Source organism: Pongo abelii, chromosome 13 (genome assembly GCF_028885655.2).
Source record: "Pongo abelii isolate AG06213 chromosome 13, NHGRI_mPonAbe1-v2.0_pri, whole genome shotgun sequence".
In the NCBI taxonomy this organism is placed as follows: domain Eukaryota; kingdom Metazoa; phylum Chordata; class Mammalia; order Primates; family Hominidae; genus Pongo; species Pongo abelii.
Genome location: NC_071998.2, coordinates 125,611,942 through 125,664,552, shown reverse-complemented (window position 1 = coordinate 125,664,552; position 52,611 = coordinate 125,611,942). Strand labels below are relative to the sequence as shown.

The following is a 52,611-nucleotide window of genomic DNA, read 5'->3' as shown; positions in this document are numbered from 1 at the left end:
AATATTTATTTGACAGACATGATATGAACCGTAATAGTCTGGTGGGATTAAAAATATCCGTACGTCTCTGTCATCCACCAATGTGGTTTAAATATGATCTATGTAGCCTCTGCAGCAGCGGGGAGATGGCAGCGGTTATTGACGGGCCGTAAAGAGGAGTCGTTGTGCATTGAAGGATGGGGAACTGAGCCCAGGAGTTTGCCTAACGCCCCTCGGTGCTTGCATCAAAAGAAACTGTACTTTAAAATGCAGCTCCCTCCACCCCCACACTGCCAGCAAGTGGGGGTGCAGGCGCAGCCCGGCACACATTGTTCCGCTCATTGGCTTGTGGAGGGCCTGGCGTGGCTCCAGGCTGCAGCTCAGGGTCCGATGAGGCTGTCATCCTCCCCGAGGAGGCCTCAGGACAGCCACGTGTGGCTAGGTCCCCAAAGGCCCGGGCCCCACCCTCTCTCCGTCAGCCTCTTCCCGACCTCGCCTGGCCTAAGCAGGCAGCACCCCCTGCCCCCAACCCTGACACTCTCAGCTTAAAAACTCTTTCATGCTGCCCACTGCCCTTGGGATAAAGTCCAAACTCCTGAGCAAAACTCACCGGGCCCTCCCTCCCTCCCTTCCCTTCATCGTCTCCTTCCTGCCTGCACCGAGCTCTTCCCACAAGAGCCCCCCAGGCTAGCACAGGAGAGACTCTGCTGTTGCAGGCCATCCACAGCTGGCCACTCCGCATTGCTTGCTTCCTAAGCTCCAGTATGGCCCTCAGCAGTTCGCCCATCTCCACCCCAGTCCCCAATACACGCACACACGCACATGCACACATGCGCACATGCACACATGCACGCATGCATACACTGCCTGGGCTGGCTTCCCTGCACCCCACAGCAACCTGCATGTGCCTCTAGCCCTGGGCTGGCCGTGTCTTCCCACGGTCGAAGCTTGCTGAGGGCAGGAACTGGGAGCTCCAGTGTCCGCCTTCCCCACTGGGCACAGCCGTGGGATCAGAATGCTCACAGATGCTGTTTTCAAGGGGCCCAGCTCGGCCACCGGGTCAGCGGCTTCTCTCCAAGCCGTAGTGGGCAACCAGGATACTTGTTTACATCTCAGTCCTTCTATACTTAGAAAAAATTATCTTCCCTCCCAGGGCCTCGGTTTACCTATCAGTAAATGAATCCACGGCCCCAGGGATGAAGGCCCCTTGAAGGCTCAGGGGCATCTACCCACCAGGGAGCCTGGTAGGGTTTGCTGTGGGAAGCACCAAAGACAACACAGAAAAATATCTGCTGGATGGAGGGTGGGGGGGCAGCACTTTTAAAACATTTTTTCTTTCCCCCGAAGATTAGAATGGGGGGACGCTTTTCACCCCACCCACATCACTGCCCCACCAGATCCTGCCCTGCCAGCCCCCAGCTCCAAGCCCCCAGCAGACAGCCACCACGCTCCCTGAGGGGGAGCCCAGGCCGGAGGCTGATGAATCGCCAGCTCCTGGTGACAACTGGCCTTTGTTTCTCCCACTAACGAGGGTCCCCAAGGAAGGAGCCGCTTGAGCTGAGACGCAGGGAGGGGAGGGGCTGCCCTGGAAATGAGATCACCCAAGAGGAGGCCGGGCCAGCCGCCTGCAGCCCTCCAGCGCCGGGGGTCTGCAGCCTGGCCCCAGCGCCACTCCTCGGGGCAGAGGCACAACCATCGTAGGCAGGTCGTTGGCTGGACCAAAAGAGCATCTCTGAGGAGCCAAAAGAGGCATCCATGCCTGCTTTCTAAGCTGCAGGCCTGGCCCCATCCTCCCGGGCCCCTGCCCGCCCTGTTCCCAGCCTCCTGCTTCATTTGCAGGGCTGGCCACTGGAGCACCTATGTGTGGGGCTCTCACCAGGCCCTCCGCCTCCTACCCAAGACTCCAGGGCCTTGCTGTCACCCTGCTGGGGCCTCCCTTGGGCAGCAGACCCCTGGGTTTCAGGCTCCCCTGCCTCCCCTGCGGAGCCTGCCAGACCCCTGCATGCAGTAGGCGCTATCAGAGTGGGCTGGCTGACCTCACCCTGTCCTCACCTCCTTCCCGTCATCACTGTCTCCTTCTGCCCGGGAGTGACAGAGACCTAGGAAAGGCAAAGGGAGATAGGACCAGGAGGCCTCGGGTCCCACGCCCTGGACAACTGCGCAGGACCAGTGGGCTTTAAAAGGGTTTAATTACCAGGCCGTTTCCCAAAATCCCCTGAACATGGAAAGGGGGTGTCAGATAGGGGTGCCATGCCCTGCTTGAAGCCACTTGGGGGCCCCGGAGCCTGTCCACTAGGCCCCCGCCCTGAAGCACCCACTAGATTCCACAGTCACAGACCACCCAACCCTGGAAGTAACCCCAGGGCCCCAGCCCCATATCTCTGCCCTGCGATGCTGAAGCTCAGAGCTGTAGGAACAGCTGAGGGCCGTACACGCTCAGGAAAGGAAGCCAGCATCCCCCAGGTTCCCCCTGCCCTGCCAGCAGCCAAGGGAGGGACTGGACTCCATCTGATTTCCGCACCCCAGGGGTCAGCTGACTTCATTTGCTTCTGTGGCACGGTTGCTATTTGAAGTTCTGCTGTTGTGATTGGGGATATTTAGTGTTTGAGAAAATAATGTGGTGTGTTCCAGGTTAATCGTACCTGTGTATCCATGGTAGACCCTGGCCAGGTGGTGGGAGACAGCATCCTGGACTTTGAGGGGCCCAGGGGTTGGAGCTATCTGATCCCGAGCCCCCCTGGGTGAGACCCCAGGCCTCAGTTTCTCCGTCTGCAGCACCCTTGTGTGACTTGAATGAGATGTCTATACAGCCACCAGCCCAGGCCAGCCCTGCACCGGCACTCAATAGACAGCCTAGCGAATGGGATCATCAGACTGGCTGGGGCGAGGCTCTCCAAGGCATGTTCCCTCAGGGAACATCTCAGCCCCTGGCCCGTGGTCATGCTCAGCAGGGAGTCCAGCAGTTGTGCGAAAGGCAAGCTTGCCCGTGGCCAGGCCCCAGCCTTAACTAATTTAAGCATGGCCAAAAACTTCCAGATTGTCCTGGTATTGATAGACTTGTCCCTGATCTTCTGGGTGGGTCCAGGGCCGTTTTAGCCAAGTCCATCCATGGATGGGATGATGGGTCGCTATCCTGAGCCCATGGGCACGGAGCTGTCTGAAGGGTTCCTCCCCATGAGCTGCACCTGGCTGGGTTGGCCCCTGGATCTTAGCTCTTAAGAAGTTCTACACTCAGAAAGGCAGGAGAGGAACAGAAGTGCCACCCAGCAGGGCCCCAGGGCCGTTCTGAGCTGGCTGGGGGGGGTATGGATTCCTGCTGTGAGCTGGCTGGGGGGGTATGGATTCCTGCTGTGAGCTGGCTGGGGGGGGTATGGATTCCTGCTCTGTGAGCTGGCTGTTGGGGGGTATGGATTCCTGCTGTGAGCTGGCTTTGGGGGGGTATGGATTCCTGCTGTGAGCTGGCTGGGGGGAGGGTATGGATTCCTGCTGTGAGCTGGCTGGGGGCGGTATGGATTCCTGCTGTGAGCTGGCTTGGCGGGGGTATGGATTCTTGCTGTCACGGAGTGGCCACATGGACACTGGCAGATAGAGGAGCTCTCGCTTCGCCAAGCCCACACCTTGTCATAACTCGGCAGAGAGGAAGAGCCAAGAGATCCCGGGGGAAGCGGGCTGTCCCTCACAAGTTGGTTAGCCCCTGCAACTGGCAGTGCCAAGGAGCTGGCCACCAGGCTGGCCTCAAGAGCCCCCAACACGCAGCAGCCCAGCCACGGGTCCTCTCTGCTCTCTGGGTTCAGAGAGACATCAGCCAAGCAGGCACGCTCTTACTCTGACATCCTGGGCGGGGTCCCTTCGTGGGCTTTGGAGCCAGCGAGGTGCCTGGATTCGTGCAGCCTGTGTGCGGGCTGACCGTGGTACAGGCTGTCTACTCTCCCAAAATGGGTGCTCAACATAATACATTGCTTAGTGAAAACAAAAGGCAGTTAACATTGCATACAAAAGGATGCCAGTTATAAATGTATACACAGAAATCTGAAGGAAAACACCTCCCACCCCCAACTGGTGAACATTAGTGGAGTGATGGGGGCTTCACACTCTCCTTTGTATTTTGCCTCCTCTACAAGGAGTCTTTATTACTTTTATAATCAGAAAAAAAGTAGGGTTAGCAAGAAAGTCTCATCTGAAATCCATGTGGAACCTAACTCCTGGAGCCTGCAGCCAACCCCAGCTGGCCCTATCGCCCTATCTCAGAAGCCCCCCTGCAGAAACCCCCCTCCACGTCACCCCATGTGACATCCTGGAAGCCAGCAACCATGTCTCTGGAGCCCTCTCTTCTCCTCCCTAAGCAAGCCGTGTGCCCATGCCCTCCTCATCACCGGGGGTTCCCAGCCACCCCTCCCCCAGGCAGGCTACACTCCATCAGTGTCATTCTGGAAACACCCCGTGTCAGCTTTGCACCGATAAGAACATGCTCACCCTTCCCCATCCCACTGCAAGGATCCTTGTCTGATCTGCCCACTCTGTCACTGGGCTGGATGAGATTAATAATACACCTAATTTCAGAAGCACAGAAGGTTGCATCTAAATGGCCAAAATATTTGGACCACAGCATGACAAGTGAGCTCCTTTCGGTGGTTTTAAAAGCTGACGCAGAAGCCGCTTGGCTCTTGTTCAGGCGCGTCTCTTGCCAACACAGCCGACTGGCTGGGCTCTTCCAGACCCCAGCACCCCGCCAACACCACGCAGGCTTTGCAGCACCTCCTGTGGGCGAGGGGTGGAGGGCAGAGCGGGGGAACACGGGCCAGGTGCTTCCCCTGCCTGGGAAGCACCAGGTGACGCACTGGTGTCCAACGCAGATTCTGAGTGCCAACCTATGGCTGCCACAGTGACCAGACACTCACAGAGCAGGGAGAGGACAGGACACAAGGGCCTGAAGCACAAGGCCAAGGAGAGAAGGAGATGAGCGACCAGGTGTCGGGGCGGCAGGTCCACAGGGAGAAGGGCGAGCATGGGGCTGGGTGGGTGGGGGGAGGGCACCGGCAGGGTATGGGGTCACAGGTGCTTTGGGTGCTCAGTGGGGAGCCTCTCCGAGGTTGGGGTGACCCAGGTTTGGAAGGGCCTTGATCCCTAGGCTGAGGGGCTGCTGAAAGGGGGTTCTGAGCCCAGAAGGACCTGCACTAGGGTGGCGCATCCCAGTGTGGTCCCCGAGGCGCTTCATTCTCCAGCAGAGATGGTACAATTATTGTCTCTGTTTTGCTGAGAGGGAGATGACTTGCTTCCTGCTGCTGTGCCACTGGGGCTTGGGAAGCCGCCGGGGCTGGCTCCAAGAGGGCAAAGCTGCCCTGACCTCCTCAGGGGAGGAGCTGGGGAGCTGCCGTGCACATCCATCCCAGCAGCCTCCAGGCCAGTTCAGCTGCTGGGGCCATGGTGCCCTGCACCCCAAGAAGAGCCAGGGGCCTCACTCTGCCCTGACTGCGTTCCAGAGGACCGAGAGCAATGCAGAGCCCTTGCCCTGGGCAAGACTTGGATGCCCAAGACCACCCTAACCGGCCTTGGAGGTCTTCTCTTCCCCCGACCCCGCCCTTCCCCCCAATTTTGCACATGGGAACTCTGAGGCCCCAGAAGAAGGGAGGAGCTTGCCCCTGCCACCCCGTGTGCTGGGCCTCGCAGCCCTTCCAAGCCTCAGAAGCTTCCAGCAGTCTCTGGAGCCCAGGGAGGCTGCCGCCCAGCCTCTGCTTTGGAGCAGGGATTAGTGCCTGTGGGGGGTCTGAACCGCCTGCCTCCAGCCTGCTGTCCTCAGGAAGCCCTGGAGCTGCTTTGTCAGGGAGCCACTCGACAGGAGCCCTGGGGAGCAAAGGACTAACAGGATTTCTCGGCCCTGCCACTCCTGCGATTACCCCCTTTGGTGTCTGAAGAGGAATTAGCACAAGTCCCCTCCCAGGGCCCAGACCACCAGCCTGAGCTGCTCTGACTGGCTTTTCCTTTTACAGTCAGACTTGCTCCTAGCTCAGCTGGATTTCAGTCCAGCAGGCAAAGGTGCTGGACAGACGGCCTGGCCAGACTGCCAGCTCTCCGGGCCAGGCAGCCCTCTCCACACTGCTGGGGGCTGTGCTGAGGTGCAGAACCAGTGGGGCCTGCTAAGCACTTCGGGTTAAATCCGCGTCCATGAGGCCCAAAGTGAGCACCGTGGCTGCACCCTCCTTCCTTCCACTCCAGATCCAGTAGCAGGGCCTTCCGTGAAGGCTGCTGTCGGCGTCGGGAGGCAGGTCGGATGTCCCGTATACCTGCCGAACGTCCTTGCTATGCTGGGTGAACGAAGCCCTCAGAGGATGCTGCCGACTTGGAATGAGCCTGATATCCCTTTCAGGTGGACACTCTCATCGATGTGCTGGGTCTGCTGGGTCCTGGCAGGCGGTGCCCACAGCGCTGGGACTGCCCCCCAGCGTGTTCTCAGGCCTTTGTCTGGGGCTGCCAGTGTGTCCTGGGAAGAGATCCACGCTGTGGCTACCTCCAAGGGGACTGAGACTGGTCCCCACTGGCCTCAGTTAACTTTTGGCTTCTCCCCTCTGAAATGGAACTCAGAGGGCAAGGCCTCCATGCCTCAGTTACCAGCACTCTCCAGGGTATGCCAAGCAGGTTGGAGCCCCATGGAGGCCTCAGTTACCAGCACCCTCCAGGGTATGCCAAGACAGGTTGGAGCCCCATGAAGGCCTCAGTTACCAGCACTCTCCAGGGTATGCCAAGACGGGTTGGAGTTCCATGTGATGAGGGAATTGTGGTTTGGCCAGTGGGAGTGGGCAGATCTGGGCTCCACCACCTCCTAGCTGTATCCTGGGACAAGTCGCGGCCCTGAGCCTCAGCTTCCTCACCTGTAAAATGGGCACCAGTAATGGCACCTCCTGGGGAGTTGTAGGGCCAAAAAGCAGGGTGCAGTGCACATCTATGGCAAATCATGTACTTTTGTTTTAAGAAAATTAGAATTTGACTGTGGGAAGAGGGGAGGAGGACTCCCAGGCATGCCCCAGATTTCATCTGTGTGGCAGAGGAAGGAGGCCGACTGTTCTCCTTCAAGGCATGTGTCCCAGACCTCTGAGCCAGCCTCCCCGTCCTGTGCCTTTACCAGGGCCTCTTTAGGAGAAGGCACTCCTTCTGACAGCAGAGGGCCCAGCCCTGCGCCCAGCCAGCAGCTCCAGTGAGAACAAGCAGACACCAGCACCACTTCCACGTTAGCCTCGAGCCAGCTTTCTAGATGCTTACCAAGAGCTGCCCCAGCCACAGTGGCAGGTCCCCGGCCACTGGGAAGCCACAGCTCTTAGCAGCAGTGAGACCTGTCCTGCACTTTCCACACTTCCATAGATGAATCATGTGCCCATGAACATGGGCAAGGCTCTCAGCACCTTCGAACCCCTCATCTGTATAATGGGGCAATAAAGTCTCTGCAAGGACCAGAGTGAGGAGGAGACCAAAGCACTGTGGGTTGTGCTACCACTGTGATTACCAAGTGCCAGCCTAGAGGAGGAGGGGACAAAGATTCCCAAGTGAGGAGAAGGACGGGACTCATGTCAGCCATGAGGACCAAGACTGCTAGTTCATGCAGGAAGAAATGGAGGTCCAGAGAGAGGAATGGACTCTGGCACCATATGGGTTGGGCCAGCAGCCTGGAGCAATGGCACAATGGGTGTGACAAGACAGGGCTAGCTAGTCATGCCACGGCAGCAGAGAATGAATAGACAGAGAGGGTCAGGCTGCAAGCAGGCTTGGGGCAGGCAGTGTAGATCCCCCACAGGCACTAATCCCTGCTCCAAAGAGGAGTCAGGAACTGTTGGAAGCTTCTGAGGCTGGGTAGGGCTGCTGAGAGGAGGCTGGTGAGGTCTGAGATGTAGGGGCGGAGGGAGTCCAAGGGAAATGGGGCTTATACAGGAATCCGTGGTATTACCCAGCACTCCCATAGCAGGCCAGCACTGCAAGAATTCACCGAATCATGGGCCTATTTCTGCCCTAGTGCCTGGAAATCGTATCACATATGTGACCTCTGGATCCAGCCTGCCCTCTCCAAAAACAGGGAATAAAACTGCAATTGATAAATGAGCCTGCATGTCAACATGTGTGGGATGCAGCTAAAGCAGTGTTTAGAGGGAACTTTATAGCATTAAATGCTTATATTAGAAAAGAAGAAAGATCTAAAATCAATGACCTGAGGTTTCACCTTAAGATGACTTAAAAAAAAAAAAAAGGCTGAGTAAAGTGGCTCATTCCCACAATCCTAACACTTTGGGAGGCAGAGGAGGGAAAATCACTTGAGCCCAGGATTTCAAGACCAGCCTGGGTAACATAGTGAGACCCTGTCTCTAAAAAACTTTTTAAAAATTAACCAGGCATGGTAGTATGCACCTCAACTCCCAGCTACTTGGGAGGCTGAGGCGGGAGGATCATTTGAGCTCAGGAGTTAAATGTTGCAGTGAGCTATCATCGTGCCACTGCACTCCAGCCTGGGCGACAGAGTGAAACCTTGTCTCAAAACAAACAAACAAACAAAAGGAGTAAACTAAGTCAGAAGTAAGTAGAAGGAAGGAAATAATAAAGATAAGAGCAAAAAATCAATAAAATTCAAGTAGACCATTGAGAAAGTTGACAAAGGCAAAAAACTGGTTCTTTGGAAATAACAAAATTGATTAACCCTTAGTTAGAATGGTCAAGGAAAAAAGAAAGAGTACAAAAATCATCATTTTCAGGAATGAGAAAGTGATTGTCATCACAGACCCTATAAACATCAATAAGATATATGGGAATACTAAAAACAACTTGTGCCAAAAATATGTCAACATAGAGGAAATTGTATTATTTCTTGAAAAAGACAACTTACCAAAATCAACACAAAAGGGAACAGAAGGTATGATCAGCCCTGCAGCGATTAAAGAAATTGAATTCGTTATCAGAAACCTTTCCAGAAGAAAACTCCAGGCCCAGATGGTTTCACTGGTGAATTCTATCAACATTAGAGTCTTTTATTAAATATTTAAGAAAAATAAATTTTAAAAGTGTAATAAGATCTTTATCAAAATGTTAACAAATTAAATCCAACATTAAGTTAAAAAGGTGATACCTCATGACCAATGGGATGCAATGTTGATTTAACATTGGAAAAACAGTCAATAGACTTCACCATATTGACAGATGAAAGGAGAAAAATTATATGAAAATATGATTATTTTAAAAGATTCAGAAACACCATGAACAAAATTCCACATCCACTTACACTAAACACATTTAGAAAACTAAACATAGTAGGAAACTTTCTCAAACTGACAAAAAGAATCTACAAAATAAAAGCAGAACAACCTTACAGCAAACATCATATTTAACAGTAAAAAACTGACTTGTTTTCCCCGAGATTGGGAACGAGCAAGGATGTTCTCTTGCCACTCCTATTCGACATTGTACCAGGGATCCTAGACATTGCTATAAGCCAAGAAAATGAAATAAAATATGTAGAGCTGGGAAGAGAAGTAAAACTGTCTCTATTTGTAGATGATATAATTAGTTATTTATGTAGAACATCCCAGGGAATGCACAAAACAACAATCAAAACCAGTAAATGAATTTAGCAAGGTCACAAGACACAAGGTTAATATTTTTAAAATATATTTTATTTCTATCTGTTAGGAGTAAACAATTGGAAAATAAAATCTTAAAAATTCCACTTAAATAGCATAAAAAATGTAAAATGTTTGGTGCAAATCTAACAAAGATTTATATATTTATATCTAATATATAAATTTATATACTATATAGAATATATAAATTTATATATTTATATAATATGTAAATATATATTATATAAATATATCTATTCAAATATATTTATATTTGTATAAATATATTTATATCAAATATATTTGTATTTGATATAAATATATTTATATCAAATATATTTGTATTTGATATAAATATATTTATATCAAAATATTTCTATCAAATATAAATTTATATATTTATATAGAATATATAAAGAACTTTTAAAGCACAATTGTAGGGAGACCAACAAATTTGTCCAGGAATGCTGTACTGAAAAGAATAAGACAGTACTGAGAAAAGAATCAAGAAGCACAAGTAAATATAGACATACCATGTTCATGGAGTAGAGGGCTGAATATCAGATAAAATGACAATTTCCCCAATTTGATTCAATACAATCCCAATCAAAACCCCAACAGGATTTTTCATAGAAATTGACAGTCTAATTCAAAAATTTATATGAAAATACAAATAATCTAGAATAGTTGGGCTGGGTGCGGTGGCTCACGCCTGTAATCCCAGCACTTTGGGAGGCTGTGGTGGGCGGATCACCTGAGGTCAGGAGTTCGAGACCAGCCTCAACATGGAGAAACCCCGTCTCTACTAAAAATACAAAATTAGCCGGGCGTGAGTAGCTGTAATCTCAGCTACTCAGGAGGCTGAGGCAGGAGAACTGCTTGAACCTGGGAGGTGGAGGCTGTGGTGAGCAGAGATCGTGCCATTGCACTCCAGCCTGGACAACAAGAGCGAAACTCTGTCCCAAAAAAAAAAAAAAAAAAAAATAGAATAGTCAAAGCAAATTTTTAAGAGAACAAAGTTTGGAGGATTAATCCTGCCTGATTTTAAGGCTTTCTATAAAATCACATTAATCAAGACAGTTTGCTATTGGCTATATATATACACACACACATATGTCTACATACACACATATACATATGTATGTATAGAATATATAGAATAGGAATAGAATATATTAGAGCCTAAAAACAGACCCATATATATTCAATCAATTATTCACACAGGTGCCAAGGCAATTTGATAGAAAATTTGTTGAAAGCAAAGCTTTCAACAAATGGTGTGTGTCAACTAAATATCCACATAAAAATTAAATATCCACCCTTACATGAAACACAGAAATTAACTTGCAGTGGACCATAGAACTAAATGTACACCTAAAATTATAAAATCTCTAGAGGAAAATATAGAGGGAGAGCTTTGTAATCTCTAGTAAAGGACTGTAAGCTAGAATACACAAATCATGACACTTTTTTAAAAGGTAAATTATACTTCATCAATATTAAAAACTTTTTTCTACAAAATATACCAGTGAAAATAAAAACACAAGGCACGTATTGAGAGGAAATATTTGCCAGACATATATCACACTGAGAAGTTTTTTCTTGTTTTTGTTTTTGTTTTTGTTTTTGTGACAGAGTCTCACTCTGTCACCCAGTCTGGAGTGCAGCGGCACGATCTCAGCTCACTGTAACCTCCACCTCCTGGGTTCCAGCAATTCTCGTGCCTCAGCCTCCCAAGTAGCTGGAATTACAGGTGCCTGCCACCACACCCAGCTAATTTCGGTATTTTTAGTAGAGACAGGGTTTCACCACGTTGACCAGGTCCTGTCGTGAACTCCCGATCTCAAGTGATCCATCTGCCTTGGCCTCCCGAAGTGCTAGGATTACTGGCATGAGCCACTGCATCCGGCCCCACACCAAGGACTTTTATCTAGAATATATAAAGAACTTTTAAAGCACAATTGTAGGAAGACCAACCAATTTTTAAACAGTCAAGAGATTTGAACATACATTTCACAGAGGAAGATATATGAACGGCCGATAAGCACACAGAAAACACTCAACATTATTACTCATTATGGAAATGCAAATTAAAACCACCATGAGATATCACCACCCACCCACTGAAATGGCTAAAATCAAAGGCTGACTATTCCACGTGGTGGGGAGGATATACAGCAACTGGAACTCTTCTACACTGGTCGTAAGACTATACAATGGTATTATCACTCTGGGGAAAAAATGGTATTTTTTTTTAAAGTTAAATACCCATCTTCTATATGACCCAACCATCCACTGCTAGGACACGTGTTCTCAGAAAGACTTGCATGTGAGTGTTCGCAGCAGATGCCCTCAGAGTGGAGCTTTCCTCCCCTATTCCTGCAATATGTCACCAAAGGAAGCAAGACGGGAGGCTCTGTGGGCCCTGGAGATTCCAGCTTTGGTTTTGCTACTTGTTAGCTGTGTGTCTTCCCCTCTCCAATTCTTCACTTCCTTGGCTGTAAAATGGGGAGGATATAAGAGCCCATCTGGTCGGCTTTGATGTATCATAGAGGGAGATCAATGACTCAGTGAGCATTGGCTCCCAAGATTGGGAGTGGGGAGCCACATTGGACACCACTGGTGTGGGCGCTCATGGTCTCTGCTTCCATTGTGTCTGCTCCGGTGGTGTCTGCTCCCTTGGTGTCTGCTCACATGGTGTCTGCTCCCATGGTGTTGGTTCCCATGGTGTCTGCTCCGGTGGTGTCTGCTCCCTTGGTGTCTGCTCCCTTGGTGTCTGCTCCCGTGGTGTCTGTTCCCATGGTGTGGGCTCCCACGATGGTGTCTGCTCCCGTGGCATTGGCTCCTGTGGTGCCTGTTCCATGGTGTGGGCTCCCGCGGTGTCTGCTCCCATGGTGTGGGCTCCCGTGGTGTCTGCTCCCATGGTGTGGGCTCCCGTGGTGTCTGCTCCCATGGTGTGGGCTCCCGTGGTATCTGCTCCCATGGTGTGGGTTCCCGTGGTGTCTGTTCCTGTGGTGTCTGCTCCTGTGGCATGTGTCCCTGTGGTGCAGGTGCCGGATGAAGGCAGGAAGAGAGTGCATTAGCAGAGCAAAGGAGCAGGGCAACCATACAGACTTGGACAGCTTTGGGGTGCCTAAGAAGAAAGTCTGTGGTCCAGGAGGGACTGGCTGTGTGGTCCAGGGCTCAGAACCAGAACGCTGGAGGGAATTCTGGTGGAAGCTAGAGCTGTCAGTGCTAGGTACAGCTGGAGTGAGAGGCAAGAGCACCCATACCTAATAGTATGTGAGTTGGGGGCCTGGGGGCAGTCAAAAATCAAAATCACTGGGATCCCAGGTCCCAGCATCGATGTACCCTCCACTGTCCTCACCTGCTTAAGGTCTGGCTGTGTATCCGGGCCACAAGCAGCTCCTGTAAGTCTTTAAAAAATGTTCCTGTCCCCCAGGAAACACCAAGCAGTGGGCTGTTCTGGGCTCCCTGGCCCCTCATCTAAGCCTTCCCGCATTTGGCTGCATTCTCTTTCCAAGACCGCTCCCGCCGCCACCCCAACACCTAAAATACAATTAGCTATTTGTACTGGGTGTGTGTGATCAGAGAAGACTTTGAACTTCACCCGATGTGGGTGGGGGAGTTAATCACTGAAAGGAGCGGGATTCAGTTAGCTCAAGATCAATGGGCTGTGCTCCATGCCATAACCAAACTGAGCCCTCTGAGGAGGAAAAGAGCTTCAGAAAGCACCCTGCCTTGTAACCATAAACCCCTCAATTTCTTATGGAGTGATCTTGGGAAGAGGCAGGGGGCACGGGCTTGCGGATCAGGCAGACCTAGGTTCAAGTTCCGGCCCCAGGTATGTGACTTCAGTCCAGTCCCCAAAGCTCCAAACCCCCTAATTCTCATCTGTAAATGAAATGTGTGGGAGAGGAAGTCCTCCTCCCCAAGGCCGGTTCTGGGCCAGGCGGGCTGCCCTGTTCCCACTCCGACCCCTCTCCACTGCCTGTACCCCTTTTCCTCTCAGGGCAGCCCCGGGCAGCCAGGGCCCTGTGGTGACTCCCCATTGGCAGGCCTGGCAGGAGAAAGTCCCCAGCTGTGGGTAGCATGGGGACCCCTGGGGCTGCTGGGTGGCACCCTTCAGCCTGCGTCATCTTCCGGAGTGACCATGCCCCAGCAGGGCCCCGGGGCAGCTCTTGGCTCACTTTGTGCTGGGGCCACACACAGCCTTCACGGCCTTTCTTCTACGGCTAGTGCCAGCCTCACAACCCACCTGCCTCCCCCATGCTGAGAAGTCAGAGGTCTGGATGGCTGTTTGTTTAAAGAAACAACCGCAGTTTCCAGCGGACCCCATAGCAGGACAAGGCCCAGGTCGGAGCTCAAGCCTGTAATGCTCAGCCAGGCGGCCATGGCACTTGTCCAGGAGGTGGCTGAGGCCAGAACCGTCAGACCCACTGTTCTGGTGCCGACTGTCATGGAACACATTGCCCCCAAATTTAGTAGCTCCTGGCAGCCATTTCATTACATTTCACAGTTGCGTAGGTCAGGAATCCCATGGGGCCCACCCAGCTGCTTCTGCTTCATGAGGTGTAAACGAGGCTCACTGGGTGGTGTTTGCTGGCAGCCAGCTGTTCTGGAGGCTCTAACAGGGTTGTCTGCACAAGTCTGGCTCTTTGGCAGCATGACTGGAAGGCTGGGCTCAGCTGGGACTGTCACCCAGAATTCCTGCACATGGCCTATCCAGCATAGTGTTCTCGGAGTAAGCCTTCTGTGTCACAGTTCAGGGCTCCCAGAATGTCCCAGAGGCTCAGAGGGGGAGCTGCAAGGCTTCTTCTGGCCAGGCTTAAAAACCGTGTGACATCATTTCCACTGTATCCTATTGGTTAAGCAGGCTGCAGAGCCAGCCCAGATTCACAGGGAGAGGAATTAGATCCCACCTCTCAATAGGAGAGGGATTGCTCTGGAAGGGCTCTCTGGCAAGTCTATTTCTTTGGCTGGCTGTACAGTGAACCCATGAGAAAGGGGTTTTATCATCACCGTAAACATTATCATCATCACCACCATTAACATCCTTACCACCATCATCATCACCATCAACATCATCATCATCACCACCATTAACATCATCACCATCAACATCATCGTCATCATCACCATTAACATCATCACCATCAACATCATCATCATCATCACCACCATTAACATCATCACCATCACCATCAGCTTCTTTGCCATCATCATCATTACCAACAATCACCATCATCACCACCATCAACATCATTACCACCATTGTCACCACCATCAGCATCATTATCACCATCATCACCATCATCATCATCACCACCATCAACATCAACATCACCACCACCAACATCATTACGACCATCACCATCATCATCACTACCATCAACATCATTATCACCATCATCACCACCACCATCAACATCATTACTACCATCTTCATCACCACCAGCATCATCACCATCACCATCACCACCACCACCAACATCATTACCACCACCATCACCATCATCATCACCACCACCAACATCACCATCACCACCATCAACGTCATTACCACCATCATCACCATCATCATCACCACCATCAGCATCATTATCACCATCATCACCACCACCATCAATATCATTACCACCATCATCACCATCATCACTACCGTCAACATCATCACCACCATTATCACCATCAACATCATCATCACCACCAACATGGTGATCACCACCATCCCCATCATCACCACCATCTTCCTTACCAGCACCATCATCACCACCATCATCACCACCATCATCACCACCATCATCACCACCATCTTCCCTACCAGCACCATCATCACCACCATCATCACCACCATCATCACCACCATCATCACCACCATCTTCCCTACCAGCACCATCATCACCACCATCATCACCACCATCATCACCACCATCATCACCACCATCACCATCATCACCACCATCTTCCTTACCAGCACCATCATCACCACCATCATCACCACCATCATCACCCCCATCACCATCATCACCACCATCATCACCACCATCATCACCACCATCATCACCACCATCACCATCATTACCACCATCTTCCTTACCAGCACCATCATCACCACCATCATCACCACCATCATCACCACCATCATCATCACCATCATCACCACCATCTTCCCTACCAGCACCATCATCACCACCATCATCACCACCATCATCATCACCATCATCACCACCATCTTCCCTACCAGCACCATCATCACCACCATCATCACCACCATCATCACCACCATCATCACCACCATCACCATCATCACCACCATCATCACCATCATCACCACCATCATCATCACCATCATCACCACCATCTTCCCTACCAGCACCATCATCACCACCATCATCACCACCATCATCATCACCATCATCACCACCATCATCATCACCATCATCACCACCATCTTCCTTACCAGCACCATCATCACCACCATCATCATCACCATCATTACCACCATCTTCCTTACCAGCACCATCATCACCACCATCATCACCACCATCATCACCACCATGGTCATCATCACCATCATCATCACCCTCATGGCAATCACCCTCACTGTGGGGCACCAACCCTGTGCCTATGCATCTCTAAGGCCAGTGCTATTAGAATCCCTCTGGAACCAGTGAAGAAACCGGGTCACAATGTGGCTTGCCCACGCTGACCCTGAGAGAAACATTGGGCCCTGAGTATAAATTGGCCTACACCACACCACTGGCCAAGAGGTTACCATTAAAGCACTTGCTCCTCTTGTCTCTCAGAGGCTGCGCTGAGGCCAGCCCATGAATCCTCACCACAGACTGTGAGGAAGGCTTTATTATCCCCAAATGAGAAATGGAGAAATCAGGGCCCAGAGAGGGCGAGCCCGGCTGTGCCTGGAGGCCTAGCCTCTAGAGTCCAGTACTCAGGTCCTACACTGCACAGCTGTCTGAGCTCGGGGGACGGACAGGATGGGCTGTGCAGAGCGGCGGCTGGCGGTGCTGTCTACGCTAATCAAGCTAATTGGATAATTGCCACTTCATGGTGTTTGGCGTTGACACAACCTTGAGCTGGGCTTTCTAACAGAGGCTTTTATCCGAACCTCTCCAGGAGGCTCCTCTGGCTGGTGAACGGGGCCTCCTGCTCGCCCAGCCAGGGGCACCAGGGTCTCCTTTTCTGGCTGGGGGTGGGGAGACACGGCAGAGAAGAGAGGCCAAACGACCGTCGGAGGTCACAAAGCGACCCGTGGATGAGGTGACAAGAGCAGCCCTCATCTGCCCACTGCCTCTGGCTCTGACAACTAAATCACCCCAAAGAGACATGTGTGATTTCATTTCTATTCCGTCTGCAGGAGGGGGAAAAAATCAATGTTTGCTAAATGAAAAGGAAAGAGATCGGCAGGAGGAAAATGTATTTTCAACTTTTAATAGGGTATTATTGACAATGAGGAGTCAGAAGTGAAGCAGCAGGGCCCGCCTGACCGTGGGGCTCAGCTGCAATGGGGGGGTGATCGCGGGGGCCGGGGGTCAGGGACAGTAGGGGACAGCGAGGAGAGGGCACACACTGAGGACAACAGACGCCCCTTCTGCCAAGCCTGGAGTGGCCAGTGGCCTGAGTGAGTCCCAGCTCAGTGCCCCCAAGTGGGCAGAGACAGGGGTCCGGCTGGGAGACCAGAGGAACAGGAAGAAGAAGCCAGACATGGGCTTCTCAAAGAGCCCACACCCTGCTCGGGGTACGAAGTGCAGGCGGAGGAGGGCTGGGTGGATCAGAGATGGGGCATCCGTAGCAAGAGGCACACGGCCTTCCAGGCATCTTGCGGGCTTAGGAGACTTGCACAAGGCATCAAATCCCTGTTTGGGCCACGTGGATTGGGAAGGGTCTGGTTTTACCCATTCCTTTGCCCTGCTGTCTATTTAGGAAAAATGTTGAGCATCCCTCATGTGCCAGGGGTAGTGCCAGATGCAGAGGACACAATAGTGACTGAGGCAGCGGCTGTCCCTGCCCTGGGGCTGACGGTTTGACAATTAATTACAGGGATAGGTGGCGAATGTTAGGCTAGGGGAAGAGGTGTGACCGCAGAGGGGATGCCTAATTCAGGCTGGGAAGGAAGGAGGCCTTCTGAAGAAGGGGCATGGCATAAGTCTCAGAGCAGCCAAGCAAAAAGAAGGGAAGCACGTTTCCAGCTGAAGGAGCCACATGGCTGAAGGCCCAGATCCAGAAGGGGAGAGGAATGGACCAGGCTCTAGGAGGTCCTGCCATGGGGAGGGGGGCCGAGGATGGAGGTGAGCAGGGGCGGGGATGCTGGCGGAGACAGTGCCGGGGACCTGCCTCACCTAAGCCAGGGATTCTGCGCCAGGAGCTCGGATGTGTTTATGTCAGGGCAGGTCTAGATTTGGGAGAGGCAGAAAGCGTGTTCAATCTGCAGGCCTCTTTAAGAAAATGAATACTGGCCAGGCGCGGTGGCTCACACCTGTAATCCCAACACTTTGGGAGGCCAAGGCAGGCAGATCGCGTGAGGTCAGGAGTTCAAGACCAGCCTGGCTAACATGGCGAAATCTCGTTTCTACTAAAAATACAAAAATTAGCCAGGTGTGGTGGCAGACCCCTGTAATCCCAGCTACTCGGGAGGCTGAGGCAAGAGATTGACTTGAACCTGGAGGTGGAGGTTGCAGTGAGCCGAGATCTTGCCACTGGGCTCCAGTCTGGAGCGACAAGAGTGAAATCCCATCTCAAAAAAAAAAAAAAAAAAGCAGGGCACGGTGGCTCACGCCTGTAATCCCAGCACTTTGGGAGGCCGAGGCGGGTGGATCACGAGGTCAGGAGATGGAGACCATCCTGGCTAACATGGTGAAACCCCATCTCTACTAAAAATACAAAAAAATTAGCCAGGCATGGTGGCACGCACCTGTAGTCCCAGCTACTCAGGAGGCTGAGGCAGGAGAATGGCGTGAACCCAGGAGGCGGAGCTTCCAGTGAGCCGAGATTGCACCACTGCACTCCAGCCTGGGCGACAGAGCGAGACTCCATCTCGACAAAAAAGAATACTAACTTAGGAATCTAAAATTAGGTCTACGGCCTTGCAGGAAGGCCCTGCGACGAGTGAGGTTGCAGAAGTTCCAGCTGTTCCACCTTCACAGCAAACCCCCATCCATCCACACACCTTCATTTCCCGCCATCTCCCCTAAAGCCATTCTTCATTTATGGTCCATGAGGTCACCCTTTCCACCACACTTATGGGGCTTTATCTGCCCGGAGCTAACCTCAGGCTGCCCCATCCATGCCTCGTGGTCCAGCCCTGCTTCCTTAGTTTTGATTCAGCTCTTGGTCACCTGTCACCGCCTCTCTGGAGCCTCTGTCAGAGTCTTTCCTTGGGACTCCGCAGAGCAAGGCATTGGTAAACTGTAGGGTACACGGCACAGGTGCAAGAGGTATTACCTTCATCACGTTAGGTCATCTGTCTGAAGTGGGCCTTTCTATGTATGTTGTCCCAGGAGGCATGAATTTTAAAGTCCTTTCCTCTTTAAACGAGAAAAGAAATTCATTTGAGAAAGCTTAGAAATATTTTAAAAGTAAAGGATAAGAAACACACACAACAAAACCAAAAATAAATAAAGGATAAGAGACAAAAGAAAAATACCAGTGATCTCACCATGAAGAAATAACCATTATTTGTGCTTTGTTTCATTTCCTGTTAGCCTTTTTTAACGTGAATAAATTCATAAATTTTTTTACATAATTCAGATCATACTATATTTACCACTTTCTACCCTGTTTTTCAATTAAATTATTAATTTAATTTGATTATTTAATTATTAAGATTGTACATTTTCCATCGAATTATTAACTTAATAAGTATTTTTCAATTAATTTTCAATTAGGCACATTTTATTGTCTCATTAAATACCTGTAAGCTCTCATTGGTAATGGTTGCAAAGGGGTCTGGCAGACAGATTTATAGCAATTAACTCGGCTCTTCCCTAAGATAACTCCTCTGACGAATACCCTTGTCCATAGGTCTCTGTGGGTCCTGGGCTGTTTTCTTAGCGTGACTCCCCGGCCAGGGATCTGTAGGTCAGAGGTGTGTTCACTGCGTCCCTGCAGACTGGTGAGCTCAGGAAGGGCCTGGCCGCCACCTCTATGGTATTCTTGAGAGCTATTTGTTGGTGTTTTCTTGAGGATTGGTTTTCAGTTCTTTTATGACTCAGGCCTGTGAACCTTTTTTCATATTCTCACCATCCACAAAACCGATCAGAACCAGGCATCCCCCTGCTGAGAGACAGAATTTATCTGAGCAGGGTCCGTTTGTCAACTGCCCTGTGCCCATTTTTCCCCCTGAGATGCGGTCAGGGTCCCCAACCTCCGGCACCCTCACAGAGAGGAACTGGAGGCATGCTGGTGAAGGGAGCATTGGTGATGGGTGCGGGTAAACGGCAAGGCCTGGGCCCTGCCCAAAGCTATGATAGAAAAGAGGGACTGTTCTCCGCAGGCTTGCCGAGGGAATGGGAGGAGGCAGTGACCTGAGCCCAGAGACACAGGGCAGGGAGGGGACACTGGCAGGGGGTATGACGCAGCTCGCCCAAGGTGACCTCTCAGAGAGGGAGCTGGAGAAATCGATACCCTGACCATACCTGACACGCCTCTCCGAGGCTGGAGGGCTGAGCTGTTCATTCAGTCCCTAAGGATCAGCCTCCAAGGCCACAGAGCTACATGGAGGTCAGGGAGGAGGCTCCCAAGACACCAAGGATGACCCGTGGCTCAGTCAGCTTCCCTTTCTTTCTTTTTCATTTCATTCTCTTTCTTTCTCCTCTTTCTTTCCTTCCTTTTCTCTTTCTCTCTCCTTCCTTTTCTCTCTTTCTCTCTCCTTCCTTCCTTTCTCCCCTCCCTTCCCTCCCCCCCTTTCTCCCTCCCTCTATTCCTTCCTTTCTTCCTTCCCTCTGTCCCTCCCTCTCTCTTTCTTTCTTTCTCTCTTTTTCCTTCCTTCCTTTCTCTCCCTCCCTCTCTCCCTTTCTTTCTTCCTTTCTTTCTTTCTCTTTCTCTTTCCTTCCTTCCTTTTCTTTCTTTCTCCTTCCTTCCTTTCTCCCCCCCTTCCTCTCCCCTCTCCTCCCTTTCTCCCTCCCTCCCTTCTTCCTACCTTCCTTCCTTTTCTCTCTTTCTCTCTCCTTCCTTCCTTCCTTTCCCCCCTCCTTTCCCCTGCCTTCCTCTCCCCTCCCATCCCTCTTCTCCCTTTCTCCCTCCCTCCCTTCTTCCCTTCCTTCCTCCCTTTCTTTCTTTCTCTTTCTTTCTTTCCTTCCTTCCTTCCTCCCTCCCTCCCTCTCTTTCTTTCTTTCTTTCTTTCTTTCTTTCCTTCCTTCCTTCTTTCTTTTCTTCCTTTCTTCCTCTCTTCCTTTCTTTCTTTTGGTCTCTGTTGCCTGGGTTGGAGGGCAGTGATGCAATCACAACTCACTGCAACTTGGACCTCCTGGGCTCAGGGGATCCTTCAGCATCAGCCTCCCAAGTAGCTGAAACTACAGATACACACCACCATGTCTGGCTAATTTTTTGTAGAGACAGGTCTTCATGTTGTTACCCAGGCTGGTCTTGAACTCCTGACCTCAAGCTGTCCTCCCACTTCAGCCTCCCAAAGCACTGGGATTCTAGGTGTGAGCCACTGCACCTGGCCTTTCTTATTGATTTATGAGCACTGTTGATTATGATGGCATTGACCATCCCGCGAGCACCAGTGCCACAATCTGCTTCCATCTTTATTGTCCTGTGTGAGCCGTTGTGGGTGGGACAGGATGTGTGTGGGGACATTTTTGCCTTTAGTACCCAGGTTCGTCAGCTTCCCCGCCTGCTAAAGAGACAGTGTTAGGCAGCTTTTAAAATACTGCCTTGGGCAGACAGATGCCCACAAGATTTGGTGCAGTGTGGGCAATCACGGGGAATTATCATCAATTTATTTGGAAGAACTAAAAACAGCAACAGCAAAGGCTTGAGAGGTTGCACTCACCAACTCCAGAAAGAGTTTGTCTTTAAATGTAAATTTAATAAGTTCATGCTTGTAGTAGGCAGATGCCGAGATGGCCCCCAGTGATCCCCACCTCCTGGTGTTCGTGCCCTTGGATGGCCCCGCAACCTGTGTAACCAATAGCACGCTGTGGAAATGCCTCGTGTGTCTTCTGAAGCTAGGTCATAAAAGACCTCATGGCTTCTGTCTTGCCTTCTCTCAGGTCATGTGGTCTGGGGGAAGCTGGCTGCCATGTGAGGACACTCAAGCAGCTCTGTGGAGAGGGTCCACATGGGGAGGAACTGGTGACTCCTGCCAACAGCCAGCACCAGTCTGCCAGAGATGCGGGTGAGCCCCTTGGAACTGGGTCTTCCAGTTCCATCAAGTCCTATTAGCCCAGCCAATATGTTGACTGCAGCCTCTCCAGAAACTCCAAGCTACATCTGCCCAGCTAAGCTGCTCCCAAATTCCTGACGTATAGAAACTGTGGAAGATTATAAATGGTTATTGTTGGTTTTATTATAGCTACTATGTGTTGGGGGATAACTTCTTATTCATCAATCGATAACTTGTATATACTGGAATGCAAACCTATGGTACATTTGAGATCAAGCATTGGAATCCACATTCTAGATATTCGGATGAACCCGTTAGAACACCCATCAACACAGCTTCTACCACAATCTTTGGGAAAAGAGCTCAGGACTGAGGGGTGGGAATTCAAAACTCTCCATGGAGCCGCCATCCCTTTCCGGGCCTCAGTCTTCCATCTGTAAAATTAAGGAGTTGAGCTTAGAAGGCCTGTTCTAGCTGTGAGCTTCTGAGATTGCAAGGCCATCATCCAAGAGTCCTGCCCCACTCCTGACACGAGCTCCCTTCCAGGGGCTGAGCCAGGGCTGCACCTGCACCCCACTTTCAAAAGCACCAGAGAACAGAATGTTACCCTGGCTGACCACAGCTCCCCTGTATTAGTCAGGGTTCTCCGGAGGGAAAAAAAATGAACAGGGTAGAGGTATAGAGATGTAGAAAGAGGTTTATGATGGGACTTGGCTCACACTATTACGGAAGCTGAGAAGTCGCGTGATCAGCCGCCTGTAAACTGGAGGTCCCAGAAGCTGGTGGTGTAGTCCCAGTCTCAGCCCAAATTTCAGAGAACCAGGATCGCCAACGGTGTAGGACGCAGTCTGAGTCCAAAGGCCCAAGAACCAGGCAATCTGATGTCCGAGGGTAGGAGGAGATGGGTGTCCCAGCTCGAGGCCAGAGAAAAAGAACCCACATTTCCTCCGCCCTCTGGTTCTATTCAGGTCCTCAGTGGATTGGATGATGCCACACTGGTGAGGGTGGATTTCCTTTCCTCAGTTTACTGATTTAAACACTAATCTCTTCCAGAAGCACCCTCACAGACATGCCCAGAAGTAATATTTTGCCAGCTGGGCATCCCTTAGCCTCGTCGAGTTGGCATAAAATTAACCGTTACATCCCCCTTAGGGCTTTCTAAAAACATTGAGATATAATTTCCATACCATAAAATCCACCATTTTAAAGTGATCAAGCAGTGGCTTTTAGGATGTAGTCAGAGAGTGGTGCAGCCACCACCACTGTCAAACTCCAGAAAGTTTTCATCATCCATGGCACTGACCGGGCGTGGTGGCTCACACCTGTAATCCCAGCACTTTGGAAGGCCAAGGCAGGCGGATCACCTGAGGTCAGGAGTTTGAGATCAGCCTGCCCAACGTGGTGTGAAACCTCGTCTCTACTAAAAATACAAAAATTAGCCGGACGTGGTGACAGGAACCTGTAATCCCAGCTACTTGGGAGGCTGAGGCAGGAGAATCGCTTGAACCCAGGAAGTGGAGGTTGCAGTGAGCTGAGATCGTACCATTGCACTCCAGCCTGGGGGACAAGAGAGAGACTTCGTCTCAAAAAAAAAAAGAAAAAAAGAAAAAGAGAAAGAAATTCCATGCCCTTAGCCTTCTCCCCCGTCTCTAGTCCCTGGCAACTGTTCATCTCCTTTCTGTCTTCATAGATTTGCCAGTTCTGAACACTTCATATTAATAGGGTCATATAGTATGCTGCCTGTTATGTCTGGCTTCTCTTATGGAACAGTTTACAGAGTCCATCCACGTGATAGCTTTTCATGGTTGGGTAATATTCCACTTGCCACACATCCTTGATCCATTCATTGGTGGTGGACATTGGGGCTGCTCCCATCTTTTAGCTCCTGTGAGCAGAGCTACCCCCACACGCCAGGAAGGGAAAACTGTCTGCGGACGCTGAGGAACAAGTCTCTTGTTAAGGGAAACATCAATCCCTGCGTTTCCATTTGGATTCGGTTTCATGTGTGACTTGACCCCTTTGCGGACAGCCCTTTGGATTTTCAAAAGTAGTTTCTTTCCTGGAGCAAGAAGCAGGATCGGCCCAGAAATGTGAGCCGCCATGTCAAGCCCCATTTTCCTGATACTCAAAGGTATGGTGGGCAGGTCCCCGGTCCTTCCCAGCCTCAGCCTCCCCATGAGGGGTGGGGTTACATGACACTGCCAAAGACTCTAAGAAGCCAAAGGTCAGGGAGGCCCACTTGCCCCTAGCACTGCACAGCAGAGGCCCTCGGGCCTGGGAGGCTGAAGGCCCTGGACTTGAAGAGTGCGGTGAATCCTCCTTGCTGCCCCTCTGGGGGTTTGGGAGCTGGGATGCTGCCTCGGCCTTTCACCGGCTGTTCAATCCCTGCTCCTCAGTTTCTTTATCTGTGTAATGGGGATAATGACATCCGTGTCATTAACATAGATGTGAATAATTGAGTTGATGGGGAAGGAACACTAGGAGTGGATGAGGAGCCCATTACAGCTTAAATAAGGGATCACGTGCATCCTAAAAAGAACAAGGACTCACCTGTGTGTGCTGTGTGTCAGTCCACCTCTCAGCCAGGGAAAGTGGTGGGCTTGGGGGTCCCCTCTGTGGCTCCCACACTAAGGCTGGGTATGGGACCAGACTCCCTAGCCCCATATATGGCCTTCTTGACTGCTGAGGGGCCCTACCGGGGCAGGCAGGAGCAGGGGGCAGTTTGGAATTAGAGTCCAGCACCCCAGGAACCCACAGACCAGGTCCTCAAGGAGACCCCAGGGCAGGGAGCGGGCGCCCTGCCTCCAGCCCCCGCGCGCCCCTCCCCCTGCTGGCTTTGTCCGTCCTGGCTCCAGGCACACAGTGCCAGGCTCAGGGGCCAGGGGCAGGCGGGGACAGGCGCCGCCCATCCCAGTGCGGGGCCATCCATCTTGGTCGACCCTATTAAAATACATTATAAAAGGAAGAAAAGGGTGGGCCAGAGGGTGAACGGGGAGAAAAATGATACTGCCAGCGCCTTTGTTTGTCCTTTTTCCCTGAGCCCCGGAACAGAGAAGATGAAAGGGACCTGGGGGCTATGGCTCCTGGGCCGGGGAAGGCGGAGCTCAGTGGGGGGACTGTGGGAAGAAGACGCACCCGCGGCACCCGCGGACGCCGCAACTCCCCTGGGCCTGCCCCCGCCGCCACTGGCCTTTGCACCCTCAAATACCACAGCAGCCTCAGCACCAGAGGAGTGCCTGCCTCCCAGCTCCCTACAGAGGCGGTGTCCAGCGCCAAGCCAGGTGGGCTGCAGACCCAGGGCAGGGCTGCAGGCTCCAGCTGCACCTCGGGGGAGGGGTGCAAGGCACCGTCCTGCTGGTTTTGCAAAGACGAAGCGTCGGAGATGGGCCCCAGCAGCCAGTCGGGAGTGGCACATGGGCAGCCGGGGTCTGCGTCCTGCTGCTGGGGAAAGGGCAGAGCTGCCTCGAGGTGGGTGCTCCCCAGGAGTCTCCCAGTGCCACCCCCAGGAGACGAAGCCACATGGCCCATGACGAAGCGGAACCACACGGTGACACCCCCAGCTCCCCTCCCAGGTCTAGAACCAGGTCAGGGCAATGCTTTTGTGAACATTTGCACTTTCACCCTCAAAACCACCTGTTATGGGGGTGCCTTTGCTCCTGGCAAAAGATACGCTGCAGCCGCCACCCCCAGCACCTCAGACTGTGCTCTTATTTGGGAATAGGGTCATGGCAGGTGTGATTCATTCAAATAAGGTCATGCTGGTGTTGGGGGGGGGCCTAATTTGATATGACCCGTGTCCTTGTAAGTGGACGTGATGTGTCAGGGGCAACAAGAGTTCTGAGCAAGGCCCCTACCAGGCCTGGGAAGTCAGAAGCGGTAACAGCCTAAAGGATGACTGGGGTCCGGAGAGCAGGGAGGGTATCCCAGGCAGAGGGAATGGCCGGTGCAAGGGCCGGAGAGGACGCTGCCCATCGCTGCCCACCCTAAGCAGCAGGTGGCTTTGCCTGTCTGGTGGGCAGAGTTGGAGTGGGTGCAGGAGGAGCACAGTTGAATCCCACAAGGTCTGGTGAGTCACATTGAGTCTGGGTTTTATCGAGGGCACTGTGGAGCCACGGGAGGACTAGGAAGCAGGCCGTGGTCGGGTGTGAAGAAGCCCTGGAGGCCGGTGGAGGTGGAGGGGAGCTGGAGGCCGGTGGAGGTGGAGGGGAGCTGGAGGCCGGTGGAGGTGGAGGGGAGCTGGAGGCCGGTGGAGGTGGAGGGGAGCTGGAGGCCGGTGGAGGTGGAGGGGAGCTGGAGGCCGGTGGAGGTGGAGGGGAGCTGGAGGCCGGTGGAGGTGGAGGGGAGCTGGAGGCCGGTGGAGGTGGAGGGGAGCTGGAGGCCGGTGGAGTCCTGGGTGTGGGCACTCGGACTGGGCAGCGGCGGGGGGCTGGCGAGAAGGGCAGCAGAGGAGAGAGGACACCTGACTGTGTCTGCCAGACCCGTTCCCCAGAGGACGCTGCCCTCCCGAGGAACCTCCCTCCTCTCTCCACCCACGGGGGCAGGCGCATTCCTGGCTGGCACCTCGGGGCATTTAGGATTTCTGCCTAACGCACTCTCAGCCAGTCACCTGGGCTGTGCGTGAGTTCACGTCTTCAGGAGCTGGGGACTACGAGGCATCACAAAAGTGGCCACGAGAGGCAGGTGAAGGCCCCCAAAGTCTCCACCATCGTCCGCCTCAGAAAATCACTTGTCTGATGGTAAGGGATGAGACGTGGGGTGGCATCGGCATTGGTATGGGCCTTGGGCGGGGAGAGGGTTTGTGTCATCCAATCGCAAAGCTAAGTGTGTTGCTTCACTTTAGGCATCAACCAGTCTGTCCAGGCCACACAGCGCACAGATACTGGGTCAGATATTACCCTGGTTGTTTCTTCAAGGTGTTTTTGGAAGAGACTGACATTTCAGTTGGCAGAGTAAAGCAGATTACCTTCCCTAATGTAGACTGCCGGCCTGTGCACGGGGCAAGGCCCTGCCTCCCGCCACCCCCACCTGCAGGGGAGCCTCATCTGTGTGCTCCATGTTTGAGGCTGCCTGAAAGATTCCCTGGGAGAATCCCTCTCCACTTGGAACCACTGACTTGGAGAGTGGTCTCAGTTACCTCTGGGCACACCAAGGCCGGGGAGCGAGCCCGTCTCACGCCGTGTGACCACCCCCTCCTAACGGTGGAAACCGGCCCTCTCCACCCAGGGCGCCCACCTCCACCTGGAGGGGTCAGGTCCTCAGGGATCAGGTGTCTGTGAAAACAATCCCGAGAGTCATCCGGAAGCTCCATTTCCAGCCAGGGTTAGGGTTCCAGAGGTCGCCCTGAGTGTGTTATGCACACGACCTATCAAATACACTCCTTTCCTCGCGGCACCCCCAGGAGGTCGGGGTGTTTGCTGGGTTCCACCCGTGCCCTCAGCTCGTTTTCACTGTGGTCCGATCAGCTCAGGCAGAGCCCAGCAAACACCCCAACCCCCTGGAGGTGCCACGAGGAAAGGAGTGTCTTCAGAGAGCTTCCGGGGGAGCCAGCCCTATGAAGCCCTCCACGTTCACCAGGAGTTCATCGCAGCTGCAGCCAGGCTGGGAAGGAGAGGTGGCCGCAGGCAGGCAGCGTGTCTGTTCCGGATGAAACCGCAGCCCCAGCCCTGCCCCCTGGAGCCCTCTCTGGTGCTGGGTGGACAAAGCTGCAGTGCACAGGCCAGAGAAGGCCAAGGAGCCACCCAGGTGAGGCCCGAGCTGCCTGGAGTCATCTGTGTGGACCCCAGGCCACGTAACTGCCTCAGCACACCCGACCTCCAACTCACATTCCTCACAGGCGTCCCGGGAAAGGGGACCACCCACTCGGCAGGAGCTCCCTGAGCCAGCTCTGTGGATGGAGCAAACTGACTTGGAAATCAAAGTGATGCCCAGACGAAGCAAGAGACAGCCCCGGACCAGCCCCCGGGCCACACCCGCGCACCAGCCAGGACCAGGCCCCGCGGAGGCTCGCTGGGAAGCTGGTGCTGTGTTGTTTCCCCGCCAGCTGCTTGCTTCCTCCCGGGCTCACTGGAGTGCAAACTGCTTTCGCTTGTTTGAAATGGAAATTTTTTCCTCTCTTTATACTTATTGTCACTTGTATTTTTCTCCCCAGAAATGGGGATTTGGACGTGAAGGCGGCTCGTGTGTGCGTTTCCGTGTGCGTGAACAGACACATCTGTTTCCACTTTGGGTTGGGGGGGTTGGTGCAGGGCGAGGGCTGCAGTCTGAGCCAACAGAGTCTAGGCAAGCAGAGACAGAAGCCTGTGGAGGGGGCAGGGCGTGGGCAGAAGCAGCCCCTGCGGGTGGGGCTGAGACCAGGGTTCCTCTCCACCAGCCCCTTACAGCTGCGTCAGGTGTGGGGGTTCCAGGGACCTCTGCTCCTTCCCATGGCTTTGGAGGCTGTCAGGGCCTGCCCCAGCCACCCCCCGGGTCCTGGCTCTCACTGAGCCCTCTGTCTCCCTGCCTTTGCACCCAAGTTCCCCCAACCCCTTTATCTGTGTCCCTAGGAATGCCCTTATCCTTCCAGGCCCAGCTCCAGTTGGCTTCACCCCTCCAGAAGCCACCCTGCCAGTCTTTGCTCTAGCTTGAGTGCCTCGGGGTTTGCTGCAGACCTGGCCATGTGTTTGGGGTGAGCACAGACTTCAGAGTCCAGCAGCGTCAGGCCGCCTCTTGCCCTGCCTTCTCTCCGCGTGCTACCTCCCAGGCCTGGCTCACACAGGTGCTTTGTGGGGGGAGTGGAGATGAAGGCAAAGGTAACCACAAGGATAGTCCCCCCTCCAGGAGCCCAGCCTGCACTGCACGGACAGGGCGGTGGAACGACCTGCAGCAGAGACCAGGGCCCGGGACTGCTTGGGTGGGGTGAGGGTGTGCTTCCCGGAGGTAGCCGGGCCTGAGCTGCAGGGGTGAGTGGTGACTGCATGGAGCCCAGGAGCTGCTGCTCTGCTGAAGGTGAAGGTCAGGCCCCAGAGGGAACTGAGAGGCAGCACAGGAGAGCCAAGCTCCAGACTCAGACATGCCCATTAATCCTTCCTTCCTTCATTCATTCATTTAGCCAGTTTTCAGCAGACACCTGCAGTGGCTGGGGACCCACAGTGAACCACACAGACGGGATCCCTGCCCTTGTAACCTACATGGAGTAGGCAAGAGAGAGGGACCCAGATGGTGACAAGGACAGGGGCTGAAATGGAGAGGGGCCGCAGGGACCGGGGAGGGTGGGGTTGCTGAAGGGCTGAGGCCCGTACTGTCAGAAAGGCCCAGTCCCAGACGCTGGCCTCAGGCTTAGGCACCTGGAGCCAGGCCCCTCAACCCTCTGGGCATCCCCAGGTCCCACCAGGACGGCCCTGGGTCCTGCAGGGGAGGGCTGGGTACGGAGCACATACCACAGCCAAGCTCCACCATGCCCTGGCCACAGATGTCTCTTCCAGGCCTTGAAGGCAGGGGTGGGGAAACCAAGGTGCCAAGAGGCAACAAGCTGCCTGAAGCCCCCGTCGGGGACAGGGTGTCCACCAAAGCTCCATCCATAGCATGAGCTTGGAGCTCAGCATTGCAGGAAGGGAGGGAGGCGCCCCATTGGATGAAACCTTGCCCGGAGGAATCCGGGTGGTCCACACTGGCTGGTCCACACTCGGAAGGCAAGGACAGGCCCGTGGGTTTGGCCACACTCCACCTGCACATGTGTCCTGGGCAATGTTGCAGTTCAGGAACGGTTCACGGTGGGTGTGGGGAGGGGCACTCCAGATGTAACTATTGGCCAGAATGAGGCAGCCTACAGATGGAGACGTGGAGCCTGGGTCCCGAGGACAGCAGCAGCCAGCCTGTCACAGGTGCCCGGTGAGCCTGAGCTCACGCATTCACGCAACATGCAGTTGTCTACCGCACATTTGTCTGGTGGCCGTGCCGTCTCGCTGACTCCTCCCCAGCCCTGGCGGAGGAACCCCAGGCCCAGAGTAGAAAGGACTCCCAGGTTGCCCTCCTGCCGCTTCTCCAGGAACAACTTGGAGGCACCCAAGCCCCAGCAGCCTCAGCGTGGGCCGCTCATACAGAGCACACACCATGGCCAAGCTCCGTGGCCATGGACATGGACATGGGTGCCTGTCCTCAGGCCTCCAAGGCAGGGGTGGGGAAACTGAGGCACCAAGAGGTGAAGCAAGCTGCCCAAAGCCCCCATCCTGGATTTCAGCACAGCCCTGTCTGATGCTAGAGGCTCCAAAAGGCTTCTGCTGCCTCTGCCACCCCCCAGAAAAGAACCGAAGCAGCTGCGTGCAGGCCTCGACCCAGCGGGGTGATGGCTGTCTCTGGTCTTTCCGTGGGGGAGGAGAGGCTTGGGTGCCAGCCCCACCCCGTGGCTGCGGCACTGGCTGGGAGGAGCTCCAGGTGCAGGCTCTTGGCCTTTGATGAGACTGAGCGTCCTTGTACACCAGGGACAAATTTAGCACCATGGGTGGGAAGTAAACACGTTGGTGCCATCCCGGCAGGGCCTTTATTGACTCCTCCATGAAGGGCAACGGCGGGTGGAGGAGGCCACCGTGGGCTGCCTGCCCTCCCTTGAGGGCTAGGGATGGGGCTCCAAGGCCCCAGGACACCCCAATTCTATTCATGTCTGTACTCACTCTGTGATGAGGTCTCAGGCAGAGAGGGCACTTCCCTGGTAGCCCCTTGGCCATCCCAAAGTTCATCACACCCCTTACCTCAGCCGAGCCTTCCTGTCTGAGGCTGAGATCCCCATCCCCCATGGCACCTTGAGGCCCAGCAAGACCCCAGTGGAGGCCAGGACCTCAATGTCCACACAGCATCTTCTGCACAGAGAAGTCTGGGCCACTGGTGAACCTTCTGGGGCTGACAGGGAAGGACCCACACCAATGGCCGGTGGTCCCTAGAGATGCTGTACTGGGCCCTCACAAACATGCTTGTGTGCACACACCCCTGCATGCACAGGTGTGGTGTACAAGCACGGAAGTGTGCAAACACACCACCCAGAGCAGTACTCATGAGTACACGCACACTCCTGGTCACAATGCAGCAGAGACAGGTATGCACACGTGTGTAGAACTGCATGTGGGAGGACATGCATCCATCTCCAGGAAACTTGAGGAGCTCTCACACACCTATACACACACACCCAAGCCCACACAAGCAGGGACAAGTGGCCACATGTTTGTGTCCCAACCCACCTCGGGTGGTTAATTTTATGTATTAACTTGACTGGGCCACAGGGTGCCCAGATGTTTGGTTGAAGTGATTTCTGGGTATGTCCTTGCTGGTGTTTCTGGAGATGAGCATTTGAATGCTGGACCGAGGAAGCAGGTGTCCCCCATTGTGGGTGGGCTCACCCGACTTGCCAAAGACCTGAATAGAATGCAGAGGCCGAGGAGAGGAGAATGGGCTTTCTCATCCTGTCTTCTTGAGTTGGGACATGGATCATCTCCTGCCCAGGGACTTAGACTTACACCACTGGTGGTCCCGGCTCTTGGGCCATCAGGATCTGATCGAATGCCACCAGCAGCCTTCCTGGGTCTCCAGCGTGCAGACAGCAGAGTGGGGCCTTCTTAGCCTCCATCATTGTGTGAGCCAATTCCTTACAATAAGCCTCGTCACATCCTATTGCTTCATTTCTCCGAAGAGCCCTGAGTAATGTGCCACCCCAGCACACACTCCTAAGCAAAGCTACGGTGGACGAAGCTGAACAAGGGTCATGCTCCATGCACTGACGACGGTGCCTGTGAGCCTATGCAATGGGCTGGACTCTCTGCACTGGTCCTCACAGAAGGAGAAGGCGACAGTAACAGCAGCTCTGCTGTGTCCACTGTCTTCAGGTGAGAGGCTGCGTGTGACAGACCTAGGGTTCCCTGTCCAGCTTAGTTGTGCCCCAAACTCCCTCAAGTCCATGGCCCTTGTGCAAATCCTCGAGCACACATGTCAAGTATGTTTCTGGGCACACATTTGCACAGGCCTGTGGGTGGCCTCAGACGCACGAGGGTATGTAACACACCGGTGTCTAGGACTCAAAGTGCACCCCACAGGCTGTGTACACCCCCGTATTCCCTCACATCTGCAGATCCGTGTGCACCCACAAACACACATGTGCCCCACACATGCTCACACAAATCATGCTTCATCCCATCCCCACCCCACTCTCTTCTAGAGACTGTCCACCCCTTACTGGGAACTGGGTGGGAGATGGAGGCCCACCCTGCCCCCTCCCTGTCCCCAAAGCAATAACATCATTCTCCTCCCTGCCATTAGCAGCTGGGCTGTTGGATCGCCTTTCGGATGACACAGCAGCTGTCCACCAGTCTGTGAAACAGTGTTCACACTGCCAGGCTGCCCCACATCCAGAAGACAGACCCACATGGCCCCCTTTGGGACCCTTGGGAGGACAGTGCAGGGGGACGCCCAACCCAGACCCCATGGTCAAGAGCTGGGAGGCAGAGTACCTGGACAGTCCCCCCTGTGATGAACTCCCGAGCTCCACATTCTCTAATGGGGGGCAAAAGAGTCCCAGAGCACCCCCACCGCAAGAGGGGGCCCTCAGAGGGTCAGGGGAGTCCCCGGGGCCATGGGCACTCAGATGTCCAATCCATGCCCTGGGCCCTGCATGAGAACCCTGTTCTCCCTCCCCAAGATGCACCCCTTTCCACACAGATCCCCTGTGCTGCCTAGTACAGCAAAGGTACCTATAGTTTGATGAATGAACCATCGTTGTATAAATGACAACAATTCTAATACAGTCTGCACTGGGGGTGCTTGCGTTTAGCCAGATACAGAAGGCAAGACAGCTGCCCCCAAGAGCAGACATCTGGGCTGGATGCCCTGGGCCCGAATCCTGGCTCTGACTCTTAGCCACTGTGTGGCCTTGGGGAGGTGACACCACCAGCCTGTGCCTGTTTCCACCTTAGTAAAGTGGGCCCAGATGTCAGACTGACCTGGCAGGGCCCTCACGACGGCTCAGCTAGTTAATTTTGTAAATCACCCAGAGCTGTGCCGGATTTGGACGAGGGTGCTCCGTGGCTCACCACAGAACTGAAAACACATCTCATGTAGCCCCTAGCCAGACCTGGAGGCTCAGGGTCTTCGCCCCATTCTCCAGATGAGGAAACCAAGACCCAGGAGGGCCCCCCGCCTGGCCAGGGCCTCACCACTCATGAAAGACCCAGATGAGGTGCTCTGCAAAGACCTCTGGTGAACTCACGTTCCAGGAGGCGAATTCCCCGCTGCTGGACAACGTGGCCGCAGGAGTGCTATGGGAACTCCAGAATATTGAATTTCATTGGGTCTGCGGTCAAAATGTCTAAAATCAAAGCCATTTCCAAAAAATCCATAGATACGTCTGTCCTCAAAAAGAGGTGGCTATTAGCAGGATTTTGCTTTCTGAACACGGCATGTTCATAGTAGGGGCTTCCAGAAGGCCCAGCTGGCCCTCTCCAACCTTTCCAGAGCCAGCTCAGCCCCTTTCCTGTCCTGCCCCATTCTGGGGTGCCACAAAGCCATTCAAGTCCCCATCCTGGACCTGGAACATCACACCATCCATCCAAGATGGCCAATAGGTATGTGCTGATGACCGGGTCGCCCGTGGTGGCCTCTCTCTCTGGAGTCTGGCCCCGGCCTGCTTGCCCTGCCTGGGTTTACTTGGGCAGGACTGGCCACACCCCCTGGGCCATCCCACCCCCACCATCATCTCTGCCAAGACCCTGTTATCCCAATCCTCCTGCAGGAACCGCCCCCTTGGTGCCTCCCCCGCCCCAGCAGAAGGGGAGGGTTGCAGCTCGGAGCTTCCTCTGGGGCAGGGGCAGGGGAGGTTTCCGCTTCATTAATCCCCTGGGGCCAAGGCCTCCCCACCCGGCCGCAGCCTGGCCCCAGCTCCGACAGCCAGGGCCTCGAGCCCAGGTGCGTGACTGTCACCAAGATAAAAGAGACGTAATTAAATTCCAATCAGCCGAGTGATTTGCTATCATAATGTAATATTTCCCTCCAGCCCCTTAATCCCACAGATCTGTCTCCGTCAGCCTGCCTGGATGGGGGTCCCTGCCTGCCCGGGCTTCAGGCCTTCCTGCCACCCTGGGCCCAGCTGCAGGAGGAGTGATGGGAGGGGACGTCCACCCCACCTGCCCCTCTCGGCCACACACATCCCTCCCCCAACACTAGGCCGCTGAAGGTGATAATGAAGTCATTTTTCCAAGGAATGTTCACCCGGAAAACAGCCGTGTCCACCGGCTGGCTGATCGGGCCGCAAAGGCAGGCCCAGGGGAGAAGTGGAGGGCGGCGGAGGGGGCGGGAAGGTGGGGGTGAGGTGCGGCGGGCCCTGAAGGCCTGCTGCTCTGAGCCTGCTGCCACGTGGGGGTGATTTATATGGGAGCTCCTCGAAGCCCAGGCCCTGCCTCTGCCCCAGCCGGATGCAGCAACCGGCTGCCGTTGCAGCAGGAGGGAGAAAACCTGGGGACCTGGCCTCGGTGAGTAGAGGCGCCGGGGTGGGGGCGGGGGGGGGCGGTGATGGGGAGCTCCAGCAAGGCAGCAGAAGACGCGTTTTCAGTTCCAGGAGCCACGGCGTGCCCTCACCTGACCTGGGCACAGCTTTGGGTGCTTTTCAGCAGAACTGATAGGGTCCTCCTGAGGGCCTGGCCAGGTAGGTCTGACGACTGGCCCCACCTTACTAATGTGGAAACTGAGGCACAAGCGACACTGAGCTGCTCCCTGTGGCCTCACATATCTGAAACTCACCCTGGCATCTCCTGCCATCCCAGGATACACGAGGGACTCTGAAACACTCCAGCCCAAGCCACAGCCTGGTCCTGGGGCCCCGGGACCTTCTCGGGAGACCCAGATGTCTCCTGCGCTCTCCTCTCGCTCATCTTCTCTCCCAGGTGTTTCCTCTCACTGTGGCCACGAGCCCCACAGGTAGCTGGGCTCAGGGTACCAGGGTTCACACAGAGCCACAGCTCCCTAGCTGTTCCCTGTTCCCCACCCCGGGGCCACTGTGAGATTGTCCTGGCGCTTCAGTTTCCTCATCTGTGAGTTCATAAGTTGTCCTGAGAATAGAGAGGCCTGGGGCATGGTCCTGCTTCGCAGGAAGGGTTGGGTGCTTTTATCAGGACTGTGTGTAAAAGCGAATGTGGAAAAGGACAGTCCAGAGGGTGGTGGAGCTGGGGCAGAGCAGGGAATGGGCAGTTTGTTGACATCTTTGTGCTTTTCTGTGGCTTCCACGTTTGCTAAAACGGGTCTGTTGACTTTCGGGGGGAGCCAAGGGCTGTGTGTGGTGGGCTTGGCAGGCAGAGGAGGCCTGCGGGCAGCCACAGCGGACAGCACAGCGGCCCCCACCTGGGAGGCGGCTCCCAGGACAGAATGCCTCGCTTGCCCGGGGCTGCAGGCAGCCTGGGGGGCGGCCGTTCTGCCAGGCCAAGCCCCAAGTGCAAGCTTCACTGACAGCACTGTTTGGGGGACGGACAGCACCGTCTGGGCGACGGATGGCACCATCTGGGGTGCAGACGGCACCGTCTGGGGGACGGACGGCACTGTCTGGGGGTGGGGGATGGGTGCAGGGGCCAAGTGATGCTGAGGAGCAAATAATGAAAAGATCCATGTGTTCGGTTATATTTCAATATGACATTTTTAAAACAACAAACGAAAGGTATATCCCAGTGTTTTGGGGGGCCAAGATAGGAAGATCTGTTGAGGCCAGGAGTTCAAGACCATCCTGGACAACATAGTAAGATCCCCCCACCTACAAAAAAAAAATAAGAATTAGCCAGGCATGGTGCCACGTGCCTGTAGTCTCAGCTGCTCCGTAGGTGAGGAAGGAGGATGGCTTGAGCCCAAGAGGTCGAGGCTACAGTGAGCTTCGATCATACCACTGCACTCCAGCCTGGGCGACAGAGCTAGACCCTGTCTCTAAAGAAAAATTAAAAATAAATAAATAAAAGGCATAAAATGAAAACAATGAGGGGGCTGAATTACCAGTGGTTCAAAATTGGGGTAGACTTCAGAATTTTTTTTTTTTGAGGCAGAGTTTCACTCTTGTTGCCCAGGCTGGAGTGCAGTGGCATGATCTCAGCTCACCGCAACCTCCGCCTCCCGGGTTCAAGTGATTCTCCTGCCTCAGACCTGGGGAGTAGCCAGGATTACAGGTGCCCGCCACCACACCTGGCTAATTTTTTGTACTTTTAGTAGAGACGGGATTTCATCATGTTGGCCAGGTTGGTCTTGAACTCCTGACCTCAGGTGATCTGTCCGCCTCAGCCTCCCAAAGTGCAGGGATTACAGGCATGAGCCACTGCACTCAGCTGACTTCAGAATTTTAAAATATGTATACCTGGGTTCTACCTTGCGAGGGTTCTGAGATGGGTCATGACACTTCACACACACACGCACACATACCACAGACACACACCACACAGACACACGCCACACACACAGACACACACACACCACAAAGACACACACCACACACACAGACACATACACACCACACAGACACACAGCACACATACCATACACACACACCACACACACACCATATACACAGACGCACACCACACACACAGACACACATCACACACACAGACACACACAGACACACACCACACACTCCACACACTCACCATACATGCAGACACACACACAGACACACACACACACCACAAACATACACACACAGACACAGGTCCAGTGAGGTTCACAGAGCCCACAGCGGGCAGAGTGTCGGGCAGTGCGGCTCACCCGGAGGAACGGACACAGCCCTGGGCCCAGCAGCTGTGCCTGTTCCCTCCTCAGGAACACACCTTGAGAAGCACTTGGTGGGGGCTCTTTGCAGGACTCTGAGGTCCGTGAAGCTCGAGTTATGACTCTGTAGTAGGACACACCCACCCCAGGCTGGAGCATCCTGGGGACGCGCAGAGGCGAGGGGAGCTTTCCGGGGGCCACGTCCATGGCCGGCTCGCTCCTCCAGGAGTTGGCACCTTCCATTTTGGGGAGAGCAGCTCCTTGTCCTGGGGTTCCAGGGAGCAGACCACCCAGGGCTGTGCTTTTGAGGGGGTGGTCCCCAGAGCCCCTGCCCCTGCTTGTGAAAAATGCAGGTTTCCAGGCCCCGCCCCAGGCCCACCAGCACAAACACACGGGGACCAAAGCACCCCTGCTGGTGCCCAGAGGCCCCACAATGCCCTCGCGTGGCTGGGCGGTGCCCAGAGCCCCCCACAATGCCCTCGCGTGGTCGGACAGTGCACAGAGCCCCCCACAATGCCCTCGCGTAGCTGGGCCTCCACCTGTGGCCCTGGACCTTTTAGGGTAAACACTGACTCCCAGTCTTTGTGGAAAGTGAAGTGAAGGAGACAGGGAGGGTGGGGTCAACCAGAGAATGAATTTGGGCCCCACCCCTCCAGGGCCTCTTGTGCGCTCTCCAGGCTGGTGGCACCAGGCACACTTGCATTTCAGCCCCTGGGTTTTCAGTAGAAACTCGGAGGTGGGGTGGCGGAGCTCAGCCTCTGCCGCCAGGGTCCAGAGCTGCACTGGAGCTGCTCCCTCTGGTCTCACATGTCCGAAACTCACCCTGGCATCTCCTGCCATCCCAGGACACATGAGGGACTCCGAGGGACTAGGCGTGCCAGGGAAGGCCGGGAGCCAGGCTCAGCGGGAGGGCGAGCCCTGGGCGATCGGTCATGTCTGCTACAGTACAGGAGCGGGCCTGGATGCAAGCTGGGAGGCCTGGGCTTGCCACGTCCAGTTGAAGGCTGAGATTCCATCACCAGGAAGCCCTCCAACCTGCCAGAGCATGGGGTCCAGGTGGGCGCTCCCCTCCTGGCAGACGCAGCCTCTCAGGGCATCTGTGGCACTTTCCAAGGCTTCTATGGCACATCCTGCCACCTCTCAGCCTATCCTTTCACCGCCCATCCATTGGTCCACCCGCCCATCTGTCCGCCCATCCACCTATCTGCCCGTCCGACTAGCTCTTGCCAAGGTTGGGGGCGGTGGGAGGCAGAGGCGCTGGAGTAGGAGCCGTGGGCTTCCCAACATGGTTCCTCACAGTGCTGCCCTGTAGCCTACCATGGAGCTCAGGTCCCCACCCACATAGACCGCCCTGGAGCAGGCGTGATGGGTGGCTCACAGGAGGCACCTCCAGATGACCCAGCCAGGGGGCTCGCTGCCAGCCCCAGGAAGGAGTTTAGGATGGGAGTGGGGAGAGGCTCAGGTTGGCATGGATGACCCCTGTGTTTCCTGGGGGTCCTGCTTCCTGGGACAGGGAAGTAAGGGGACTGGGGTGAACCCAGGGCAGTGGGCACAAGGACAGGTGGGTGTAGACGGGGCTCCCAAGGACAGGGTCTCGGCACTGAGCCTGGCCTCTGCTTAGACTGGCCTGGGTCAAGTCTGGCTGCTCCTACATCCTCTGTATCATTGCTGAACCTCTCAGAGCCTCAGTGTCCTCATGTGTGAAATGGGGACGCTGGCTCTCGCCTCACTGAATCAATGTACATGTAAAGCAATGGGTGCCGTGCTGGGCACACTCACTCACCAAGGAGGCAGGAGCCCCATGTTCCCAGGAAAGGCTCATCTGCAGCAAGAGGCGGAGACCGAGGCCTCCTGGTCAGCCGCCAACTTCTCCTCGGAGGCGTCCCGCCAGCTCCCGGCTGCGTAAGAGAATGAACGTGTCAGGGAAAGTGCCCAAACCCTTGCAAGAGGGAAAGAACGTGAGCAGGAGGGGAAAGAGGCAGCTTGTGCCAAGATGGTTAAAACAACGCTATTCATACAGCAAAGAACTGGAAACCTCCCAGGTGCCCAACAATGGGGCTCGGGGAAGCCAGCGGCCGAGAAGGCAGCTGTACGGGCCCGGTCGGCACACGGCACTGGGAGGGTTGGCAGCAGAGGCGGGGAGGGGCAGGATGGCAGCACGGGCACGCCAGCCACAGCAACACAGCCACTCACGCTTAGTGGGCCAGAGGGCAAGGCGGGGGGGGGGGGGGCATACATGGGAACAGTGGCTTGGGGTCTTCTGTGTCCTAGTCCCCAGCTCTGCGGGGAGCCCCAAGTCTTGCTGCCCTCCTGATGGCATAGCAAAGGGGCTTTGGAATCAGACAGTTGGGGCCTGAACCCAGACCTGTCATTACCCATGGTGCCATTGCTGGCCAGTGGTTCCACGCTGCTGGGCCTCAGTTTCCCCACCTCCAAATGGGGAAGGCGTAGTTCCATTAGGCAGAGAACAGGGGTCCATTAGGCTGGGGCAGGGGCAGCCTTCCTCACTGGACAGTGGGGTTGCCAGTGGAGGGGGTTCTGGGGACCCTGGAAATGCAGACTGCCTCCAACCTCTGGCTCTTCCAGAATTGGAGCCCCGTACTGTCCCTACCCTCACAGTGAGCCGCCCCTCGATGTGAGCTGATCTCCTGAGCCTGTCAGGCAACAGCTGCCCACAGACCTCTGGCTTCTGCAGAGGGGAGCCAGGAGGAGCACAGCGGATGGGCAGGTGTAGGCAGGAGGCCCCAGCTGTGTCTCCACCACAGCCCAGGCCAGAGCTCAGGCGGTGGTGACGCAGCCAGTGGGGAGAGCCCAGAGTCTGGGGGCCGGAGAAGAGACTGGAGCCCTCAGTGTCAGCGTGACCAGGGCCAGGGCCGGGAGCTGTGTCTGTGGATCCCTCCGATTCCTGCACTCAGGGCCCTGCTGGAGGCAGCCTCAAGGCAGGAGCCCTAGGCAGGGTGAGGGCAGAACCTGCTGGCTCAGGGCGGCCTTGAGCAATCAGGAGGCACTCAGGAGCACGCAGGCAGCCAGGCCCCGGCTAAGCCAAGCCACAGCTGAAATGTGGGACTCTCCCAGGATCCTTCGAGATGCCTCCTGCCACATCCCTCTGAGACCGGCATGTTAGAAAGCCCTTTCTTGGTCATCCCTTTATTGGGTTCACAGCCATCAGCACCATTTTACAAATGTTTTTACAGACAAGAAAACCAAGTCTTGGCAGGTCCTCGCAGATGACAGTGGCAGAACTAGTATTCAAACTCAGGTCTTGAGTGAGCCCTTGTCCTCTTTCTGCTGAACCACACCGCCTCCCCCCAATGGCCTCACGAGGGATGGGGTGGTACCGCCTGCGGCTTCTGTATCTGAGCCCACTCACTGCCTGGCCACCAGATAGATGGCAGCGTCCACCTGCCCTTGTCCCCCGTGTCCCCCACCCCCGGGACCATGCCAGCTCTTCTCTTCCTCCTCTGGGTGGACGGCACTGGGCCCAGGCTCTGCCGGACCTGGGGGCGGCTCCGCCGGAACCCGCGAGAAGAGCTGAGCACGTACAAGCCATTTTCTCGGATGAGTTATAATTTTCCTTCATTTCCCCTTCAAAACACACTAATTAAACGGACATTGTTGAGGCGGTCAATTGAAATGCAAAAAAGCATCCTCTTTCTAAAGAACATCCCCATTTCTTTGGAGGCAATTGTGTGCATTGTGTAAACTGGGCAGGGACATGAAGCACACACACGTGGACACATGCACACATGAGCAGACATGTGCACACACACACATACGCATGGCTGCATATGTGCATCCATAAGCACAAACGTGCATGCGTGTGCGTGCCCACACACACAAACCCGACAGAGCCACTCAGTCTCACCTTAGCGCGCTTTCGTGCCCAGCACCAGGACTGTTCCGACGTCAGCCACGGTCACCAGGGCACCGATGGACTCAGGGAGTTCTTTTCTCCCGCAGCTGCCGGGGCAGTGTCTCAGGAGCGTCTGGTGGAGGCCCCGTCCCGCCATTCCAGGGGTCTCCTCCCTGGCTGGCCACTCCCACAAGGCGTTGTCTCTTCTGTGCTCCCATCTCCGTCCTCACCTCCATCCTCACCTCTGCCCCCACAGAGGCTTCTGGACCCAGCCTGGAGACGGGGGAAGCAGGTAGCCTCGACAGACCTGGCCAGACCCGGACCCCTGTCTTAGGGCAGAGAGGATGGCTCCAGCTTGGAGCCCAAACACCAGGGAGGCAGCTGGGACTTGCAGGTCACCAAGGGCTTGCCTGGGGCACCACCCTCCTTTTGAAGTGTAACCCTTTATTTTTTTATCAAGATATGGAAAACACACAGGGAAGTGTACAGAGAATAAGTAAATTGTCACAAAGCCATGGTCTGTGTAAGCGCCACTCAGGCAAGGGGCAGGCACTCCCGCCCCCTGCAAGGCCCGAAGTCCCCTGGGCCCTTCCCAATCACACGTGCACACCCCCTCCTGACTCCCAATATCTGAGGCTGTCTTTGCCTGTGTCCAGCTTTACACAAACAAGCTCGTTTCTTATTTGGTGTCTGGCTTCCTTCACCCAGCTCTGTGTGAGGCCCTGTGCTGTGTGTAGGTGGCCACATGCTCGTGTGTCTGCCTGGCCCACGATGGAGGGACACCTCGGACCCTCCGCGCCCCTCCCTTGCTCTTGCTGCCCAAAGATCCTGCCAGCCCCACGCTTGCCAGAGCCAGATACCTTGATGCAGGTGGAGGGCCAGGGGCCTCCGCCGGGAGGAGAGGGGCCTGCGGGCCCCCTGAGAGTCCACTGTCCTGAGGCCACCATACGGCCAGAGGTCCCCCAGGATGTGGGTCATAGTACTGTCCTTCGGCAACCCACCCCTAGCCATGGAACCCTTGGGCTATGGCTGCCCCTGTGACTGCTGATGGTGGCAAAGTGCAGCTTGGCCTAAAGACATTCTGATTCCATTTATTTGTCACCTGTGTCTGGATCTTGGTGGGGACAAATCTTGTAGACTGTGTCTGTACCTAGGGAGAAAGGAGGAGTCAGATGCATTGGTGGGGGGCACAGGGAGCTGGCGGGGAGCAGAGACCCTGAGGATAAACACACAGGAGCAGCCCCTGGGCCTGCATGAGCCCCAGAACACCGGGGTCTGGGAGATCCCTTCCAAAGGAGACCACTCCCCACTGCCGGGGGCTGCTGGGGCCCAAGCCGTCCTCCCAGCAATGCTCTGTGGTGAACAGTGACTCACCCACGTTGAGGGGCTCCTGCTATGTCCTGGGCATGGGCTCTTGTCACCATGAAGGGAAAGCATGGGTGTCTGCTGAGATGCAGGATGTACGTGCAGGGTGTGGGGCTGCTGCCAGGGAAGGCTTCCAGGAGGAGGTGACCAGCCAAGCTCAGGTGAAGGAGCAGGGCCAGGGAGGACGCCTGGCAGAGGAAGGGTGTCCACAAAGGCCAGGAGGAGGGGTGAGCCCGGGTGTTCCAGAAGCCAAGAGCTCAGCCTGGCTGGAGCTGGGTTGAGTGTGTGAGGGTGTAGGGGGAATACGAGGAGTGTGTGTGAATCAGTGTGTGTGAGTGTGTGAATCTGAGTGTTTGACAGTGGGTGAGGATGGAGTGTGTGAATGGGCCTGTGTGTGTGTGTGAATCTGAGTGTGTGTGTGGGGATGTGAGAGTGTGTGAATGAGCATGTATGAGTGTGTGTGAATCTGAGTGTGTGATGTGAGTGGGGAGGATGGAGTGTATGAATGAGCATGTGTGTGTGTGTGTGTGTGTGATGTGAGTGGGTAAGTGTGTGAATGAGCATGTGTGTGTGTGAGAATCTGAGTGATGTGAGTGGGTGGGGATGTGGGAGTGTGTGAATGAGCGTGTGTGAGTGTGTGTGTGTGATGTGAGTGGGTGGGAATGTGGCAGTGTGTGAATGAGCGTGTGTGAATCTGAGTGATGTGAGTGGGTGGGGATGTGGCAGTGTGTGAGTGAGCGTGTGTGAGTGTGAGTGTGTGTAATGTGAGTGGGTGAGGATGTGGCAGTGTGTGAATGAGCATGTGTGTGTGAATCTGAGTGATGTGAGTGGGTGGGGATGTGGTAGTGTGTGAATGAGCATGTGTGAGTGTAAGTGTGTGTGAGTGTGTGATGTGTGAGTGTGTGAATGAGCATGTGTGAGTGTGTGTGAATCTGAGTGTGTGATGTGAATGAGTGAGGATGGAGTATGTGAATGAGCATGTGTGAGTGTATGTGAATGAGCATGTGTGTGAGTGTGTGATGTGAGTGGGTGAGGATGTGGGAGTGTGTGAATGAGCGTGTATGAGTGTGTGTGAATCTGAGTGTGTGATGTGAGTGGGCAAGGATGTAGGAGTGTGTGAATGAGCGTGTGTGAGTGTGTGAATCTGAGTGTGAGAGTGGGTGAGGATGGAGTGTGTGAATGAGCATGTGTGTGTGTGAGTGTGTGATGTGAGTGGGTGAAGATGTGGGAGTGTGTGAATAAGCATGTGTGAGTGTGTGTGAATCTGAGTGTGTGATGTGTGTGAGGATGTGGGAGTATGTGAATGAGCATGTGTGTGTGAGTGTGTGAGTGTGAGTGTGATGTGAGTGGGTGAGGATGTGGGAGTGTGTGAATGAGCATGTGTGTGTGTGTGAATCTGAGTGTGTGATGTGAGTGGGGTGAGGATGGGGCAGTGTGTGAATGAGCATGTGTGAGTGTGAGTGTGTGAGGATGTGGCAGTGTGTGAGTGTGTGCTTGAGTGTGTGATGTGAGTGGGTGAGGATGTGGCAGTGTATGAATGAGCGTGTGTGTGTGAATCTGAGTGTGTGATGTGAATGGGTGAGGATGTGGCAGTGTGTGAATGAGCGTGTGTGAGTGTGAGTGTGTGTAATGTGAGTGGGTGAGGATGTGGCAGTGTGTGAATGAGCATGTGTGAGTGTGAGTGTGTGTGAGTGTGTGATGTGAGTGGGTGAGGATGTGGCAGTGTGTGAATGAGCGTGTGTGAATCTGAGTGTGTGATGTGAGTGGGTGAGGATGTGGCAGTGTGTGAATGAGCGTGTGTGTGTGTGTGTGTGATGTGAGTGGGTGAGGATGTGACAGTGTGTGAATGAGTGTGTGTGTGTGAATCTGAGTGTGTGATGTGAGTGGGTGAGGATGTGGCAGTGTGTGAATGAGCATGTGTGTGTGAATCTGAGTGTGTGATGTGAGTGGGTGAGGATGTGGCAGTGTGTGAATGAGCGTGTGTGTGTGAATCTGAGTGTGTGATGTGAGTGGGTGAGGATGTGGCAGTGTGTGAATGAGTATGTGTGTGTGTGAGTGTGTGATGTGAGTGGGTGAGGATGTGACAGTGTGTGAATGAGCGTGTGTGTGTGAATCTGAGTGTGTGATGTGAGTGGGTGAGGATGTGGCAGTGTGTGAATGAGCATGTGTGAGTGTGAGTGTGTGATGTGAGTGGGTGAGGATGTGGCAGTGTGTGAATGAGCATGTGTGAGTGTGTGTGTGTGTGTGATGTGAGTGGGTGAGGATGTGGCAGTGTGTGAATGAGCATGTGTGAGTGTGTGCGTGAGTGTGTGATGTGAGTGGGTGAGGATGTGGCAGTGTGTGAATGAGCGTGTGTGTGTGAATCTGTGTGTGATGTGAGTGGGTGAGGATGTGGCAGTGTGTGAATGAGCGTGTGTGAGTGTGAGTGTGTGTAATGTGAGTGGGTGAGGATGTGGCAGTGTGTGAGTGAGCGTGTGTGTGAGTGTGTGTGAGTGTGTGATGTGAGTGGGTGAGGATGTGGCAGTGTGTGAGTGGGCGTGTGTGAGTGTGTGGCTATGCGTGTGTGTGAGTGTGTGAGCAAGGTCTGATGTGCAAGTTGCAGGTCGCAGAGCCTTGTGGACCACAATAAGATGCCAGGGGCCAGGACTGGATCCTGCGGTGCCAGGGAGCTACAGAGTGTGGTAGGGTGAGATTGACACTGTCAGCAGGTCCCTAGGTGCTGGTGGAGGCTGGACTGGAGGCAGGCCACGGCCGAGGTCCAGCTGGGGGCCACCATGGTGTTGAAGGACAAAGTGAAGCCATCCTGGTCGGGGCAATAGGAGAGGCATTTGGCAAATACACGTATCTGGTCTTGGTGTCTGCCCGGAAACCTTCAAATCCAGAGACAGATTTTGAAGGTTTGTCCAAAGGCCCAGTGAGCTGGGCAGGCTTCTACCTGGAAGGGGGAATTGTATGTTGAGCGATAGTTGAGAGGTGGGACTGCCTGAGCTTGACTCTCATGGATGATGATAATACTACCCACATGTATTAGTCAGTTTTTGCTGCGTAACAAAACACCCCAAAACTAAGTGGCTTCTGACAGCAAATGGTGATTTCCTTGCTTGTGGGCCTGTGCGTGGGCAGTGGCCCTGGCAGGCTCAGCTGTGCTCAGCTGGACCCCCCCACCCAGGCCGCAGTTGGGTTCAGGTCTCCTCCCTGTATTTCCTCATTATCCTTGGACCAGTGGCTCCGTGGAACATGCTCAGCTGGGACAGCTCAGCAGGGAATAAAAGAGTGAGATGGAGATGCTGCAGAAGCGTGCACAGGTCGGCCTCACCACTCACCCAGCTGGCTGTCCCTGAGCCCAGGCTAGTCCCAAGCCCAGGCCCAACACGGCTAGGTGGGGAAGTTCCTCACCCACAATGGGAGGCAGGGAGTGGCCTATTAGAGGAGTGAGGACCTGGGCACCATACCCAAGGCCCTGCCTTCATCATGAGGCACTGGGGAGCAGTGAGCAGAGCTGTGTTCAGGACACATCAGCCGTCACTGCTCAGTAGAGGAGCAGACCAAGTCCCCTGCCCTGCCACAGCGAAGGACCAAGCCAGCTCTCCTAAGAGCCTTGGGAGCTGCAAGGGGTCAGGATGTCCTCCAGGGGTCTCCCTGCAACCTGCCCCTGCTGGACCTTTGTGCAGGAGCCTCTGAGACTCCACCATGCCTGGAGGAGACCCTGTACTCAGCCTGCCTCTGCACCCACCAGCCACTCAACACCAAGGAAACCAGGTTGGCACCTGGCACTATTACATCTTTACCATCTGGGGTCCATGTGGCCCCTAGTGCCACCTGCCCCAACCAGGCACACAGTCGCCTCTGGCTGCAGGGGCATGGCGTTGAACACAGCTTGCCTCAGGGAGGAGGCGGCCCCTGACTCTGCCCTGGGGTCTGCCCAGCAACCTCCGTCACCAGTGAACCCAAGTGCTCCAGACCCGGCCACCAGGTATCATAGTCCACATTGGAGTCTGGGCTGAGAAGACTGCCCAGGAAGCCTCTAGGGCAAGGGGGGGCATGGGAAGTGCCAGAGTGATTGGCACTGAATTGTCTGATGAATGAACAAGGGGAGAAGACAGGGGCATGGCAACTGCCTAGGAGAGCCCAGCAGAGGCTCTGAGACCCAGAACAAACCCCAGTAAGTCTGGCTCCGCCTCACCCTGGCGCAGAAGCCCTGCCTCTTGCCTCCATGCCAGAGGTTGTTTGACTTTGCTTACATGCCTCTGGAGACAGGTGTCTCACTTCCACTGAGGCAGCAGTTAGAAAGCTCTTCCTTATTTGACCTGAGCAGTGCCCCAAGGTCCCACTTCTGCTCCCACAGGGCAGATCTTCGGCCAGCCAAGGCACAACCAGAGTGCATGTGTTGAGCACCTGCTGAATGCAGCATCCTACTGGTGGCACGTAACAGCATGGGCACCACTCCCTGGGCCTGGGAGGCTCGAGGAGTGCAGACACTGCAGGGCAACCTACTGAGAGGTCAGAGCCCTGCCCGGCTCCGGCCAGGATTGCCACTGCCCTCTCACCCTATCCCCTTCAGGCCCCCAGCCACAGCACCCAGAGCCCAAGGCATTCAGAGACCTGGATGCCAGCAGCTGCCTGCACCTCCCCAGCCCCAGCAGAGAGAGACCCAGAGAGAGAGAAAGGGAAGGGGAGGAAGGGAAAGAGGAGAGAGAGAAAGGGGAGGGAGGGAGGGGGGGAGGGAGGGACAGAGGCAGAGGGAGCACTTGCCACCACCAAGCCATTGTTGTCCTTCTTAGCACCACTTAGCCTAACTGTTAAAAAGATTTTGAGGCAATTAGACTCAGGGGAAGCCATAAATCTCAATAGCTATCAGCCTAAGTTTTCTTCCCTCCTTGAAACAGCAGCGATAATGTCACTGGTTGTGGGCCCCAGACTCCCAGAGGGCTTTCTGATAAAAAGCCACTTCTTCAAAACATCAAACCCAAGTTCCTCTCTTCTTTCAAGCAGCCCAAGGGTCAGGTTTCCCAAGAGGGGATGGGAGGGGATGAGGCCTGAGTCTGGGGCCGGCACGGGTGGACGGCCAGGGAGGGCCTCCTCAGGCATCCACTGGGCAGTGGGGCCTTCAGGCGTGAGGTCAATGCCGAGGCTGCGGGTTCCAAGGTCACCTTGTGGCCTGGAATCTGACATGAGACCTCTGAGAGATGTTTCTCTAACCTCTGCTTGGTTACCACTAGCGGCGGGAGGCTCACTTCCTTCCACAGCCAGTGGGCACCTCCTGGGGTGACTCTTCTGAAGGAAAATGCTTCGGATACCCATTTCCAATCTGCCTTCTAAAATACCTGCAGGGTCCCAGCACCATCCTCAGTGAGACTGGGAGTGGGTATCGTGACCCCTGGAAGCTTGGGCCCCCCCGGGGTATGGAGCAGGGACCCTCGGCAGCAGGGTGGGTGGGGAGGGGAGGCCCAAGCGCTGCACTATTGATTTCATCCTGGATGTGCCTATTCTTAGATATGAAGGGGCATAAGGAAAGCTGCCCTGAGATGTGGGGAGCTGGGAATGCCCTGAGGCCCCCCTGCCCCCCCAGTCTGGCTCACTCACTCCAAGCAGGGTTCTCTTTAGCCCTGGGGACGCGGGGGGGCTTCTCCTCTCCCCCCACCCCCAAGGCGCCTCCGGCTCTCGGTCCTGCCTGCCGGTCACTGCACTGATGAGGCAGCCCCTCCCCTCCCTATCTTTTCTGCCTCCGCCTCACAGGAAGGAGCCAGAAGGAGGGCCTCAGGTGTCCGCTTCTGTCTGTCCCCATCCTGCCACAGGAGTGAGAGCTGAGCCATAGTTAGGCGCCTCCTGGATGCCCGCCCGGCCCATGGTCCTGCGTTTCAGGCCTCACCTCACTGACTCCTTGCAATAGCCTGTGGTTGGGGAGTGGGGACTCTATGCTGTCCCCGCTCTACAGAGAGGCACACCGCATGGCGCCCTCTTCAGGGAACCTCCTTGACTTGTCCCCCTAGCTGGAAGTGGGGCTACACCTCGAAACCCGGGCTCCTCCCCTGCAGGGAGGGAGGGATGGGACTTGGCTCATGGTTCATTAGGTCTCTGATGAGCTAGTATCCTTGCCATTTTCCCCCTGCCAGACAGGGAGCTCCCTGAAGGCAGACCCTGAGCAGGGTAGGAGTTCTCTCCTCCCCTCAAATCCTGGGTACCCTCTTTCCTCCTCAGAAGACCCCTCCATAAAATGGGGGTTACTTGAAGATCCAGTGTGGAAATGAGGGAGAAGTCTAGCCATCCTCGTTTCCTGGGACCTTCTCTAATTCCTCTGTGCATTGCTGCACTGGGCGCCCAGAGGTCTCTATAGCTCGGTCCCGAACATGCAAACAGCAAACATGCAAACAGCTGTGTCTCCTCAGAGGCCACCAGGCTGCCTTCCCTGCATCTTCCGCTCCGTGCTGACTTGGAGCAGGCTTGGCTTATTTTCATGATGAGTGAGTTTGCTCCTCGCTAGCACGGAGCCAGGTCCAGACCCCAGCCACCCAGTCCAACCCGGGACCCCGCAAAAATAATCCAGTGATGTCTGGAATGAGGGTGCCAAGGTGGCCCCTGAGGGATGGAGAAGCCAGTCTGCCACGCCCCCTGCAGAGTGGCCTGGTCTTCCTCAACTTCCGGGGTCTCTCTTGCTCCTTCAAGGGGTCTCAGGCTGTTGTCGTGAGAGGCTGCAGCAGCCAGAAAAAAGCACAGCTGCTCTCTGACCTGGAAACCTCCTTTGACCAGGCCCTTACACCCACCACGCCTCCTCCCCTCAGGCACAGTCAGAAATAAACAGGGGCAGAGAGGCTCAGCCACCTGCCCTGAGTCACACAGCAAGAACAAACCCGAGGTAGGACTTGAACCCAGGTCCACCTGGGTCTCGAGTCTGGATTTGTGGTTCACACAGGACAACCTTCCTCTAAGGAAGTCGAGAAAGCTTAGGGAGCCCTCACTTCACAGATGGAGAGACTGAGGCCCTACAGGGACTTGCCCAAGGCCACACAGTGAGCTGGAACCTTCCAGACTCCAGTCCCTGGGCCGAGCTCCACAGCCCTCCCCGGGACATGTGTCAAGAGGTCCCTGGTGAGAACCTTGAGGGACACCTGGCCTGGGGGAACGCCCCCCAACCCTGTCCCCGAAGTGCCATCTGGACCCCACAGGTGCACACAGCCTGGCCTTCAGGATGGGCACCAGCGATGTCCCCCAAACTCGTGCCATCTGTGACGGGAACCAGGGACCCAGTGAGACAAGCAGTAGGCTGCACACTCCACTTGGTCAACTGTGAGTGCCCTTGCCCTCCCCGGCAGGCCCTTGGGCATCACCCTGTTCCTCCGAGTAGCCTTCTTCCCTCCCTAGCTCATGGGCCTCAGGTGCATCCGGGCAGCCCCTTCTGGCCCATGGCATCCAAAAGGAAGCTCTTGTCCACTCCTGGGCAGCTTTTTTCATTCCCTCATTCATTCATTTTCCCTTGAGTATTTGGTGAAGGCCTGCGCTGGGCTCAAGGGAAGCAGCGGTGACTGATTGGGTCCTGGCCCCTGAGGACTTTGGTCCTGGGGGCTTTGGGGAAAGGCAGGTCAACCAATAGGTAGCTTTGATGTGTGGCTGGGCCTGGGCTGGGCCGAGCTCAGAGTGCACATGTTGAGGGCCTAATCCAGACTGAAGGGATCAGGCAGGGCTACCTGGAAGAAGTTGCATCCAAAAAGAGACACCAAGGATGGGAGGAGCTGTGCAGATGACAAAGAGGAGGAGGAAGAGGAGGAGGAGGAGAGGAAAAGCAGGCAGGTGGACGAAGAGAGCCGGTCCCTTCCAAAGGGGCAGAGCACAGACTGGTCAGGGTGAGCAGAGGAGGAACTGGGGTTCTGTCCTCAGGGCAGCGACATCTCTGTGTGCCATGCCTGGGTGGAGCTCTGGAGACGTCACGCAGCCCCCTACAGCCTGCAGTGAGTAGGGGCCTGAGCCTGGTACTCCATGGTCCAAGGAGAGAATGAGCAAATGAAGGGGCCAGAGAGTGCACGAGTGAGTGAATGAAACAGAACAAAATGTAACCCAGCCTCAGGGTGGGACTCGCTCCAGACCACCCTGACAGCGGGATGCCCAGAGTGCCGGCAAAGCCACCAGGCCCCAAGTGCACAGCCAGCAAGAACAGGGACCCTGGCCCGCAGGGCTGTGGTGAGGAAGGCAGATAGCCCGTGTCCCAGAGCCACAGGGAGTCAGGATCAGGACGCTCCTGGCTGGGGCAAGCCTGGATCACACCAAAGCTCAGGCTTCCTGGGGGCCTGCAGGCCGGGCGGGGTTTCCAAGGCTGTGCCTAGGTGCCGTGTGGGGGCTGCACGAAGAACGCAGGGCCATTGCTGCTTCTTTCTCCCTGGAGGCCCCTGGCAGGCAGTGGTGCAGGCATATCTGGCGCTGTCCAGGAGCTCAGGAGGTGACTCAGCCTCCCAGATGCCTTTGTCCCATCACCCATTCCGGGCAGAGCCCGGGGCTGAGCAGGTTCAGGGCATCCCTCCAGCTCTCCCATGCAGAGTGGGGGTGAATGCCCCTCTACAGCTGCCTGCACACAGGAGCCCATAGTTGGACAGGACCCCTCAGGGCCGGCCTCCCTGCCAGAGCGGCAGCGGGGAGGTAAAGAATTCCCGGAGGAGGTTGTGGCAGTCAAGACAGCAGGCAGTTAGGGTCTGGGCAGTCAGGGTCTGGGCGGTGACAGGCAGGGGACAGCTGCAGTGGCCAGGGCTGGGGAGTGTTTGACACAGGGACGTACAGAGAACTTCGAGCAGCTGGCAGGGACTGCGCTGACCTGGGCCCTGTGGCGGGAAAGGAGCAGCTGGGCTTGGTCACGGGATCTGTACCAGCCTGGGGCAGGGCCCTGGGAGGCTGGGGTATCCCAGTTCTCTGCACAAATTGAAGGGTCAGATGGACTTAGATTTGACCCCAAACTTACAACTGAGCAGCTGAGTGGCCTTGAGCGAGTCACTGAGGCAGGCTGGGTTCAGCTCTTCATCTGTAAACAGCTTCAAGGTTCTGCACCTGTGAGGACCGGGAGCAAATGAGAACGTGCCTGCCACTCACCTCACAGCCCACCTGGGAAGGGCCCCTTTTGTAGCTCCACCCCTTTGCTTCGGGTGCAGGTGTTCCCCTCCCGGAAGTCCCCTACCCCCTTATGTTCTGCACTTCTCAAAACCCACATCCCTCCTTTAAGGCCAGAGTACAGCACCTGCCCTTCCTGGGGCCGCCCGCTGGCCCCAGGACCTTGTCCCCTCATTTCTGGCCACTTCACAGTGCTGGATGCAGTGCTTTGCTTGGTCTTGGTCAGGGGTACAGACCAGGGCCATCTTCCAGCAGCTCTGAAGAGCCGGTGCCGCTGCCCAGAGCCTGGTGTTGAAGAGGATGCTGAAGTGCACTCCGGCTCTGCAGGCGGCACCACTGAGAGACACGGCCACGGGGGGAGTGTGGAGTGGACACAGCAGAGCATGCGTCTCTGGTCCACGGGCAGGGGTTTGAACATGAACAGCGGGTTGCCGGCATGCATAACTTAATTGCAATAATTAATGCATGGATACCTGCTGGATGACAGGGGTGAGGCGATCCCAGGCAGCAGCAGGAACCGCCTCCTTCTGTTTGGGTGCAGTGTGCACTCCCCAGAGAGGCAGCGGTGGGAAGAGCAAGAATGCTTACACTTTGTATCCTTTTTCTGTTGCTGTTCTGCCACACACTCAGCAGCTTGGAACACACATTTCTGACCTCACCATTGCTGCAGGTCGGAAGTCCAAGCAAGGCTGAGCCGGGTGCCCTGCTCAGGGTCTCACGGGGCTGAAATCTCAGTGGCAGTTCAAATAGGCCAGCACCCCTTTCCACGGTGCCTCAAGGAGTTGGCAGAACACGTTTCCTTGGGGCTGTAGAATTCATAGACGCTTCCGCCTTCAAAGCAGCAGGGAGGTCGGGGAGGGAATCTGCTCCCGCAAACCTCTGCCTCTGGGCTCGCTTCTAAGGTGCTCCCCTGATTAGGCCAGGCCCACCCAGCATCATCTCTTCTGATTAACTTAAATCCTGCAGAGTAGGGGGTTTATCTGCACAATCCCTTCACCTCTGCCATTTTCTACTAGCTGCAAGCAAGTCACAGAGTTCACCCACACCTAGGGGAGAGGGTCACACAGGATGGGGTCACTTCAGAATTCTGTCCTCATCAAGCACGTATGGAGTGCCAGCCTGTGTGCTGGCACCTGATGTGCTTATAGAATTTCATTCCATTTCTTTTTGAGACCGAGACTTGCCGTGTTGCCCAGGCTGGAGTGGAGTGGTGCAATCACAGCTCACGGCAGCCTCAACCTCCCGGGCTCAGGTGTTTCTCTCAATTCAGCCTCTCGAGTAGTTGGGACTACAGGGGCGCTCCACCACGCCTGGCTGATTTTTTAAATTATTTTTTGTAAAGTCGGGGTCTCACCATGTTGCCCAGGCTGGTCTCAAACTCCTGGGCTCAAGCGATCTGCCTGTCTTGCCCTCCCAAAGTGCTGAGATTATAGGCGTGAGCCACCATGGCTGGCCCTTAATTCAGCTCTTTCAAGATAAAGCTGGTGGGTATTCCCTCCCCCACTCACTGTTGGCCCTGAGGATCCTGCATGGCGGCTTCTGCCAGTCCCTGGAGGCTCCCATCCCCTCCCCTGCCCCCAGCTCACCCCTTTCAGCCACACTTGACCTTCCCTCTGTTCCTCAGATGCACACGGCTGTCC

General features: G+C 55.0%; 1 long non-coding RNA gene across 2 annotated transcripts; it reads left to right on the top strand.

Annotated features, from left to right (window-relative positions):
* Positions 1–24,967: 24,967 nt before the first annotated feature.
* Positions 24,968–28,035, top strand: LOC129047747 (uncharacterized). 2 transcript variants are annotated; one of them, XR_008509514.2, is made up of 3 exons: positions 24,968–26,654; positions 26,759–27,660; positions 27,752–28,035. It is a non-coding gene; the product is annotated as an uncharacterized LOC129047747 (long non-coding RNA). The 2 variants fall into 2 exon arrangements; XR_010136478.1 differs by having other exon boundaries at positions 26,759–28,035.
* Positions 28,036–52,611: the final 24,576 nt, after the last annotated feature.